This window comes from Juglans regia, chromosome 14 (genome assembly GCF_001411555.2).
Source record: "Juglans regia cultivar Chandler chromosome 14, Walnut 2.0, whole genome shotgun sequence".
Lineage (NCBI taxonomy): Eukaryota > Viridiplantae > Streptophyta > Magnoliopsida > Fagales > Juglandaceae > Juglans > Juglans regia.
Window position 1 is genome coordinate 11,391,784 of NC_049914.1, and position 72,089 is coordinate 11,463,872.

The 72,089-nt window shown below is 36.2% G+C and overlaps 3 protein-coding genes across 3 annotated transcripts; 2 read left to right on the top strand and 1 right to left on the bottom strand.

Annotated features, from left to right (window-relative positions):
• Window positions 1-18,943: 18,943 nt before the first annotated feature.
• On the bottom strand, window positions 18,944-21,671 carry LOC108989632 (elongation factor 1-alpha-like). Its single transcript, XM_018963302.2, has 3 exons — window positions 21,555-21,671; window positions 20,272-20,753; window positions 18,944-20,159 (listed from the first exon to the last, which is right to left on the bottom strand). Exons 2-3 carry the CDS (start codon window positions 20,731-20,733, stop codon window positions 19,278-19,280), a joined length of 1,344 nt encoding a protein of 447 aa, XP_018818847.2. The 5' UTR covers window positions 20,734-20,753; window positions 21,555-21,671; the 3' UTR covers window positions 18,944-19,277.
• A 24,687-nt stretch (window positions 21,672-46,358) lies between these two features.
• Window positions 46,359-49,178, top strand: LOC108989630 (elongation factor 1-alpha-like). Its single transcript, XM_035685030.1, has 3 exons — window positions 46,359-46,469; window positions 47,351-47,832; window positions 47,945-49,178. The coding sequence occupies exons 2-3, from the start codon at window positions 47,371-47,373 to the stop codon at window positions 48,824-48,826; spliced, it is 1,344 nt and encodes a 447-aa protein (XP_035540923.1). The 5' UTR covers window positions 46,359-46,469; window positions 47,351-47,370; the 3' UTR covers window positions 48,827-49,178.
• A 14,930-nt stretch (window positions 49,179-64,108) lies between these two features.
• Window positions 64,109-67,413, top strand: LOC108989638 (elongation factor 1-alpha-like). Its single transcript, XM_018963312.2, has 3 exons — window positions 64,109-64,583; window positions 65,564-66,045; window positions 66,159-67,413. Exons 2-3 carry the CDS (start codon window positions 65,584-65,586, stop codon window positions 67,038-67,040), a joined length of 1,344 nt encoding a protein of 447 aa, XP_018818857.1. The 5' UTR covers window positions 64,109-64,583; window positions 65,564-65,583; the 3' UTR covers window positions 67,041-67,413.
• The last annotated feature ends 4,676 nt before the right edge of the window (window positions 67,414-72,089 follow it).

Consider the following 72,089-nt stretch of genomic DNA (forward strand, 5'->3'; position numbering starts at 1 on the left):
GTCTTCCTTTTGCTGGCCACCGACTTTATTTTTGCTTCTTCTCCCCTTTCCTCTACTAGGTCTGGGCTCTCATGTAACGTATCTTCATTCGCTCGTTCGCTAAAATATTGAACTCTGTAGCTCGATATCCTTACCTCCACTGGGATCTCCGCTTCATTCCCATAAGTTAGGGCAAAGTGGGTTTCCCTGATCGGGGTTTTAACGGTTGTTCAATACACCCACAAAACCCTGGTAGTTCTTCTACCCACGTTCTCTTTTTGGCCGCCAATCTTTTCTTCAAAATTCCTACCAAAGTCTTATTAGTCGCATTGACTTGCCCATTGGCTTGGGATGCCCTGGGGAGGAATATTTTTCCTTTATGACATGCCCGTTATCTACAATGATGACCCGAGGTATGCCGAATTGGCATACCATGACTTTCCATAAAAACCTAGCTACGTTGGCAACCGTTATCGTTGAGAAGGGCTCTGTTTCCACCCACTTCATGAAGTAGTTGGCTACTACTATGATGAATCACAAATCCTTTTCCCAGGGGCATGGGTCCTACGATGTCAAGGCCCCATTGCGCAAAGGGCCACAGGGAAGTAATCTACGCATGTTTCTCAGGCGAACAATGTGGAATCGATGTGTGTATCTAGCACTATGTACATTTCCTAACTAATCGTTCTACATCTTTGAGGACTCGAGGCCAATAAGGACCAGCCTACATTAGTTTTCCAGCCAAAGTTCTTCCTCTGGAGTGGTTCCCACATATTTCCTCGTGTATCTCTACTAGTACATACTGGGCTTCTAGGAAGATACACCTCAAGTGGGGAAAAGAGAATCCTCATTTGTATAGTTTCAAAATAGGCGGATGAATCGAGCAACCTTATTATTCACATTCCTCGCCTCTTCTTTTTCATTCAACAGCTCTCCGGTGGTTAAGAACCGAGTTATCTCACGCACCCATTCGGGTAATCCTTCCCCCACTTCTGAGAGTTCAAGTCTAACGGTGGGAGTCTCTAATATTTTGGTGACCACAGCCGACAATAGTGCTGTGTTGTTCATGCTTGATGCAGCTCGTGCTAACTGGTCTGCCTTCCAGTTGTCATTGCGGGAAATTTACCTGATGATGAAACTCCAAAAAGGGTCATGTTCTTCCCATACTCGTCGTAAATAGGGTTGGAGTTTTTCACTTTTCGCCACATACTCCCATTTGACTTGATTCACTACCACTTGGGAGTCGGCCTTCACTTCTACTTCTGTCGCTCCTAGCGCCTTTACTATGGTAAGTCCTACCAGTAAGCCTCGTATTCTTCTTCGTTATTAGTGGTTTTGAACTCAAGCCTTATTGATTAATAGCTCTCTTCTCAGGACTTTGATATTATGTGTACCCCTACACCCCCACCCCTGATCGCAGGATGAGCTGTCGATGTAGACTTGCTAGTGACTATCGGTAGGTGAGGTGTGCACATCTTTTGGCAGATTTGTCAGCTCGAAAATGAAGTCTTCCAGGGCTTGTCCTTTGATGGTGGTTCGAGGGATGTAGCCAAATCTATCGATTCCTGGCATGTCTTTGTGACTCCAAGCGAACACATCCTGGTGTTCGGCAAGTAGTCGTATCAGTTGTGATCTCATGTCAGGCTCCAACCTTGTGCCTATCCTCACCTTCCTTTCCGGGTAAGTATTATCCAGCGAAACCAACTCGAGGGGTTCACCAGCCTCTCCCTACTTTGGATGCCGCTCGTCTCAGGTTTCCACTTCCCACTTTATGACTTCAAGGGGTGGGGGTGGGGGCGGGGTGCGCGGCTCTCCCATACACATCTCATTTCTCTCATCTTTAAGTTCCTGCATGTAGCATTCTCTTAACATCACTTTCTTGCCGTGCACTTCTCCTATTCCCGCTTCAGTAAAAAATTTCATCTTCAAGTGATATGAAAAGTCATGGCCCTCTGGTTGTTCAAGGTTGGCCGCATGATGATCTTGTTGTAGGAGGAGCAAGTTTTGACCACTTGAAAGCCTATCATGGTGGTAACTTTGCATGTATATGTCCTAACCTTTACCAGTAGGGTTATGGAACCCATGGGTTATATAGGCTCCCCCAAGAATCCCCTTAGGGATGCTGGTGATGGGTACAACAAGCCTTGGTCAATTCCCATCTTTATGAATGCCTCCCAAAAAAGTATGTCGGTCAAATTCACATTGTCTATTAGTATCCTTCGGGTGGTGAACTTGACAACTAACATTGTTACCACTAGGGCATCATCATGGGATAAATTACCCCTCCACAATCATTTTCATCAAACGATATCGCCACAGCCTTCTGGCTTCGAGCCTGCTTGGCCGGTCTCCTGAAGCTAAAAACTTCTTCATACCTCGCCCTCTTGGCGTATGCCTTCCTGCTCGAGGTGGACGAGCCGCCCCTAACAAATATTCCTGTAATGGTTTGATCTTTGCCTAACCATTATCTTGATTTCTACGAGTGCATTATCTACCCTTCATCTTGTTGCCCTTCTTCTGTTCGAGCTCTCGTTTATGTGGGGCCTCTGTTCCCTTTTAGGTCTCATTTCTTCTGTCCGTTTGGATGGCAAGGAATACTGGGCAATTAGTCGCCCGACTTCCCCTTTTCCTGTAACTCTTGTGTCCTTTGTTTCAAGTGATGGCAATCCTCTGTTTGATGTCCTTCCGTGTTGTGATAGTGTTATGTAAGTGCAATATTTACGAATCCTTCGTCTGCGGTCGCCACCACCCAAGACTGTTTCTTAGCTTTCATGCTTATGCTCGAGTGTGTTTTCCTGGACGGCGCTCCACCGTCCTTCTTTCTGTTGTACTGTCATTTTCTCGTCTTGGGCTCCTTTTTTCAACTTCTATCACTGGTGGTTCCCTTGGACCTATTATCCACTTGCTCCAGCTCAGACTTTCTCAGGGTAGTTAAGGGTCGAAAGGTATCCTCTGCATTAACAAAGTCGTCGGCCTAGGCCATGAATTCTTGTAGCGTGCCAGGGGTCTTTCTCGCCAACTCTGCCATGAAGGGACTCCAGAGCCAGATGTTGCCTAGGAGCACTGCTAATGTAATCTTCTCATCTTGGTCATCCGCATTCATGCGCTCTTTGTTAAACCAGAAGATGTAAGCCTTTAGACTCTCATCCTCCTGTTGTTTTAGGGTGAGGAGGTAGGCGGTTGGTCGCCTTCTTCTCCTGCTGGACATGAACTGTGTAAGAAAATGATTTTCCAACTCCATGAAACTGTTGATGGTACCCGACTGCAGGGCTCCGCACCATCCCTTGGCAGATCCCTTAAGTGTCAAGGGGAATGCTCAATAGGTGATCTCCCAAGGGAAACCGTGGAGTGTCATGTGAGCTTTAAATGTCTCCAGATGCTCGACCGGGTCCTAAGACCTGTCGTACATCTCCATTTGCGGAACCTTGAACGTTGGTGGGAGTGGGGTGGCCATGATTTCGGCACTGTAAGGGAGATTCGTGTTGTTGAGCAACTGGTTGACTGAGGCCGATGCTCTTATCTTCTTGGCCATCACCTCATATTTATCCACGAGGTCGTGCAACTCGTCGTGCATCCTCTTCTTATCCTCATCGTTAGTAGCCACCCCGCTTGCACTTTGTGACTCTGCTTCAATTCGATCGTTCTGGCTTGGTCCAGGACATTCTCCAAATCTAGCATTCATTGCCTCAGGATTTTGTTTTCTTGCTAGAGATTCTCTATTTCCAACGACATCTTCTTCATTCGCTTTTTCATTTCTGCAAATCTTCCCTCCATGTTGGTTGAGGTAGCTTCCTAATCACGAGTTACTTGAGAATGCGTTGTCGCCGACATAAGGAATTCACTCTAATGCTATTGGAGATCCTAAAAATGGCACCATCTATTAAAGACGTGTTTCACACCATTGCCAATGGACTCAACCAATCTGCCGCACAAGAAACATGAGGGCTCAATGGGTAGATGACACCTCTTATGCCTAAGTTAATATATCTCTTGGAGAGAGCTTTTAATGAAAAACTTGGGCCCTAGTTTTACCTGTATTTAGGCTTTATATACAGCTCTCTAGATTGGGCCTCCGTTTTCTATGTCTGGGGTGTCAGCCCCTTGCATTGGGTGCCATGCCGTCGCATTTAATTCGGGCTCCTGTCAGTTCCTTGGGTCATGTCTCCTGAGGTAGGTGGTGAGGCTCGACCTTTCTCATAGTAGCTTGTCAGGGACAGAATCTTCTGTTGGGATCTCCTGTATACAATCCATATTGAGTCATTTAATGTGACATGGCTCCCTGCAAATTATCTCGGCAGAGGCTTGTTTGTGTGAACGCTATCCCATCTTCCTATGTTGATCGGGCCCTCTTTTCTATTGCCATTTGCTGGGCTAGTGGTATATGGTCCTTAGGCCTTGGTGAGGTGGACCGGGCCTAGCCCGATGGGTGATGAATATGCCCTTCCACTTCAAATCTTCAAATTGTTCCCTCACATCTCCAAAATACCAAGAGAGCATTCTTGTCCATGCATCTATCTAAGTATCTGACAACCACGTATGAATCAGAATTCACCAAAACCATAAAGTAGATTAGTTAGATGCATAGCTTAAGATCTTCAAAAGCTGTTCTCATCACTGCCCTTTTGTTGATTTATTTAATTATCTATATTGGGTGGATTGATCAAACATGACACAATATGACTCAAACCATTTGATTAATTTGTTTGGATACATAAATCATCTCACCCCATCTCATCTCATCTGATCATTACAACTTTTTCAAATTCTCACACAAAATATAATAAACAATTCAATTTTTTCAAATCTCCAAACAATAATAATATTAAAAAATAATATTCTAACAATATTTTATTCAACTCATCTAAAACCATCTCATCTCATCTCACTATCCAAACGAGCTCTAAACAAATCACCATGTTTGACCTTATACGACCAATTTGTTGCAACCCCCCCCCCCTTTTTTTCTTACTCGATCAACATGGCCTCTTTTAATTGTTAGAGATAATATGTGTTACTGGGTGGCTATCCACCTCCATAGCCCTAGGGGTGATCCAACCACTCATTCATTTAAAAAAAAAAATTGAATATTTTATTTTTGAGTTTTAATAATTTTAGTTTTAAAGAAATATCCACCTTGAGTTTTTAAATATTTTGTATTCATGTACTCAAATAATAGATACAACTCATCTTGAGGAATAACTATTTACTATTTATAAAAAATTCCATTCCATGGTTATGCTTTATAAACCAAACGTACCCTAAATAATCTATTGACTGGATAAATGTCCTATCAACAGTTAATACTTTAAATATCACAAGCAAGTACAATGTGAAGGATGTTCATTTGTGCTATAAATATGACAGTTTTAAAATCGAAGTTTGAATAATAAAATAGATGATAAATATTAAATGAAAAAGCACTACCTTTTTCTACATAATTATTCAGATATACTTCTAACTTTGACAACATTTCACATAATTCCAGCTCTCAATCCAACTCTCAGCACACCAAGCTACAATTCCCCATCTCAGCAACACACGAGGACCTCAAGCCACCTTAGCTGCAAGAATCTTCTAGAAATACTTCTCTGTGATTCTGTTAGAATAATTCTTCTGCAAATTATATTTGTATCAAAAGGCATCTTTCGGTTATCAATATCATTGGACAACTAGTTGTCAAGCACCAGCGCACCATATGTTTGTTAAAATACTAGACTCGTCTAGATGTGCTCCCATCTATAAATAGAGCACTATGTAAACAATTCCATTAATGAGAAATAAACTTTTCAATTCCTATATTCTAACATGGCATCAGGGCCATTCTAGACAAATGTCTACCATGGAGGACAATACCTCCCCATCGACAAATTCAGATAAAAACCCACCCTCGCCTTCCATTCTGCCTCATCTTTCTCACCTTGTCTATGTTAAGCTCACAAATGAAAATTTTTTGCTATGGCAAACTCAAATGGTTCCTTATCTCAAAGGCCAAAGACTGTTTCACTTCGTCAATGGGTCAAGTATTCCTCCCCCTCAGTTTCGTCCAGGTACCACCACCCTCAACCCAAAATACCTTAACTAGACCCAAACAGATCAACTAATCTTAAGTGCCATATTTTCCTCCTCTCAGACAATCTTATCACACAAGTTGTTGGCTACCCCACTGCTCGAGTCGTCTAGTCAACTCTAGAAAAACTTTTTGCTTCTCAATCCGATGCTCGAGTCACCCAACTTTGTTACTAGCTTGCTTCAATCTCAAAAGGTTCCACTTCCAACTCATAATATTTTTGAAAAGTCAAGCATCTCTCCAACACCATGAGCGCAGCTGGAACTCCCCTCTCCTCTGCCGAATATGTATCCTATTTACTCGTAGGCCTCAACAGTGATTATGATGCCTTTTTCACTTCCGTTACCACTCAAGTTGAACTTCTCTCCCCTGAAGAACTCTATAGCCTCTTACTCACCCATGAAAGCAAGTTGTCTCATTCTAATCATCTCCCTACCCCCACAAACTTCTCAGCTAATTTTACTTCTAGTTCTCCTTCTTGTGGCCGCGGTTTCCATCGTGGTGGTCTTCGTGGTCGAGACCGAGGTTGCACCAATTTCTTTTCCACTCAGCCTTCCTCATATAATCCCTCACCTCAATCCTCTTCTCTTCCCCATTCCAAACCCACCTGTCAACTCTATGGAAAAATTGGTCATCTAGTCATAAGTTGCTATCACAGATTTGACCAAGCTTACCAAAGAGATCCACCGAAAAACCTTATAGATCACTATACAACCTCTGCTTCATCTCTTGACCAATCTTGGTACCCCGACACCACAACCACAAATCATCTCACATCTGACTTAGCCAACCTCAACATTCAGTCTTCTCCTTATGGTGGTAATGAACATATACGGGTTGGTGATGGCACTGCACTACCGATCTCCAACAATGGTGTCTCTATCTTCTCTGCTTCTTCTCATTCATTCATTCTTAAAAATTTGTTATATGTGCCTAATATTACAAAACATTTAGTCTTAGTTAGATAGTTTTGCAATGATAATTCTGTATTTTTTGAGTTTCACAATTCCCATTTCATTGTGAAGGATTCCAAGACAGGGACACCCTTCCTCCATGGACACATGATGGTCTTTACACTTTTCCAGCTCAACTTTCCTCTCCTCAAGCTCTTGTTATCAAGTGCACTACCTCCTCTCAGTGGCACTCACGACTTGGGCATCCCTCTCTTCAGTTAGTCCATCGAATCATTTCTCACAACTCTTGTCTTGTCTCCACTCGAGACCCTTTATCACCATGCTCAACTTGCTGTCAAGCAAAGAGTTCTCAACAACCATTTCGAGATTCTCATTAGCACTCTACAAGACCTTTGCAACTTATTTACACTGATGTATGGAGTCCTACCCCGATTCTTTCAAGAGATGGTTTTCAATATTATGTTGCATTTCTAGATGACTTTACTCGTTACACTTGGTAGTTTCCTTTAATACAAAAAACTGATGTTCTTCAAGTTTTTACTTATTTCCAAAAGCATGTCGAGTTATTCTTTGATTTCAAAATTTTGTCATTACAAAGTGATTGGGGTTGTGAATACCGATCACTTCACACCCTTCTTAAAGAAAAAGGATTTCACATTGATTATCATGTCCACACACACACACCAACAAAATGGTGCAATGGAAAGGAAACACCGAAACATCGTTGAAACCGAACTCGCACTCATGGCTCATGCATCTTTACCTCAACACTTCTGAGCCGATGCCTTCCACATTGCCTTCCACCTAATAAATCGTATTCCCACTCCAATTCTTCATCATCAATCACCATTTCAAAAACTCTTTTCCAAACCACCCGATTACAAAGTACTCAGGGTCTTCGTCAGTGCTTGTTGGCCTCATCTCAAGCCATATAATCGCCACAAACTAGACCTTCGCTCCACACATTGTTTATTCCTTGGATATAGTGACTCCCACAAGGGCTATCGCTATCTCCATATTTCTTCTAGAAGACAATATGTTTCTAGATATGTCATATTTGATGAAAATCTCTTTCCCTTTTTGGACAAACACATTAATTCACAAAATAACTTTGTCTTAACTCAACTCCCTTCTATTCTCGGCCCACCCCCTAACTTAAATTCAAATCACTCAAGCCCTATAACTCCATCCACCACAACAAACAGGCCCATGTCAGCAAGCCCATCCATTCCCCACAACATGGTCTCCACATCATCTCCTTTACTCCCTTGGCCCGTTACCTCACCAAATCCAATTCCTTCTTCATCCTCTCCAGACTCATCTCGTGCCTCGTCTTCTTCCTTGCAAAATTTGTTCCCAGATCAAGCACAAATTTCAGCACCCATCATCACTAGATCACGGACAGATTCTCCTCGTCCTCATAGTTTCACTGACAAAACAGTGCTATGGCCACCTCCCCATAGCTATCTTATCATCACCAGCTCCATTTTGTAATCCCCTACTTCATATACAGAGGCGGCTAAACATCAACCATGGCGAAAAGCCATGTCTGACAAATTTCAAACTCTTTTGCAAACAAACACTTAGTCTCTAGTTCCCTCATCTAGCATCACAAATCTAGTTGGTTGAAAGTGGATCTTCCGCACCAATAGACTCTCGGATGGATCTATCGAGCAGTACAAGGCCCGATTGGTAGCAAAAAGATTTCATCAATAGGTAGGTATTGATTTCTCTTAAACTTTTAGTCCGATTGTTAAACCCACTACCATCCAAACCATTATCTCCATTGTTGTGTCTGAAAATTGGTCCCTCAGGCAATTAGACATTAACAATGCCTTCCTCCATGGGGATCTCCAAGAACAAGTTTATATGTGTCAGCCAATTGGTTTCATCAACCCAGATTATCTCAATCACATGTGTCGCTTGAACAAGGTCATCTATGGCCTCAAACAAGCACCGAGAGCCTGGTTCTCAAAATTGAGTACCCGACTAATTGAACTTGGATTTACACCATCTCTTGCTGACCCCTCTCTGTTCATCTACAATCACAACTCAATTACAATTTTTCTTCTAGTGTACGTAGACGACATCATCCTAACGAGCTCTAGTTCATATGCTATATCTTCTATTCTCACGTCTCTAAATACATCATTCCCAATCAAAAACTTGGCTCCTCTGAGATTCATTCTTGGTCTTGAGATAAATTCATTGCCCACTGGCCTCCATTTATCTTAGACAAAATACATATGTGATCTTCTAAAGAGAACCAACATGGACTTGGCTAAACCCGTATAAGTCTCCAGTGGAAGCTTCTACACATCTTTCACTTACTGATAGTCCAAAATTTTTCGATCCCACCCTTTATAGAAGCATAGTTGGTAGTCTCCAATATGTGTCACTTACACGACTTGATGTTAACTTTGCTATAAGCAAAGTTTGTCAGTTCATGCATGACCCAAAACTCCCTTACTGGCAAGCTATGAAGAGAATACTTAGGTATCTCAAACACACAACATACTATGGCTTGCACATTCGGCCATCTCCTTCATACCATCTCCATGCATTTTCTGATGTTGATTTGGTGGGAAACCTAGATGACCGTCATTCCACCGGGGGTTATTGTGTCTTTTTTGGATCAAACCTCATCTCTTGGGGATCCAAGAAGCAACAATTAGTTGCTAGATCAAGCACTAAAGCTGAATACAAGGCGCTTGTAAATACAACTACTGAATTACTTTGGTTGCAGTCACTGCTCAAAGAACTTGGGTTGTTTCTCTCAAACCCCCCCTCTATGGTGTGACAATCTGGGGGCTACATATCTCTCTACCAATCCGATTCTCCACTCAAGAACAAAACACGTGGAAATCGACTTCCATTTTGTACGTGACCGAGTTGCATCAAAGACATTACACGTCGCTTTCATCTCTTCTAGTGATCATATTACCGATGTGTTCACAAAGCCCTTGCCCTTATCTTGGTTTCTCACACTAAGATCGAGTCTCACCATGGTTCTCCTGATGGACTCGCGAGAGAGTGACAACCTTTCACATAATTCCAACTCTCAGCACACCAAGCTGCAATGCCCCAGCTCAGCAACACATGAGGGCCTGCCACCTCGGCTGCAAGAATCTTCTAGAAATATATCTCTGTGATTCTGTTAGAATAATTCTTCTGCAAATTTTGTTTGTATCAAAAGGCATCTTTCGATTATCAGTACCATTGGACAGCTGGCTGTAAACCACTAGCGCACCATATGTTTGTTAAAATACCAGACTTGTCTAGACGTGCTCCCATCTATAAATAGAGCACTGTGTAAACAATTCCATTAATGAGAAATGAACTTTTCAATTCTTATATTCTAACAAACTTCGAGAAAAAAAAAATTGAAATCAACTAATTAATGCTTACAAGAGGAAAAAATGGAAACACAACTTACAAAAAGAAATTAAAATTTGAAAAAAGAGAACCTAATGAAAGTATATAGCTATAATTATTACGGTTGCCATTCTTTCAAATAAGATAGGAGAAAAGTTATTTTGTCTTTTCAATTATACCACTCAAATGTATTGTTTGATAATTTTTTTTTTAAATTTAGTGATTAAAAAATGATTTTAAGTGTATTAATATATATTTTTTATTTTTTAAAAATATTTAAATATATTAAAAAAATATAAATAAAAAAATTATAAAAAAATTACAAAAATAACTAACAATAAACAAAACACAAAATTCTCATCTCATCTCATCTCATCATTACACATTTTTCAAATTCCCATACAAAATATAATAAACAATTCAACTTTTTAAAATTTCAATACACCTTTTTCAAATCCTAAAACAATAATAATATTAAAACTTAATATTTTAAACTTCAAAACAAAACATAAAATTTTCATCTCACTCCCAAACCTATCCTAAGAGGTGGGCAGAGTAACACCGCTCCCGATATATCTTCAAACGAGTGTTTTTGTGCATTTTACACTTCCGATGAGACATCATTAGTTTATTACACTTACCGTGGATTTGCCTACAAATTATAAAAAAAGTATTTTTTCTTCCCGTGAGTCCCTGGCCGTTTCTCTCTCAGACTAAATACGTGTCAACTTTCTATTGAATGGTGTAAATTGTATAAACGCATTGCGTCGGTTTGGAGGGCCTCTCTTCAAAAAAATATAGTATAATTATTCTCATATATATATATATATATATAATATTGAAAAACTCTATTTGCACCTGGGAGGTGTACCCCCCGCGTACACGGGCCTCCACGTGGATGCCAGAAACGTTGCGTTTCATTTGCAGCCCTCAACTGATAGACCCTCCTCCGTCTTCGTCATAGACACCCAACAATAAACGAGCCACTGCAAGTGTTGGTGAGGCACGAAGAGTCTAAAATCAAGACTAACGAAATGAAATTAACAGAGCTTCAGACGAAGATGATTGAACTCGCGAATGACCCATGGAAGAACGCTTCGGTCCCCACTCTTCACCTCGCACCGTTCAAACCTCCAAGCTTCCCACGGCCGTGCTGCCAGACGAAAGACGAAGGGACTAAAACAGAGCATACCCACACTCCACACGAGCGCCTCCTCCTTCACTCCACACGTAATCGAATCCACGGTCTTCGAACTTTCCAGAATTAACCACACCGTAGCTCTGTTTTTGGTCCGGATCTCTGCCAAGCCCAATGGATCCCCACATGCAACAACGCCCTTGCCGAGGGTCCCTCTTGCATATTCGTTGGCCCTTTCGAGATCGCCACCCAAGAAACCCTAGAAGCTCCTTATCGTCAAGTAGGATACGGTAGTTCTCTTGATTTCTTAGTAACTTAATTTTTTTGATTACTGACTCTGGTTGTGTGTGGTTGCCGAGAAAATGTTAAGGAAATGAATTTCAATCTTTTGATATAATTAGCAATTTATTTGGTTCATGATTCCTCATACCTACTAATGTTATTTGCAATTTAACTCCTGCGATTTTCATGTTTTTTGTGGTTCTTGGTTTCACTGTGAAGCTCAAATGCTGAATTTGCTTGTAATTGGTTTCTGAGAGTGCAAAAACGATGAAGACGAATGTACAGTAAAAACGGTGCGTTTCGCTGTTATACGCCTCCGCAGACTTCAACTCTTAATTTTGTTTTTTGTAAATAATATAAAACTGCAGTGATTCCGCAACGGGTACCCGAAGGCGGGTACCTGTAGCAGAACTGTATAATATTATATTGCATAAAATAACTTATTATATATAAAATGGGAAATGCTAGATCTCCGGCTGGGCTCCCGCCAGGAGATCTAGCATTTTATTTTTATGTATTTTTTTAATTTTTATATAATTTTTAATATTTTTTAAAAAATAAAATAAAACATAATATTATTAAAAAATATTTTCTTAATTACAAAATAAAATAATATCTTAATATTTTAATATTAAAAAAGTATTTTTTAATTTTTTTAATATTTTTTTTACTTTTTAATTAAAAAAATATTTCTTAATAATGTCTTAAATTTATTTTACTTTTTTAAATATTTAAAAATATTAAAAAATTTATATAAAAAATAATTTAAATAAAATACATATAAAATAATACTATACCCTCGATGGGAGCTCCCAGCAGGAGCCCCCAGATGGGCTGTAGCATGACCCATATAAACTACTGCACATTGACACTCATCTCTCTATTTTTATTTCAACAGCCGCCTACTTTTTGTCTTCTTCACTTTTTGGTTGGTCTGCATCTTCACTTAATAGGTCCCACTCATCTTTTAATTTCATGTTTAATTTATTTTGTTTTTATGGCGGCATGCATCTCTATTTTTAGTTTTGATAATAAGTTGAAATAAGATAAAATTAAATAAAAATTAAAAATTAAATAAAATATTATTTTTTAATATTATTATTATTTTAAAATTTGAAAAAATTAAATTATTTATTATATTTTGTATAAAAATTTAAAAAATTATATAATTAGATGAAATGAATTGAAATGAGTTTTGTATCCAAACAATGCATTAGTCTTCACTTTTTGCTTGGTCTGCATCTTCACATTTTTTTTTTTTTGGAACTGAACTTTCAAATTCCATTTCATCAAACAGTTTGTTGGCCATCAGCCATTACAAGAGACAAAATGTTTGGGATTACATAATCAATATCAAGCATTTCGCAATCCAATGAGACTGCTTCTTGAGCTAAGTAATATGCCACCTTATTTGCTTCTCTTTTGACATGTTGAATTTCCCAGTTTGTTTTCTTCAAGGCAGCCTTAGCATCCACCACCAAGCAACTCAACATCACATTGTGATCCTTACCTTGTCTCATAGCATTAATAACCTGACTTGAGTCCCCCTCTAAGATGACTTGTTTCAATTCCAACTCCATACACAACAATACAGCAGTTACTAAGCCCCTTGCTTCTGCAGTAGTTGGTTGAGAACAAAAATAAAGTGGTTGCCTTAGAGTGAATAGAACATCCCCTTCATTGTCTCATATTCACCACTCCAATACCAATTCTATGATCAGCTTCTCTGACTGCTACATCTCAGTTTATTTTTAACCAATCTGAAGGAGGAGCTTTCCATGAAGTTCTGACCTGTTGCAGCTGTGGTCTTAGTGGGACTCGATCCAACAGTTGTGCTTGAATGAACTCTTGTCGTGTCTATTGAGATCTAGTGAATACACATGCTGGTGATAAAAAATCCCCTTCAAAAACCAAATGGTTTCTCCTAAGCCACAATGCCCTTGTTATTTCTGCTAAAAAACTTATTTCCTCCTTGCCAATTTTGTTATACATAGAGAGAAACATAGAGCCAAAATCTTCATCTGTTATTACTAGTTTCTGAATTTTTATATTTCCAAAATTCCATACATCTTGTGCAGATGGACAAAACCATAGAATATGAGTTGGGGTTTCACTCGATCTTTGACAAATGGGACAAAGTGAATCTGCAGTGACCTTCCTCTTGAACATGTTTTGTTTTGTAGGTAATGCATCATTACAAGCTCTCCAAATAAACACTTTAATAGAATTCCTTGTTTACAAATTTCATACCAATTTCCACAGTTTGCTTTGATCCTCTATTGATGAGCACTCCCTCATACTACATCTTTGCTGTTGATTATGCAGATGGTATGCACTTCGGACTGAAAAGTCCCCATTTGATGTGCCTTTCCACACTATCTTATCCTCAGTAGAACACTGTGAGAGGTATATTCAAAATTTGTTTAACTTCTTCTTGACAAAAGGTATTTCTGAGCAATTGTGTATTCCACCATCCACTGGACTGATCTATCAAATCTGCCACCTTTACATTTTCTAGTAAAGCTTGTATTGGTGATTGAATATTACTCAGTCCAGATCTTGGGATCCACTTATCTTTCCACACATTAATATGTTTCCCATTTCCTACTCTCCACATACTTCCTTCCTTTACTAGATCAATAGCTGAATGTATGCTCCTCCAAGCAAAAGAGGGTCTTGAACCTATCTTGGCCTGTAAAATTGAGGATTTGGGGAAATAAATGGCTTTCAAAATCCTAGCTGCCAAAGATGAATGAGACTTAAGAGTTCTCCAAACTTGTTTTGCTAGAAGAGTTAAGTTGAAACTAACCAGATTTCTAAAACCCATTCCCCCATCTGTTTTGCTCAGGCTCAAACTACTCCAATTTTTCCAATGGATCTTTGACTAGTTCTCTTGAGCTCCCCACCAGAAATTTGCCATTAAAGCATTGAGCTTGTTACACAAAGTTTTTGGTAAAGAGAACACACTCATACTATATGTTGGGATAGTTTGAACAATTGCCTTGATCAAAATCTCTTTGCCAGGCTATGAAAGAAACTTATTTTTCCAGTTTTCTAATCTTTTGCTGACCCTTTCTACTATACCATGAAATTCCCTTACTTTTGATCTTCCAATTAGGGATGGCAAACCCAAGTATTTTTCCAGGTTAGAAGAAGCTCTTAAACTTGCTATTGTCATTATATAGTCTCTAGTAATTTGGTGTTTTGCTGAAGAACAGTGAGGTTTTCTCTCTATTTAATAACTGTCCAGATGCCTGCTCATAACCATGGAGGATTTGATTTATTACAGTTCATTCTTGCATATAAGCCTTGCAAAATAGTAAACTATCATTAGCAAATACAACATGGTTCATTTTAATTTTTCCTCTAGCTATTGGTACTCCTGAAATAAGCCCCATATGTTCTACTTGGTATAACTTAGCTGTCAAAACCTCAGCACCGATAATAAAAAGAAATGGGGATAAAAGACAGCCTTGTCTTAACCCTCTAGAAGGTTTAAACACTTCTTGAGCCACTCCATTGATTAAAACTGAGAAAGTAGAAGAAGAAATACATCTTTGAATCAAATCAGTCCATTTTGTATTAAACCCCATCTTGAGCATTGTCTCCTTAAGAAAACACCACTCAACTCTATCATAAGTTTTACTCATATCTAGTTTCAATGTCATATAACCAGTTTGTCCATGCAATTTTGTCTTCATTGTGTGAAGAGTCTCATATGCTGCCAATATGTTGTCTGTAATTAACCTTCATGGGACAAAAGCACACTGATTTTGAGAAATAATAGCAGGCAAAATATCCTTCATACGATTGGCTAACATCTTTGTAATAATCTTGCAAAGCACATTACAAAAGCTTATGGGTCTGTATTCTGTGATACTCTTTGGACTGTTATTCTTAGGAATCATCACTAAGTAAGTGTGGTTTATGCTAGACATATCTTGCTCAGAATTCAAACAAGCTAAGATTGCCTCACATACCTCAACCTCCACCACTGGCCAAAACCTTTGATAAAAACAAGCACTATAGCCATCTGGACCAGGAGCCTTATAAGGACCCATTTGAAAAATAGCCTCTTGTATTTCCTCTTTGCTGAAAGGTAATAGCAACCTGTCATTCATTTGTTGGGTGACTCTAGTTCCTGTTGCACTAAGAAAATTGTCAATGTTGGTAGGCATTGAGGATGAGAACAATTTTTTATAAAACTGAGTAAATGCCTTCCCAATTTGGTCAGATTCTGTTATACGAACACCATTGCCATCCATAACTTGCTCAATTGTATTTCTCTTTTTCTTTTGACTTGCACACAGATGATAATTCTTGTATTTTGATCCCTATGTTGAAGCCATGTCACCTTGGCTCTTTGTTTCCATTTCAGGTGGTCTCTCTCCAGCATCTCATTTCTTTCTTTTTGAAGTTGTTTAGTCTGTTGAATTGTATCTGCAATAAGAGATTGTTGCATTTCTTGCAGCCTATGGGTCTTCTACAGTAAACTTTCATTTGCTTCAAAGTCTTTTTTACAGCTCCACCACCTTAACTCTCGCATACACCTTTCTAACTTATCTTTTATTTTTTGCAGGTCACAAGAATTGCCTCTTCCATTCTGCCATGCCCTTTTAATCACATTTTCACATTCAAGAAAGGTGGACCAACTATCTTCATATCTTCCCACTTGTGAGATTCTGTTGATCTTGTTATTTTTCTAACCAATTGTCATAATGATAGGACTATGGTCTGAGGTAGAATTAGCTAACACTTGCACCTCTCCACCACCAAATGTTGCACACCATCCAGCAGTTGCAGTTGCTCTATCCAGCCTTTCTTTAGTAAATGTTTGATCTTATCTATTATTAGTCCATGTATACTTGCCTTTTGTTGAGCCCAGATCAGTAAGCATACAATCTTGCAGCACTGTTCTAAAAGCCTCCATCTGTTTTTCATCTCTTCTTGCCCCTCCAAATTTTTCACCTTGAAAGAGGATTTCATTAAAATCTCCTATGCAAAGCCATCTTTTGGGATGCTGCCTTTTAAGATGTCTCAAAATACTCCATCCCATATGCTTCTTTTCTGTATCAGGATGGCCATAGAAGCATGTTAGCATCCAAGAGAATTCCTTCTCATCAACCCAGGAATTGATATGTCTTTGAGTGTAATTTTGAATCCTGAGATTTATATCCTCCTCCCAAAAAAAAACCAAACTACCACTTTTGCCTATCCCCTCAACAAAGAAAACATTCTTAAAACCCCTTGATTCTGACAGCCTCTAACTTATTTTTATGCATCTCAGTTTTCATGAGAAACAAGATGCTAGGCTTATGAGCCTTAACCATAAGGCTAAGGTCCCAAACTGTCCGAGGGTTGCCAAGCCCTCGGCAGTTCCAACTTAGAAGCCTCATTGCTCCTGGCGGGGCTGATTAACAACCTCCGCCAATTCATTAACAATAGCTGTCAAAGCTGGTTTTTTGCCCCTAGCCTCTTGATTAATTTCCAAGGCAAAAAGAGTGTTCTCACTGTTTGTTTTTCTTTTCCTTGTAGCATAAGGAGTCATAGTCCCCATTTCACTGTTAATCTGTCCCCTAGCCCTCATTTTCCACTTATTAACAATCACCTTAGCCAGCTGACATGAATTACTAGGATTACTTAGAGTCATTTCTGGAACAAACGTGGTCTCCAACTGACTAGATGTCAAGTCTGGCGTGGATTCCATAACAGATTTGTTTATTAGATTATTTTCCATCTCCAAAGCCAACTTAGATGCATCATGCTGTGGTTGAAATTATGTTCTACTTTCTTGTATATCTTCATTTGTTGTTATCTGCATCTCACACTTCTCACCATCCTTATCAATAGTTGCCCTAGACAGTGTCAACATCTGTTCCCCTTTATCCTTCTCTTCAGACCTGGATTGATTAACACTGATAAGTTGTCTGCCTGAGCTGCTAACATAACTTGAACTGGTTCCAAAATAAGTTGGACTTGTTCCAGAATTAGTAGCCATACTCCATATTGATTAGTACCAAACATCTTGGATGTATCTCTTTGAATATTTTGACCTGCACAGCCACTCGAGTCATGCTTAATAACACCACAAGTGAAACAAAACTTGAGGAAGTTTTTCATATTTAAATTGCGCATAACCCTTATGACCAAGCAAGTCCATCAGTTTCCCTCTTGCCAAAGGCCTTATTTAGTCCACTTCAACTAGAACCCTTAACCATCTTCCCCAACAATTCTCATTTAAATTTGAATCCACCTTTAAAACAGTACCAATCGAAGATCCAATTCTGCTTCCAACTTCTTTGTTCATGCATCCCAAAGGTAAATTGTGTAATTGGACCTATAGATTAGTATGAGTGAAGGATAGTTCAGTAGGTGGTGTATAGCCATCAAATTCTCTCAAACAAAGTAGGTTCATATCAAACATCCATGACTGACCTTCCTATATTCTATTTAAGTCAGTTTCAGATTGGAATTTAAAAATATACAAATTCTCGCCCACTTCTATGATCTTAATATCTGTACAAAATTTTCATATCTTACTCATAATATTCTTAAAGGCCTCTCGATTAATTTTCTTATCTGTTATGAGTTTTCCTACTAAACACAGCTTACCTCTTTTTATGGTATCCTTGATATTGTTTCCAATTATAACAATTTCATCATTTTCTTCCTTTGTCAATGAAAGTTTATTCCATAACTCAGCTAATTCCTCAGTCATCTTGAAAACCGTCTCTATTGGTCCATTCAAGTATGTAATTTAAGACCAAACATTGCACCTCTGATCTCAAACCTTGCCCAAGGCCAAAAAACCTTCCACCAGGGTGAAGGATTTTTCTTCCTCGCTAGAAATCACAGGCCAGTACTGCATCTTCACATTTTGGTTGGCTTTCTTGCGGCAAATAAATTAAATGAAATTAACAGATGAGTGGGACCCATTGTTAGGTATTTGTGAAGGCAGACCAGTAGAATTGGAAAAAATAAATTGTATATACTTTGGACAACTTGAAGAATTGACAAATGGTATTATTGTCCAATTCTGAAAATGAAGATTCATGAAATTTTGTTGATGTGATGTCACCTTAACAATATGATGTTAACAAATGTAACTCCATGTTCGAATTGCTTTGATTAAATATGAAGATGCGCACTGCGTGTTGGTGCGTCAAGTTGCTGGTTGTAGGTCTCCAATTATGCCTTCGTAACTTCGTTGCATTTTTTGGGAAAGAGTTCAAATTGAGCAACACGAAAACAAAACTTTTGAGCCGCCTAAGAATAATATCTGAAGCACCTCGACACATCAAGACTGGGAAACAAACACAAACTTTGCAACCATACCCTATTAATACCACCGCCTATCAAGTACCCAACTCTGAGACGGGGTACCCAGCATCGAAACCATAAAACTTGGTCTCATAAAATGAAGCAAGCAACGTCCAAAAGTAGTACAAACACTGACCAAGTTTGTATCATAAGCATTGTAAATATAACCAGCTGAAATTTGAAGATTATACTGCTGCACGATTCACTTCTTCTTAGCAGCAGACTTGGTGACCTTAGCACCACTTGGATCCTTCTTCTCAACACTCTTGATGACACCAACAGCCACGGTCTGGCGCATGTCCCTAACGGCAAAACGGCCGAGAGGTGGATAAGCTGAAAAAGTCTCGACAACCATTGGCTTGGTGGGAATCATCTTCACCATCCCTGCATCTCCATTCTTCAAAAATTTTGGCTCTTTCTCGAGCTCCTTACCAGATCGCCTGTCAATCTTAGTCAACAGCTCAGCAAACTTAACTGCAATGTGGCAAGTGTGGCAGTCAAGCACTGGAGCATAACCATTGCCGATCTGACCAGGGTGATTCATGATGATGACCTGGGAGGTGAAGTTAGCTGCCTCCTTGGCAGGATCATCCTTGGAGTTGGAAGCAACAAAACCACGCTTCAGATCCTTCACGGCTACGTTCTTCACGTTGAAGCCAACATTGTCACCAGGAAGGGCCTCCAGGAGAGCTTCATGGTGCATCTCCACAGATTTAACTTCAGTCGTCAGTCCAGTGGGGCCAAAGGTCACAACCATACCAGGCTTGATGACACCAGTCTCCACACGTCCAACTGGGACGGTTCCAATGCCACCAATCTTGTAGACGTCCTGGAGTGGCAGACGGAGGGGCTTGTCTGAGGGCCTCTTGGGCTCCTGGATCAAGTCAAGAGCCTCAAGGAGGGTGGGGCCCTTGTACCAGTCAAGGTTGGTTGACCTCTCAATCATGTTGTCGCCCTCAAAACCAGAGATTGGGACGAAGGGGATCTTGTCAGGGTTGTACCCAACCTTCTTTAAATAGGATGAAACTTCCTTAACGATTTCATCGTACCTTGCCTTGGAATATTTAGGGGTTGTGGCATCCATCTGGCATATAATTGTCAGCAAAAGTAACTCAAGTCATATTTAACCTCAAATCATAACCACCGAAAATGGACAGACAACTAATCTCATCCGCATAGTGTGAACAAAAGCTCACCTTGTTACAGCAGCAAATCATCTGCTTCACACCAAGTGTAAAGGCAAGCAAGGCATGCTCACGGGTCTGACCATCCTTGGAGATACCGGCTTCAAAACCACCAGTGGTGGAGTCGATAATGAGGACAGCACAGTCAGCCTGTGAGGTACCAGTGATCATGTTCTTGATAAAGTCACGATGCCCAGGGGCATCAATGACAGTGCAGTAGTACTTGGTAGTCTCAAATTTCCACAAGGCAATGTCAATGGTAATACCACGTTCACGTTCAGCCTTAAGCTTGTCCAACACCCAAGCATACTTGAATGACCTCTTGTTCATCTCAGCAGCCTCCTTCTCGAACCTCTCGATGACACGCTTGTCAATACCGCCAAGCTTATAGATCAAGTGCCCAGTGGTGGTCGACTTTCCAGAGTCGACGTGACCAATGACCACAATGTTGATGTGAAACTTTTCCTTACCCATATTGGAACGTTATATAGATTCTGTGACAAAAGTGATAAAACTTCAGGGGACATATATACCAACATGCAAAAGCATACATATACACTTACAGGTCCTGGTCATATCATAAACCAAATGGAACTATAACTCAGAAAGAAACTTCACCATCTTTAATGGCAACTTGACAGTTGCAAACAACGACAGCATAAGTATATCTTGGATTCTATATAAAACAAGTATACAACATCGTTGACGTATAATCACCAAACCCATTCAATCTTAAATCGATCAATTCCATACAGAGTATACGTTTAAAGCATAATTTCACTGACTCATCAGGAAAAATCGGGGTACAAATAGAACATTCATAATTTGTTCAATGTTCACAGTTTATCCCTGATCAACGACAAAATGTTTCTAATAAGAAATCATCAACGAGTAATTAAAAAAATAAAACCAAAAAAGTAATAAAATCATACGAGATCCACTACCAAAGGCAAGACAAATCAAATAACTCTCAGCTACAAAAATTCCAGGAAAATTGTATAGTTTCTGTGAAGAGCAAACTAAGTTCCCGAAGCCGTCACAAATCAAACACATCCCTTAACAATAATCTTGATAGAAAATTAGGATTAATATACCGAATATATAAATGATTCTGGTAACTTACAAAAAAGAAAATTAACAAACTTATTCAATGAAATAAATTAAAACGAAGAAGAATCCGATACATACAAATATTAGGATGAAAGCAACCCAGAACCATATAAAATACCGAAATAACAAAATCACTAAAGATAAAAGAATAGGAGAAGCTTCAAGCTAACAGGTAGAACGCTTACTTTCTATGAGAGAGGGATTAGCGGCGAGGCAATAGCGTCTAGAGAGCAGTCGAAAGCAATGTAATGCTTTGCTTGCTATTTATAAGACGAGAGGGGTGTCTGGAGCTAGGGCTTCGTTTGAGAGGTTTTACACACGGTGAGATTACGCATATACCCTTTAGAATTACCTAGTTCACTATAATCAGTGGCCGCGTTAGAACTTGAAGTTTAGAACGGAATTTTGTTGATGCGCGGCGAAGGTGAAGTTATTGAAAAATTAGGGCCACAAATAAAAAGTTTGTATTTCTTTTGTTAACCATTAACTAGGGAGACCTGTTACACTTTAAAGCCGCCATCAATGGAGGTTACCAGGGTGCCGCAGAGAGGAGGGACTTAGGGCTGGTTTGGTTACAAACTATCTCATCTCATATAATTATTACAATTTTTTTAAATTTTTATATAAAATATAATAAATAATTTAATTTTTTTAAATTTTAAAATAAAAATAATATTATAAAAATATTTTATTTAATTTTTAATAAAATATATCGTCTCATCTCATCTGAATTACGTAACTAAACGAGGTCTTAGGATTTGAAGAAGTGGAAAACTAAAAACCTAATCAGGAAGTTGTCCATTGGCCGATGAGCTTCCATTTGTTTGGGCCCTTTTATTTTGACTACAAGTAGAAATAAATAGTCAGTTCAGTTAGCTTTTGGGTTGTAAGGGCTTAGGCCCATGTTGAGTTCGATCCGTGTAATATTGTAAGCCCATCAGTGGGTGTATGTCGTTCTAGTTGGTGCATAGCATAGTAACTTTGTCTTTGCTAAATAGAGTTTGTTATAACTTATAAGTCAGGGCATCTAGCTCGCATTGTAATGGGACTCTTCCATTATGTAACAAATCAATACAAAACCAATTTCTATCTCTCTCTCTCTTTTCTCCTTTTTTGAGGCGCTCACCCTAAAAGTGATATATGTAATTCCTTCCATCTACAATCGTGTAATAGATTGATACCAGAGCTGATCATCCTCAGCAACAGTCTACCACCACCACCACCACCACGACAGAGTGTACTCGTATAAATCAATTGTAAAAAGGATTGAGTGGGCTGAAAAAATCCACTGAATCCTAGCTGAAAACTTTGGAAACATAGGTATTAGCCTTAAAAAGACATTCTGATGCTATGGTTCAGCAACTAGCATTACCGACCTTAGAATTGCAAAAGAAGAATTCAGGCCCTCACCGACAAGAATCTACATCAGGAGTGAATCATAAAACAAAAGGCTATGGTGAAGTTAATGGAGAAGTAATCCCGAGGTCAGTGAGGATTGATTTTCCTTTTTTACAAGGAGAAGATCCCCTAGTTATAAGACTAACCAATTCTTTCTATTTCATAACACAATGCCATAACCCAAATTAAGATTGGCTTCCTTCCACATAGAAGGAAAGGTCATGATATGTGTTGCCCAGATGACTAACCCAAAAGGTTAGGTGAATTGGTTGTTAAAAAAAAAAAATAACAATTATAAGTCAATTACATAATGTAAAATGTGAATAAAAAAAATAAGTAATAGTAAATAAAAGGAATAAGGCTAGGAGAGGTGCAAACTCAGTATTTTAACGAGATTTAGCTCCACTGTCTACGTCATCGCCTCAAGCTATAGAACTCCTACTAACAAGGGTTACTCACAAGGGTTACTCACACTCTTTTACTATTTATTCAAGAGCTGATAGTGGGTAGGTTATCAAAGCACACTCCTCAATGAGTGAAATGAAAACAATACAGTGTAAACTATATCTCTCTCAAAATGAATAAGTATTAAGGCTCATTACTAAGAAAAGAGAGATCGAAAGGTTTTGTTGAATGAATGTTGTAAAACTTGTAATTTATGTGTTGTGTTGTGATTTTGAATCTCTCAAATGAGTTATTTATAGACATGAGACTTCCTTTTCAAATTTCAAAATATTCAAATGTAGAAAAGAAGCATAATTCATTTTTCAAAGATTTCAAATAAAAGTTTATCCTCTTTGCAATTGTCAAAGATAATCATTCACTTTTCAACTTTTCAAATCAAATCTACTTTTTGCATATGTAAAAAAGAGCATAAATCACTCTTTCAAACAAAACAATTACCTTTTGCATATATCAAAAAGAACATTAACCATTTTTCAAAATTTTTAAACAAAAGCAACTACCTTTCACACATGTCAAAAAGAGAATCAATCACTTTTCAAATTTTCAAACATATCATGCACATGTGAGAGGTGGCAATCTTTCAAATTTTCAAAATTTAAACTTTCAATCATGTCATGCACATGTGAAAGATAACAATCAATCATCTTTAAAAAATTCAAATTTCCAATGTTTAAATATATCATGTACATGTGAAACATGCAAATGAATGCTTTATGAGAAAATATTCTTTTTTAGCATTAATAATTTTTCAAATTTTGAAAGAGATGTACAAAATTATTCTAAGAGCTTTATTTGTAAGCTTGTTTACTTTCTCGCTCATGCTTGATTTATTGTAGTGATTGGTTCAATTATATAGACAACTTAAGCTTGAGACACATTTATGCTTAAACTCGTTTATTATCATCAAAATCCATTTGTAGATATAAAATTATATGATACTTGAAATTTGGGGTTCAACAATCTTCCCTATTTTTATGATGAAAAACACTCAATAAAACTCTTAAATCTGTAGTAATACTTAAACTTCCCTAAGAATGTGCTCTAGTTTCTCAAGGAGATGGTATATATAATAAGCTTAACAATTCAAGAGACATTAAATTAAATAAAGCATTGGAAAAAACATGTTACTGTTTTATTCTAAACTTCTCCCCATTTTTGGCATCATTAAAAATGACTACAGTAACCAGTGGACAAATGAAAATGGTGCGTTAGTAGAAACTATAAAGAGCCGAATAATTGGAGTTGGTCGGGTCCTAATAAGTGCTGCAAAGCTATGAGGCTAGCTCTTCCGAGTTAGTGTAGAAAGAGAGTCAAATCCGCTTGATGTTTTTTACAAATGAGATTTTGTAAAGATTTGAAAGCTCTAAATTTCTGCTTAAGATCATCATTTCCCATCAGATACAAAAAAAAAACTCTTGCATCATTACTTGATCTAGTTTTTGTTTATCCCAAATGATATTATGGCCGAGCAACTTTTACCACTAATGTTCCATATTTGAATTACGAACCCTTCATGCCTTAACCACACATTTTCTCTATTGAGGTTGTTAACACCATGAGATGAGTAGAAATGCATTTTTCGTACAGGACCGATTATGAGGTCTTTGCAAAATCAAGAACTCTTAGTGCTCAATATGCTATCTTTGTTACGACCATATCTCAAAGATTACTATCGAGAGTGAAGGAGGTTGATCAACTTAACAATCAAATCTTTTAATTGCATTGAAAGGTTGCTAATGAAGATAGAAAGAATAAAAAATTAAAATGGAAAAACCAATAGCGGAGCTGAAAAAATAGCAGAGCTGGAAAGGGAGAGAGTTTAAGTTCAAAACCAATAACAGCGAATAACGACAGAGGTTCACCGTTTAGGAGAGAAGTAGAGACAAGCTGTATTTAGTACTGTTGAACTAGTAAAATAACTTTTGATGATATGAGTCCAACATATCTTCTAATGTTGATTCATTATGATATGAAGATATATGATATTTTGTGTTGTGCTCATGTTTATCTCTATAAAAAGCAATGTTCAGCTCATCTAATTCACATCCAATTTTCTTCACATATCTGCATTCTCACTCTGCAAATTCACTTCTTTTGCAATGGCTCAAAAATCTTCTTCCAACAACCCTTTTGATCAATATATGAGGTATTTTACACTTTATTCACCATTTTTCTCAGCATGAAAGAGATCTGGCTAATAAGTTAGATGAAGACATCATTTTTCTCATCATACATGTCCCATTTTCTAGGCAGTTGCAGTCTAGAGCACTTGAAATTGAAAACATAACGAGAAGATTTATGTACCCCAATGGCTTGTTCAGGATAAAGATGGGGGCCTTAAAATAGGAAAATAAGGATTTAAAGTCATTGATAGGCTCTTCATTTCAATTACCTAATCCTTTAGATACTAATATATGAAGAGAAAGAGTACTTAAAAAATTAGGCTAAGCCTCAAGTTTTTGTAAGTCATTTGAGATAATAAACTAAAAAATATTTAACATATATCCATAGTATGCATCATTCACATTTCTCTTCTAATCAAGCATAGTCTATCTTCTGGCAGAGATTTTGTGCAAATATCTGCCAATTGGTTTTGTGCGCTTATGAACTCTAGTACAATGTCATCCTTCTACACATGGTCTCATGAAAAATGATATCTAATCTTAATATGCTTAGTCATAGAATGTTGTATTGGATTCATTAAAAGATTTATAACACTAGTATTATCACATTTGATTGGAATGTGATTATACATGAGCTTAAAGTCCTCAAATTGTTGTTTCATGTATAGAACTTGAGCACAACAACTACCTGCAGCAACATATTCTGCCTCAACAATAGATAATGCAATAAAATTTTACTTTTTACTCAACCAGGAAACAAGTACATGACCTAAGAAATGACATGTTTGACTAGTGTTTTTTCGATAAACTTTACAACCAGCATAATCTGCTTCTAAGTAGCAGATTAGATCGAAAGAAGTGTGTTTAGGATACCATAACCCTAGGTCAATTGTGCCAACAAGATATCTGAGAATGAGCTTAACTTCAGCCAAATGAGGTTCTTTTAGAGTTGATTGAAAACATGCACATATGCATACACTGAACATAATATATGGTCTATTGATTGTAAAAAATTATAGACTACCAATCATACCTCGATATACCTTTGAGCCAACCAATTTACCGCTTTCATGTTTGTCAAATTTGGTGGATGAGCTCATTAGTGTTCCAATTTTCTTCTCACCTTCCATCTAAGACTTTTTGAGTAATTATTTGATATATTTTGACTGATTAATGAATGTTCAACTTTTTCCTTGCTTGATTTTCAATTCAAGAAAGAAGCTAAGTTCTCCCATTACACTCATCTCAAATTCTTCCTGCATACTCTTAGCAAAAGCATAGCACATCTTTCCATTAGTAGTACTAAATATTATATCATATGCATAAATTTGAATCAAAAGAATGTCATCCATTTCATGTTTAATGAAAATAGTTGTATCGATTTTTCATCTTGAAAAAACTTTTTCAATCAAGAAACTACTAAGTCTCTCATACCATGCTCTAGAAACTTGTTTGAGCCCATATAGTACTTTTGCAAGCTTAAAACCATGATTTGGAGAAATATGATTTTCAAAACTTGGAGGTTGCTGAACATATACCTCTTTATTTATAAAACCATTTAAGAAAACACTTTTAACATCCATTTGAGAATTTTTGAAATATTTATAACAAGCATATGCAAGTAGCATTTGAATAGCTTCTAATCTTACGACTAGTGCATATGTCTAATCAAAATCAGTTCATTCTTCTTGATTGAAACCTTGGGCCACAAGTCGAGCCTTGTTTCTAATGATTCCAGACGCATCTCTCTTATTTCTAAAAACCATTTTGTTCCAATAATAGTATGAATTATGGGTCTGTAAACAAGTGTCCAAACATCATTTCTTTCCAGTTGATTTAGCTCTTATTGGATAGCTAGAATCCAAGACTCATCAAAAAGTTTTTCATCAATATTTTTGGGTTCAATCTGGATTAAAAAAAAAGTAGTATGATTACAAATATTTCTAAGAGATGATTAAGTACTTACACTTCGTGATGGTTCTCCTAGAATTTATTATGTTGGATGATCTTTCACAAGTTTTCATTGTTTGGTTGCATCTTACATTAAGTTTTGATGATCTTTCCTTATGTCTCCATGTTAGACTTCCTCTGTTGTGTTCTTTTTACTGAGTCTGAGGCTCTCCATGTTATTTATAAGTTCTATTTCTTCATCAGATTTTAGATCAAACTTGCGTAAATTATCCTTATTCCCACCATATTTCATTTCGAATTGTCTCCAAATTTCACGTGCCCTCCATCTTTGGAAATAAGATCAATGAACTTAGTCTTATCTCCCGCCATATAGCTTGAGCATATCTATCTAAAAACCATTTGTTTTTGCTTATAGAAGACTTCATGCATACCTACAAAAACAACTAAAATATTTTTTATTAGTACCCAAGTTTTTTGGATTCTTCATTTATTAGTATTAAAAGAAACAAGATTTTTAGGTACTCATATAGTCCTAATAGTCATTGTATATTTTCTTCTAATAGGAAAAATATGATAATTATGTTCTTTTTATTACAAAAGTTGCAGATAGCGTGTGACATATATGAATAACTTGAACAATTGTAATAGTATCTTTTTTTTTTTTAAAAAGAATTTTGAATACTGAACTTTGATTTAGAAAGATTATCAATGAAGTTTTTATAAGATTTGTATTTTTATTTTGGCCTATATCTCAAACCTGCTTTGTCAAAAACACATATTGGACTATAAAGAAGTTTTTCAAAATTTCTTTTTCCATCAGTAAAGTTTTCAACAATCTTTTTTAATTCTGTTGCTTTCTTCTTCTACTCATGATTTTTATTTTTCTAAACGATGTTTTCTTTTCTTAAAACATCAATTTTGTTTGTTAAAGAATAATTTTTCTTTTTCAATGACATATATTTCATACCCAATTTCTCAAGTTCCTCATATAACTCTTTAATATGCAATTACTCATATGAAGGATTTTCAATTGACATGCTGTCAAGAATTGTTACCTCAAGGTTATCTTTAGCCATAAAACAAATGTTTGTCATTTTTCATTAATTGTTTCACTGTCTGAGCTACTTAAATCATCATCCCATGTGGCTTTCATTATTTTTTTGCCGTAGTTTCGATGTTTCTTTAGTAAAGGACATTCTGCCTTAATATGTTCGGGTTTATTGTATTTGTAACAAGTTAGAGAATCATTTTTACCTATATTTTTCTTGGAAAATTTTTTTGAGGGGTTTCCTTTAAATAGATTTATTTTTCTATAAGAGTTTCTGAAACCTCATTGTTAACATAGGAAGTTCTTCGTCTTTGTTGTCAATTTTCTCATCTTCATCACTTTCGATTTCATGAGTAACAACTTTAAGTGTCAAGCTCTTCTCTAGCTATCTTTCTTCTTCTCCTATTTTCAATGTATACTTGTGAGTGATAAATGAGCCATTGAGTTCATTTACCTCAAGTTTCAAGAATTGTTGTCACTTTTGGATCTCAGCGTTTTGGCAGAGAGTTGAGAATTTTTCTTGCCACTTCCAAGTTTGATTAAACCTTGTCGAGAGATGCTAAATTGTATATAATGTTAGTAAAATGAGTGCATATAATGGAAACAGATTCATCATTAGTCATTCTAGAGATTTCATATTCATGAACAAGAATGAAATTTTTTTATTCCTTGAGTTACGAAATTCTTTCATAAGTTATTCTAACCTATCCCAAATTTTCTTTGCTGACTCGCAAGTCATTATTGTATTAAACTCATTCTCATCGAGAGCACATTATAACAAATATTTATATTCAATGTTAGAGATTTCTTGTCTTCATGATCCAACTCTTCCTCCTTTATGACCTTTACTCCATCAACAACTTTTATTGGGATATAAGGTCTTTTTACAACGCTTCTACAAATTTCTGGACCTTAAGCCTGAATAATTATTCTCATTCTAGCTTCCCAAGATGTGTAATTGTCTCCACAAAATTGTGGAGGACGATTGACATTCATTAAAGGTAGCTATAGCTATGAGATCTTTAACTTAAAATATAATTAATCTTACAAAAGAGACGTTGCTTTGATATCAATTGTTGCCTAGATGACTAACCTAAAAGGGGGGATGAATTTGGATATTTTAAAAAATTAACAGTTATAAGTCAACTACAAAATGTAAAATGTGAGTAAAATACTAAGTAGTAGTAAATAAAAAAGAGTAAGGTTAAGAGATATGCAAACTCAGTACTTTGATGAATTTAGCCCACCACATACGTCATTGCTTCAAGTTACCTCTTGAGAACTCTCAAATTCACTATTCAACCTCCTTCAGGTGTAGATAGAAACCTATTACACCTTTGAGCAAAATCGCTTCAAATAATCCGTATAGAACATCTTCTACACTTACAATCACCTTATGAGTGGCAATTTAACTATTTCTCAAGTAGAACTCCTACTACACTCACAAGTGTTACTCACACCCTATTATTGTTTATACAAAAGCTTATAGTGGGTAGGTTATCATAGCACACTCCTCAATAAGTGAAATGAAAACAGTACATTGCAAACTATATCTCTCTAAAAAAGAACAAGTGTTAAGACTCAATGTTAAGAGAATAGAGATTGAAAGTTTTTGACAAATGAATATTGTAAAACTTGTAGTTAATGTCTTGTGTTGTGATTTTGAAGATCTCAAATCAGCTATTTATAGACATAAGATTTCATTTCCAAATTTCAAAATATCCAAATGTCAAAAAGGAATATAACTTGTTTTTCAAAAATTTCAAATAAAAGTTTCTCCTTTTAGCAATTATCAAAAACAATATCATTCACTTTTCAAATCAAATCTTCTACTTTTTGCATATGTAAAATAGAGCATAAATAATTTTTTTCAAAATTTTCAAGCAAAAGTAACTTCCTTTTGCATATATAAAAAGAACATCAATTACTTTTCAAAATTTTCAAACAAAAACAACCACATTTTGCATATGTCAAAAAGAGTATCAATCACTTTTCAAATTTTCAATCATATCATGCACATGTGAGAGATGAAAAATTAATCATCTTTCAAATTTTCAAAATCCAAACTTTCAATCATGTCATGCACCTGTGAAAGATGACAATCAATCATATTTCAAAAAATCAAATTTCAAACTTTCAATTTTCAAATATAACATGCACATGTGAAAAATGAAAATTGATGCTTTATGAGAAAGGATTCTTTTTTAGTATTAATCATTTTTCAAATTTTGAAATAGATGTACAAAATTACTCTAAGAGCTTTATTGTAAGCTTGTTCACTTTCTCACACATGCTTGATTTGTTATGGTGCTTGGCTCCATTATGGGGACAGTTTGAGTTTGAGACTCGTTTATGCTTAAACTGTTTGTTATCATCAAAATCCATATGTAAATATATAATTATATGATGGTTGAAATCTTGGCTTCAACAATCTCCCCTTTTTGATGATGAGAACCACTTATTAAAATTCTTAAATCTGTCGTAATACTTAAACTCCCCTAAGAATGTGCTCTATTTTTTCAAGTAAAAGATAAATATAATTCTAAGCATATATAACAAACTTAATAATTCAATGGACATTAAATTAAATAAAGCGTTGGACAAAATATGTTAATGTTCTATTCTAAACTTCTCCTCCTTTTGGCATCACTAAAAATGACTGCAATAATTAGTGGACAGATGAAAATGATGCGTTAATAGAAATTGTTGAGAACTGAATAATTGGAGCTGCTTGGGTCTTGATAAGTGCTGCAAAGCTCTAATGCTAGCTCTATCGACTTAATGAGATTTTGTAAAGATTTGAAAGCTCTAAATTTTTGTTATGATCATCCTTTTCCATTAGATACTCACAAAAAAAAAAATCCTCTCCTCATTGCTTGACCTAGCTTTTATTTATCCAAAACAATATTATGGTCAAGCAATTTTCTTCCACTAATGTTCCATTCACGCCTTAACCACCAATTTTATCTATTGAGGCTCTTAACACCATGATAGGAGCATAAATGCATTTTTCTTACAGGACTAATTCTAAAGTCTTTGCAAATTCAAGAACTCTCTGTGCTTAATATGCTGCCTTTGTTATGACCATGTCTCGAATATTACTATCGAGAGTGAATGAGGTTGTTATGACCATGTCTCGAATATGCTGCATTTGTTATGACCATGTCTCGAATATTACTATCGAGAGTGAATGAGGTTGATCAACTTAACAATTAAACTTTTGAATTGGTTTGAAAGATTGTTGATAAAGACTGAAAGAATAAAAACTTCAAATAGGAAAACAAGAATTTTAAAAATTGTGGACTGATATGCTCATGACCTTCAGCCACAAATAGAAGAGCTGGAAAGGGAGAGAGTCCAATTTCAAAACCAACAACAACAAATAACGACAAAGGTTCAGCGTTTAGGGGAGAATTAGGGACAAGCTGTATTTAGTTCCGTAGGCCTAGTAAAACAACTTTTGACGATATGAGTCCAACATATATATGAGGTGTTATACACCTCAGTCACGAGTTTTCTCAGAATCTACCTTAGGTGCCATGATACAGCATGAAAGAGATATGACTAATAAGTTAGATGATGACATCATTTATGAACTAGTGAGTCTTGGCCCTTGGTACTGATCATCCATTGTAGCATTTTCCTGACAATTGCAGTTTAGAGCACATGAAGTCGAAAAATTTAAGGAGAAGATTTCTATACTCCAATGGCTTGTTCAGGAATCTAGCATAAAGATGAGTCTTAAAACATAAGAATAAGGATATGAAGTCCTTACTAGGCTCTTCATTTCGATTGTCTAATCATTTAGATAAGCATAACATGCTAATATATGAAAAATAAGAGCGCTTAGGAAATGAAGTTAAGAGTGTCAAGCTTTTATAAGTCATTTGAGATAATAAAATAAAAAATATTTAACATATATCCATAGCATTCATATTTCTCTTCTAATCAAGCATAATCTATCTTCTAGCAGAGGGTTTGTGAAAATATTTTCAACCCGTCTTTTGTGCTTGTGAACTTTGGCAAAGGTTGGACTAGTATGTTGATGTGTTCCAGGAGCCCAAGGGACTCCCCCTGTCAGAACTCAAGACCACTCAATTGATTTACTGCCAGGGACTAAACCAGTATCTATGAGACCTTACAGGTACCAATTTTTTCAGAAAGATGAGATAGAAAGAATTGTTAAATAGCTTCTGGGTTCAAGGATAATACAGTCTAGTCAAAGTCCATATTCCTCTCAGTTTTATTGGTTAGAAAAACATATGAGATTTGGAGAATGTGTGTAGACTACAAGGCTTTGAACCAAGTCACAGTCAAGGATAAATTTTCCATACCCATGGTAGAGGAGCTGCTAGATGAACTAACTGGGTCTAAACAAATTTCCATGTTGGATCATAAGTCTGGTTATTACCAGATCAGAGTGAAGCCTAAGGATGTGCACAAAATAGCCTTTCACATCCAAGGACACCATTATAAACTTTTAGTCATGCTCTTAAGGTTGACTAATGCCCCATCCACATTTCAAAGTCTAATTAATGAGATTTTTAGACTTTGTTTTGAAAAAGTTTTTCCCAACGTTTCTTTATGACATCCTAGTTTACAACAAAGATGAGGGGGGACACTCATAACACTTAAGACTGACCCTAGACATGCTGAGGAGACATCAATTATTTGCAAATGGATCAAAGTATAAACTTGGGTGCCAAAAGGTTGTTTATATAGGCCACATCATTTTTGGTCAGCGGGTTAGAGCAGATTAAGATAAATTAAGGCTGCGTTTGGTTCTCAAACTCAGCTGAGTTCAGTCTAACTTTAAGTTGAGTCTAACATCTAAATACTCAACTTTCAAATTACTAAATTCATTACAACTCAAAATCTTTTTACACGTGGGACCTACAACATTTTTCAACTTAAAACATCTTTATACGTGGACTCACAACCTTTTTCAATTTTCCATGAAAAGTATTAAACTCATTGTAACATCCAAACACACTTTAAACTCAGTTTAGATGAGCCTCATATAATTATCTCCACTACTCAACTCAATACTGTTCATAAAGAACTCAACTAAGCTGAGCTTAGCACAATATCCAAACGCAGCCTAAAAGCAATGGTGGATTGGCCCTAGCCAAGGACCCTAAAGGCTTTAAGGGGTTTCTTAGGGCTTACAGGTTACTATAGGAGGTTTATTAAAAACTATGGGGTTATAGCTGCTGCAATTACTGCACTGCTGAGGAAAAATAGTTTTTAGTGGAATGACGTTGCAAATTTGGCATTTACAAAATTGAAAAAAGCAGCGACACAACCCCCAGCGCTGACCCTCCTAGACTTTTTCAAGCCCATTATGGTTGAATGTGATGCATCGAGGAAGGGGTTGAGGCAGTTCTAATGCAGTAGGGCAGACATGTGTCATAATTATCATACTTATCCTATTAGAAGATAGCATACAATGACTATTAAGGCTATATGAGTATCTAAAAATCTTGTTTATCTTAATACTAATAAATGAAGGACCCAAAAAACTTAGGTACGAAGAAAAATATTTTCAATTATTTTTGTAGGTATGTATAAAAGTCCTCTATAAACAAAAACAGTGGCCTTTAGATAGTGAATGCTCAAGGCACATGATTGGAGATAAAACTAAGTCCATTGATCTTACATCTAAAGATGGAGGACATGTGACTTTTGGAGACAACTCGAAAGGAAAGATCGTGAGAATAGGTAAAATTGAACTTTTAAATAATATGGAAAGCCTTGGACTCAATAAAGAGAACACAACAGAGGAAGTCCAACATGAAAACATTAGGAAAGATCATCAAAACTTAAAGCAAGATGCAACCAAATAATGGAAACTTGTGAAAGATCATCCAGCAGCACAAATTCTAAGATAACCATCACGAGGTGTAAGTACTAGATCATCTCTTAGAAATACTTACAATCATACTAATTTTTTTTTTATCTCAAATTGAGGGCAAAAATATTGATGAAGTACTTCTTGAAGAATCTTAGATTCTACCTAAGCAATAAAAACTAAATCAATTTGAAAGAAAATGATGTTTGGACACTTGTTTCTAAACCCAAAAATCATACTATTATTGGAACAAAATTAATTTTTAGAAAAAAGAAAGAAAAGTTTGGAGTCATCACTAGAAACAAGACTCGACTAGTAGTCCAAAGTTTCAATCAAGAAGAATGAATCGATTATAATGAAATATATGCACCGGTCGCAAGATTAGAAAACTATTCGAATGCTGCTTGCGTATGCTTGTTATAAAGATTTCAATGATTTTCAAATGAATGTTAAAAGTGATTTCTTAAATGGTTTTATAAATGAGGAGGTACATTTTGAGTAACCTCCAAGTTTTGAAAATCATATTTCTCCAAATAATATTTTTAAGCTCACAAAAGCATTATATAGACTTAAACAAGCTCTTAGTGATGGGTATGAGAGGCTCAGTGATTTCTTGATTGGAAAAGGTTTTTCAAGAGGAAAAATCAACACTTTTTCATCAAACATGAAAATGATGATATGTTTTTTATTCAAATTTATGTAGATGATATAATATGTGGTGTTACTAATGAAAAAACTTGAGATGAGCATGATGAGAGAACTTAGCTTCTTTCTTGGATTGCAAGTCAAGCAAGTAAAAAGTGAAACATTCATTAATCAGTCAATGTATATTAAAGAATTACTCAAAAAATTTGGAATCGAATGTTTGAAGGAAATTGGAACACCAATGAGCTCATCCACCAAACTTGACAAAGATGAAAGTGGTAACTCAGTTGACTCAAAGATATATTGAGGAATGATTGCTAGTCTATTATATTTGACACCAAGTAAACTAGATATTATGTTCAGTGTATGCTTATATGCACATTTTCAATTATCTTCGAAAGAATCTCATTTGACTGCAGTTAAGCGTATTTTTAGATATTTTATTGATACAATTGATCTAGGGTAATGGTATCCTAAACACATTTCTTTTGATCTAATCAGCAACTCAAATGCAGATTATGCTGATTACAAAGTTAATAAAAAAAGCACTAGTGGAACATGTCATTTCTTAGATCGTGCATTTGTTTCATGGTTTAGTAAAAAATAAAATTATGTTGCATTATATACTGTTGAGGTAGAATATGTTGTTGCAGGTAGTTGTTGTGCTCAAAATCTATACATGAAGCAACAACTTTAGGACTTTAAGCTCATGTATAATCACATTCCAATCAAATGTGATAATACTAGTGCTATAAATCTTTCGAACGACCCAATACAATGTTCTCGAATTAAACATATTGAGATTAAATATCATTTTCTATGAGATCATGTGCAAAATGGTGGCATTGAACTAGAATTTGAAGCATCTGTATTGACAATCTCACCGTTGCACACAACGAACCAATAAAAATATCTTGGGGGCTATATGAAATGAGTATGCAATAGTAATGACAAACAACGTACAATCACTAATTATAAGAGGATTTTGAAAATAACAAGGTACAATTAGAAAATCCATAAGATTAGATAACCAATTAAAAGATTGTTTTGACTACTATTAATAACACACTAGATCAAGAACAAAGAACAAACAAATTAAAATTTTCTCAAGTTCAATGATCGCAAATAAAACTAATTCAATTCCAATTGCAAGACTAAACAAAATAAATCTCAGCTATAGAAACTCTTTAAGGAATTTGTATTGTCTCTATGAATAGAACAAACACAGACTAATTTAGATCCTCAAGCTAGAACAAATCTAACGCATCCCTTCATAATAATCTTCTCAGAAACCTATGTTAACAAATCAAAATCAGAAATTCATCTTATGACAAAAATAAGAAATACAACAAATATATGAAAAAAAACATAGATTAGAACAAACAAGAGTATGAGACTATAAGGGTAGTGGGACAGTTGAAGAACAATAAGGTAGTAATATTAATAGATACTAACAATACTCACAATTTCATGGATACTTCAGGAGCTATTAAATGCAATATGTTGGTAACAAAGGCCAGTGTAGTTCAAGTGAAAGTAGCCAATGGAGAGGTTTTGTCAACTGCGAGAAGATGCAGTTTAGTTTTAGTGCAGATGCAAGGTACTATATTTTTCACTATTTTTTTACACTTTCATTGGGCCGTTGTGATGTTGTATTGGGGGTCCAGTGGTTGCTGTCATTGGGCCTATTCTTTGGGACTTTGTGAAGTTGAGAATGAAGTTTACTTACAAAGGCAAGCAAACATGCTTAAAAGGTATTACAATTGCTGGTACTGATCTGATAGATAACAAAAATTTCCAGAATTTTTGCTATGTAACACAAAGGCATGCTGCTTCAGTTGGTTTCAGGTGAGTCTAAACAACCTACTACTAATAATTTTGAAGATGTGTCCGGGCTGTTACAATGGTTTAACAGAGTTTTTGAGGAGCCTAAAGGCTTACCTCCAAGAAGAACTCAGGACCACCATATACCTTTAAAATAGGAAGCAATACCAATTAGCCTAAGACCTTCTCGATACCCATTTTACCAAAAACTTGAAATTGAGAATATTGTTAGAGAATTACTTGAACTTGGAGTAATAAGGGCCAGTCAGTCCCCATTTTCTTCTCCTGTTTTATTGGTCAGAAAAGCTGATGGAACGTGGTGGATGTGCATAGACTATAAGATCTTGAATGAAGCTACTGTGAAAGACAAGTACCCTATACCTGTTGTGGATGAGCTGTTAGATGAGCTTTTTGGCTCCACTATATTTCCTAAGTTGGATCTTAGAACGGGATATCATCAAATTAGAATGAAGGAAGAGAATATTCACAAAATAGCATTTAGAAAACATGAGGGTCATTATGAGTTCTTTGTAAGGCCATTTGGACTCACTAATGCACCATTTACCTTTCGAGGCCTTATGAATGATGTATTTAGGCCTTTCTTAAGACACTTTATTATTGTGTTTTTTGATAACATCCTTGTTTATAGCAAGGATTTTCAGTTCCACTTAAGTCATCTATATACTGTTCTGAAAACACTGGAGAAGCATTAGTTTTTGACAAAGAAATCGAAATGTAGGTTTGCATGTTCTGAGATTGAGTATTTGGGTCACTTGATCGGTAGGTAAGTGGTGAGGTGTGATCCTAAGAACTTGGAGTCTATGATAGGCTGGCCAATTCCTAAGAATATCAAGTCTTTGAGATGGTTCTTGAGACTAACAAGTTATTATAGAAAGTTTATTAAAAGTTATGGACAAGTGGCTGCCCCTATGACTGCATTGTTAAAGAAAGTTGCTTTATTTATTTATTAACTAAATTAGCAACTAAGTTATTTAATTAGCTTAAATTGGTAGTCACCACACCACCAGTGTTAGCCTTACCTGACTTTTCAAAAGTCTTTATGATCAAGTGTGATACATGTGACACTGGTATAGGAGCTGTTTTAACACAAGACCAGAGACCCTTAGCCTTTCTTAGTCAAGCATTGAAGGTTAGAAGCTTGCACCTTTCAACTTACGCGAATGAGTTACTGACCTTGGTCTTGGTAGTGAAGAAATAGAGGTCTTACTTGCTTGGTGTTACATTTGTGGTGAGGACTAATCATAACAGTTTGAAGTACTTTCTAGAACAAAAGGTTGGTACTCTGCACAACAGGAAATGGGTGTCGAAATTGCTTGGATATCAATTTTCAATTGAGTATAAGGAGTGAAAAACAAGGTAGTTGATGCCTTGTCTAGAAGAGATTTTGATAGTGTAAAATCTGGTTCCTTGGCAGCCATATCCTTTCCAATTCCCACTTGGCTTGAAGAACTAAAGGTTGCATATTCTGAAGACTCAGTAGTAGAACAACAGCTAAGTCAATTACAGGAGGTTCACCTCCTAGTTCCTCTTCTATTATGAAGCATGGGGTGTTGTTCAAGTAGGGAAAAATTTATATTCCCAATTGTTCTAGGTTAAAGTTGAGAATTTTAAATTTTGTACATGTTAGTCCCATGGCTAGTCATTCTGGTCTGCATAAGTCTTTACAAAGAGCAAGAGCAGTTATTGGCCTGATTTGAAGGCTGAGGTGAAACAAATTCATTCAAGAATGTGAAATTTGTCAACAAAACAAAGTAGGGAACATTCATCCTGCAGGTTTATTGCAACCCTTGCCTATTCTACAACCCATTTAGACTGACATTTCAATGGATTTTATGGAAGGGTTGCTCATTTCAAAAAGATATTCTGTGCTCATGGTTTTTGTGGACAGATTATCCAAATATGCTCATTTCATAGCATTGAAACACCCATTCACAACATCTTAGGTAGCCTTTTTGTTTCTAAACTATGTTTTTAAACTTCATGGTATGCCGAGAAACATTATTTCTGATTGAGGATCTACATTCACCAACAGCTTCTGGAGAGAATTGTTCAAGCTACAAGGAGTCAACCACTCTTATTCTTCTGCATATCACCCTCAAAGTGATGGCCAAATTGAGGCAATTAATAAGTGTTTATAACAGTTTTTGAGATGTTTTTCTGGTGAAAAACCAAGGTTCTAGCTTGATTGGTTGGCATTAGTTGAATGGTGGTACAATACCACCTTTCACTCATCCACCCAAATGACACCTTATGAAGTGGCTTATGGTGTACCTCCCACCAAATTGCAGACTTACATACTAGGAGTGACAACTAATCAGGCCATGGATGTTTTTTTGAAGACAAATGATCAATTATGACAACACTGAAGGACAATGCGTTTGAATTAGTAGGACAATGTCGTTTCAAACTGTAAATAATTGTAGATGCTTATGACATTGTATAGCTTCAAAGGGATTGCTATAAAAGGAAGAAATATGGAGGGAAAATGGATCCTGAGTTCAATACACATATCTTCTTCTTTCTTTCTCTCTCTTTACTTCTTGGAGATTGACTATCAGGAATTTAGCCACTTGAAGGGGCCCATTACAGTTGGTTGATTTGAATTGCAATTAATTGGTCTGAATTGTTTGATGGAAGGTAGGGTAGGTGAGATCTGGCACATTCGGGGATGCCTGCAAAACAAAAAAGCACGCATGAGACTCCTACAAATAGGGTGGAGGTGGTAAAAAAATAAAAAGGAAGGGAGGAACTCCTCCCCTCCGGTGAAAAGAGAAAGATATGAGTTTTGAAGGTATTGAGTAGAGAAAAACTAAAGTTTCTCCCTTTAAGAGCACTAGCATTGGCTTAGCCAAATACCAGTGAAGCAAAAAATATGTCTAATTTTTACTTAAATCAGTTGCATTGGATTAGCTAAAGTCCTTCAGTTGAGCCTATGAGGTACAGTAAATCAAAAGGTATAGTTATAGTTGGCGAGTCACTATTTATTGATCAAAGACATATTTTATTGACAAATAATCACCAATGGCTAGACCCTTTTCCCAAGCTTTCTACTTTGGCAGTTTCATTTCTTTCATTTTCTCTCCCTTCCTCTCGTGCCCGACACTCTCTTTCTCTTTCCCTTTTTTCATTTTGTTGTCCATTATGCGATTTCATCTATCTCAGTCTAGGTGAAGAACCGAATGGCAGCCAGGACAATCGATCTACACCGACAATCGACAGCTAGAACCAAACGACTTCTGCTACAACGCCTTATGAGGATCTTTGAATTTTTCCCTAGACTAACTCTTCGAGACTCTCTATTTTGGTTTCGATATATGCAAGGGTAAAAATTTCTTGAATTTCTCTTTGATATTACTTCATTTTGTGCTGATTTTTGCTCTTGTTGGTTGTGATTTTGCTTATTTTAGTGGTTGTCCAATCATTGTGCTGTACGTTTATTGGATGGATTTTTTATTTTAGGTTTTGTTAAAGTATTCTTGCTTTCAGTTTTGCTGGTTTACTGATTTGTTGTTCATAACATTGTGGCATATGTTTAGTACTTTGATATTGCAACTAGTATGTGCTGGGACAATGGTCCTAACAATCACCATACTCAGATTTTAACCTATTTTCTAAAATAGATATTGGTTGTTGTGTTTTTTAGCATGCACAATTGTTGTAGTCTGGTACGTAATTGTTAAATTTTATCTAAATGTGAAGTAATTTCAATTTAGCTAGGCCATTACCAACTTGGTTTGGATAGTTCTCTACATGAGACCATTTTGTGTGTTAAGCTTTGTGCATCCATGCTCATTGATCCACTAAATGCAAAAGGATAACATTGTTTTTATAGTATATTATTGGTTGTTATGGTCAATCCCTAAATAAAGAGCACTCAAAAGCTATGCTCCTCAACCCCAAATAACACTAGCGTTTAGCTTTTACTCCACTTCACTTCTAAAATGAAGCAAAGAAAAAGGAGGAGGTTCAATATAATAAAGTTGCACCATCACCCGATGAAGTTAGCAAATTAATCAATATGTTACTTTCAATATCCTGATTACTCTAGTATTCTATTGAAATTGGACTTTGTTGATTGAAGTTATAATTGACATGGACACTTGGAAATAACTTTTTGTGTGTGCTATCTTGCTTTGATATCTTGTTTTATTTACAAGGTTGAGCCATCCACTTTAATTTGCCATTTATAGGGTATTTTGTTTGATTGTACACAGAAAAGTGAATGAATATGAACAAGTTATACTTACTTTTATGAAGTGTTGTTATAGTCAAAAAGCTTTGTCAAATTTTTATTTGCTCTATGCACATGGCTGGCCAATTTTGAGTTACGTGGTTGGACAGTTTTTTTTTCTTTGCTCTATGCTCATGGCTAGATAGTTTTGAGTTACATGGTTGGAAAATTTTTTCTTTGCTCTATGCTCACAGCTGGACAGTTTTGAGTTATATGGTTGGACACTTTTTTCTTTGCTCTATGCTCATGGCTCGACTGTGGCGCCCTTGACCCCCACGTGTTATTTTAGTGGAGCTCGTGACACCGGGATGATGACCACACAGATCACGCACCCCATCGACCAGTGCTCAGAGTGTGTACAACATGCAATAAGTGTACAAAATAATATTCGCAGTGGAGAAATAAAAAGTCTTTCTTTATTCAGTACCAGAATTTGTTCAAAAATAGTAAAATAACTTTACAAGAATTATACAGTCATCCGACAGATAAATTAAATACAGAAAATAACATAGGGGAAACAAATCCCAAAACAATGAACAACAAATCAGCAACTTATACTTTTGGCGGAGTCGGCCCCTTAGGTTCAAACTCGGGCTCTGTGTCAAACTCTACGGCACCATAAAACGGAACCGTAGAGTAAAACACCACAATGAGATTATGACATCTTAGCAAGTAATTAACTGAAATAACATCCAAGAGATATATAAAAATCATACGTCCCCATACGGACATAATCCACATAAAACAATAGCACATGTTCTTTTTTCCAAAGTATCATTTTTAAACCACTCACGCCAAAATCCCATTTTGGTCCAATTATAACCATTATTTTATTAAGCATGCGTCACGGTATCCCCTATGGACCGTCCACACGACCTGGCTCTCATCGTCACATCACGGGTAACGTCCGTGCATGAGACTTCGTAACGAGTGATGCCCAATTCCGCGCTCAGCGCGTACATGGCCAAACATCCTCTAACCTCGCTAGCCAAAGGTCACGGAATCTGTACGAGAGCGTTATCGTCTCGTCCGTTCCCGTCGTCACCCTGCGATAACTCAGGGGATGTCACGTCAGTCTGTTACATTCCTGAGTGACCAGAGGAGCTCCACCGAGATAATGCCCCATCTCGGCTTGGGGTCATGGTACACACGCTCCCACACAACAGTATCAATTTCCAACAGACATCGTGACATCACCGCACAATTTAATAAAGACGATAAATAAGCTTTTCAACAATTTATTTGGAATACGCATTTAAATAATTCATTTACAAATTCTCAAATAACGCCGAAATATAGTTTCACAGTTACACGCGTAATCCCGTCCTCCAATCCGGCCCAAGGCCCAATTTCCAACAATTCCAACACAATTAATATTTATAACAAAGATAACGGTTTACAAAATATAATTTCAACAGTTTATTTATAAAATTAGAAAATTACAAACAATATTAATAAAAGAGAAAATTACATATACACGACGAATGGAAATAATCTGAAAGATCAAGCGAAAAGAACAGTTGTACAAAGCGGCGGCACCACAGCGGCACACGGCAAAACAATGCCCAAAAATGGGTTTCACTACACGGCAACAACCCAAATGATTTTCCCTCAATCTAGAACAAAACCAGGCACAACAAAAATTCTCACAACTCTCGGACTCACCACAAAATTCACATAAAACATTCAAATTACAAGAAGAATAAAAGCTTTGAGAGAGGGGTATAAATCTCGAATCAGAATCCCCCAAAATTTGGTGATGTCGTGGCCTATTAATAGGCCAAATGTGGCGGTTACGAAGTGCCGTGTCGCACGGTGAAGAGGCACAAAAATGGCAGCAAGCAGTTGAGGAATGGAAGTGATCTCGTGCAGACGCGTGGCGCGGCGGCAAGGGCAGCCCACACGGAAGCCATGCACAATGCCACTGAAGAGCTTGCGGAAGGAGGTGGTGGCCGCGTGGAGTGGAACGCATGACAGCAACTATTCGGAGCCTCCACCGATCGACACCGAGTGAAGATGCAAGGTGGAGGTGGCGGCTCAAGGTGACATCAGTAGCAGCTGCGTGCTGCCCGTAGGAAGAAGAAAAAGTGATTTGGCAGCTTGCTAGGAGAAGAAATCAGAAGGTAGAAGAAGAAGAAGGAAGAAAGAGGAGAAGAAGGGTGTGTGGCGCAGAGGAGAAGAAGAAGGAGCCCTAGCCTTCAACAAAAACGGCGCCGTTTGGAGTAAGTGGGGGGGCTGGGTCACACGGCACGGGCTGGGCCCTGCTTGGCGCACTAGCTGGGCTACTGGGCTGGGTCACACGCACGGCTGGGTTTCGGGCTTCACTCAAAACCGGGTTGGGTCATTTTAAATCACACACACACACGGCCCAGCAAACAAAAACACCAATAATTAAAATAAAAAACTCATAAATAAATAGAACTCACTACAAATAAAACACTACAAAAATAACATCAATAATATAAATAAAAAATAACAAAGAAATAAAAACTCAATTTAAAACAGACCAAAAATAATTAACAATAAATAATTAAAATAATACAACAATTAAAATAATACAAATAAAAATAATAAAAATAAAAACCCAACATACCAAAATAAATAATAAAATAACACACTTAAATAATAAAATACCAAGAGTATAAACAACATAATTAAAATAACACAAATAAAATAACACTATAACTAGCAAAATTGAGATCTCACATCGACAGTTTTGAGTTATATGGTTGGAAAAAAAAATTCTTTGCTCTAAGCTCATGGCTGGACAGTTTTGAGTTATATGGTTGAACAATTTTTTTATTTGCATTACATGGTTGGACAATTTTTTTCTTTGCTCTAATCTAAGCTCATGGTTGGACAATTTTGAGTTACATGGTTGGACACTTTTTTTTTTTTTTTGGCTCTATGCTCATGGTTGCTCTATGTTCATGGCTGAACAGTTTTGAGTTACATGGTTGGACAGTTTTTTTTTCTTTGCTCTATGCTCATAGCTGGACAAATTTTTTTTATCTTTGCTTTATGCTCATGGTTGGACAATTACAATTTCTTTGCTCTATGTTCATTAGTTGGTATTCAAGTTGTCTGACTCCTTAATAATTACAACTTCTTCAAGGATGGACACACCATTCGACAATGATCCATTTTTCACTACTCTCTTATGAAGTAGTGGACAATGTTGTAATAGCACCCTAATGTATATGCAAAATTCTAATGTTGTGGTCCAAGCATCACAAGTAAAAGGTGAAAAGAGTCCACCCATTAAAAATCTTAAAAAGGTACATCTTTCATTATAGAGGAAGACAACTTCCATGTCTCCACTTGGCTTAACATTAACATTGATGTTATACGGGTACTGACTAAAAATCCACTCAAATGTGGGACAGAATTTTTTATTTTTATCACGAGTATAAAAAAATCAAACACTGTTAAACATTTTGTACTATCATTGATGAATCGCTAGTCCTCGATTAAAAAATGCATAAATAAATTTTGTGCATCTTTAACACAGGTAGAATCATTGCACCCGAGTGGTGCCACAGAGCAAGATAATGTATGTGCTCTTTTCCTTTAATTATTTATTTGTTTTGGTCTAATTTATGAACTCACAATATTTCTTTGTCTTTTTAGATTAAGAAGGCAAAACTTATATATAAAGAGATTGAGAAGATGAACTACACAATGGAGCACTGTTAGTGTCTATTGAGACACCAACCCAAATGGCAGCAATACATGATGACATAATGACATTAAATATGAGGAGAAGGCCATTGAAAAAACGTCCAGCCATTGACCACTCAAGTGAAGTTGGCGGTGACACTGTGGAGGAGAACGTTGAGATTCTTGGTGAGAGACCTCTAGGCAAAAAAGCTGAGAGAGAAAGAGAGAGAAAGCGGAAGTGTCGAGAATCGAATGATATTGACTTCAAGTATGCCTTAGCTCAAATGAACGAGAATAGAAACCTATACATGGTAGAGAGGAGAGCAGCGGTCACGAAGGCAGAGTGCGATGGAAGTCAACAACTTGTACTTGATAAGAAAATTGTTTGAGGCTAAGATTATGAGATTAGATCTTGCTGGCATAAATGTAATGCAGCAAGATTATTTCCTTAATCTTCAAAGGGAAATTTATGAGGCTTCAAAGAATTATTCTAGAGCTACATCTACATCTCCATCCACACCTCATAAAGGTTTGTAATTATTGTAATGATTCTAATGTTCTTATTTTAGTGGTTGCCTAGTTGGGCAGCAACTATGTGACTAGATTTTTAGATTGAACATTGCTAGTTTTAATTTTTTGTATGGCAATTGGAATTTGATGTTATTCTTTTGGTTAGATGCTGAGTATTGGACAGTTTTGTATTTGCTCTATGTTAACAAAAGTGACATGTATAGTGGGTTGGTTTTAAGTTCCAAAATGGCATATATTGTAGTCTAGTTTGTGTATGGTTATGTTAACCAAAATGTCATGTATTACTTGTGTATGATTATGTTATAAGTACTGGAATTAGTTGTTATTATTTTGATGGTTTCTCTCATTTATGTGCTAGTTTGGATTTTATTATTTGTGTATGATTTTCTATTTATGTGCTAATTTGGATTGTTATTATTTGATTGAATTGGTGTAATGAGTAGTGCCAGTGTATGAAAATGTTGTGGAATTTTGAATATAAATCACTGGCTTCAATTGGTGCAAGGAGTGGTGCCACATGTGTGAAAATGTTTTCACTTTTTGGATTGTTATAATATGTTGGGCAGATTTTTTATGCGGACAGTTAGTATATTTGCAAAATATGATTTTTTTTTTAAATAATATTACTAAAAAATAATATTTTATTATTATTTTGATTAATAGATGGATAATCGGATGTGGGGTTATATCTTGAATGACAAAGATATTATAAGAAATTGCCTTTGTCATTTAAGAAAAATTTTCGCATTGGATTATCTATCTATTAACCACAATAATAATACAATATTATTTTAAATAATGATAATTTTTTTCTAAATTTTTTTTCATATTTTACAATTATACTGACCATATGCTAATTAATAATTTTATTTTTAATTAAATTATTGTTTAAACTTGTGTTGAGAGTGAGAGCAAGTGAGAGGAGAGAAAAAAAGTGATAAAGTAATCAATAGTACCTATCCAAATATGTAGAAATACTATAACTTGTAAGCAAAAATTTTGTATTTAGCTCTTCCAATACAGTAAATTTAATGGAATTGTTAGCTAAATATTAGTTTGTCTACACCATTGCTAAATATTAGTAAATTTAATGGTTCTCCCTAAGTAATGGTTAACAAAAGAAATACAAACTTTTTATTTGCGACCCTAATTTCTTAATAACTTCACTTTCGCCGCTCATCAACAAAATTCTTTTCTAAACTTTTTAACGCGGCCACTGACCATGGTGAATTGGGTACTTCTGAAGGGTACATACGTAATCTCACCGTGTGTAAGACCTCTCAAACGAAGCCCTAGCTCCACACGCCCTCTCGTCTCTATAAATACCAAGCAAAATTCTCTCGACTTCTCTCTAGACGCTATCACCTCGCCGCTAAGCCCCTCTAATCCAAGGTGAGCGTTTCACTCTCTACCTTGGAGCTTCTCCTATTCTTTTATCTTTGGTGATTCTGTTATTTCGGTTTTTTATATGGTTCTGGGTTGCTTTCATCCTAATATTTGTATGTGTCGTATTATTATTCGTTTTCATTTATGTCATTGAATAAGTATTTTTAATTTTCTTTTTTCTAAGTTAGCAGTTTCATTTATGTAGTTGGTTTGTTAATCCAAATTTTCTGTGAAGATTATTCTTAAGGGATGTGTTTGATTTGTGATGGCTTCAGGATCTTAGTTTGCTCTATTCACAGAGACTATACAATTTTTTCAGGAATTTTTTTAGCTGAGTTATATGATTTGTCTTGCGTTTGGTAGGAGACCTCGTATGATTTTATTAATTTTTTGGTTTAGTTTTTAATTACTCGATGATTTCTTATCAGACATTTGACCGTTGATCAGGGATAAACTGTGAACATTGAACATGAAAATGTTTAATTGTTTATTCTTTGCTTCTGATCTGGTGTGTTATTAATAGTGTACCAGACAACCCTTTAATGGGTTATCTAATCTTATGAATGTTCTATTTTTACCCCGATGTTTTCTGACAAGTCAATGGAATTATCCTTCAAACGTGAACTCTATAAGGAATTGATCGATTTTAGATTGAATAGGTTTGGTGACTGTACATCAACGATGTTGCATACTTGTTTTATATAGAATCCAAGATATTTTTATGCTTTCGTTGTTTGCAACTGTCAAGTTGCCATTGAAGGTGGTGAAATTTCTTTCTGAGTTATATTTTGATTTGGTTTATGATATTATCAGGACCTGTACGTGTATTTGTATGCTTTTGCATATTGGTATATAAGTCCCCTGAAGTTTTATCACTTTTGTTACAGCATCTATATAACGTTCCAAGATGGGTAAGGAGAAGTTTCACATCAACATTGTGGTCATAGGCCATGTCGACTCTGGAAAGTCAACCACCACCGGGCATTTGATCTATAAGCTTGGAGGTATTGACAAGCGTGTTATTGAGAGGTTCGAGAAAGAGGCTGCTGAGATGAACAAGAGGTCATTCAAGTATGCCTGGGTGTTGGACAAGCTTAAGGCTGAACGTGAACGTGGTATTACCATTGACATTGCCTTGTGGAAATTCGAGACTACCAAGTACTACTGCACTGTCATTGATGCCCCCGGTCATCGTGACTTTATCAAGAACATGATCACCGGTACCTCACAGGCTGACTGTGCTGTCCTCATCATCGACTCCACCACTGGTGGTTTTGAAGCCGGTATTTCCAAGGATGGTCAGACCCGCGAGCATGCCTTGCTTGCCTTTACACTTGGTGTGAAGCAGATGATTTGCTGCTGTAACAAGGTGAGCTTTTGTTCACACTATGCGGATGAGATTAGTTTTCTGTCCATTTTTTGTGGTTATGATTTGAGGTTAAATATGACTTGAGTTACTTTTGCTGACAATTATATGCCAGATGGATGCCACAACCCCAAAATACTCCAAGGCAAGGTACGATGAAATCGTCAAGGAAGTTTCATCCTATTTAAAGAAGGTTGGGTACAACCCTGACAAGATCCCCTTCGTTCCAATCTCTGGTTTTGAGGGCGACAACATGATTGAGAGGTCAACCAACCTTGACTGGTACAAGGGCCCCACCCTCCTTGAGGCTCTTGACTTGATCCAGGAGCCCAAGAGGCCCTCAGACAAGCCCCTCCGTCTGCCACTCCAGGACGTCTACAAGATTGGTGGCATTGGAACTGTCCCAGTTGGACGTGTGGAGACTGGTGTCATCAAGCCTGGTATGGTTGTGACCTTTGGCCCCACTGGACTGACGACTGAAGTTAAGTCTGTGGAGATGCACCATGAAGCTCTCCTGGAGGCCCTTCCTGGTGATAATGTTGGCTTCAACGTGAAGAACGTTGCCGTGAAGGATCTGAAGCGTGGTTTTGTTGCTTCCAACTCCAAGGATGATCCTGCCAAGGAGGCAGCTAACTTCACCTCCCAGGTCATCATCATGAATCACCCTGGTCAGATCGGCAATGGTTATGCTCCAGTGCTTGACTGCCACACTTGCCACATTGCAGTTAAGTTTGCTGAGCTGTTGACTAAGATTGACAGGCGATCTGGTAAGGAGCTCGAGAAAGAGCCAAAATTTTTGAAGAATGGAGATGCAGGGATGGTGAAGATGATTCCCACCAAGCCAATGGTTGTCGAGACTTTTTCAGCTTATCCACCTCTTGGCCGTTTTGCCGTTAGGGACATGCGCCAGACCGTGGCTGTTGGTGTCATCAAGAGTGTTGAGAAGAAGGATCCAAGTGGTGCTAAGGTCACCAAGTCTGCTGCTAAGAAGAAGTGAATCGTGCAGCAGTATAATCTTCAAATTTCAGCAGGTCATACTTATAATGCTTATGATACAAACATGGTCAGTGTTTGTACTGCTTTTGGACGTTACTTGGTTTATTTTATGAGGCGAAGTTTGATGCTTTCGATGTTGGGTACCCTGTCTCAGAGTTGGGTACTTGATAGGCGGTGGCATTAAAAGGGGTATAGTTGCAAAGTTGTGTTTGTTTCCCGGTCTTGATGTTTCGAGGTGCGTCAGATATTATTCTGATGCGGCTCAAAAGTTTTGTTTTCGTGTTGCTTAATATGAACTGGTTCTTGCATAATTTAATACTTCTGATTTCCAGAGTCCCATTAGGTTCTCATTACTATTGAACATTTTCATTCAAAACTTGATCTTTGATTTATTTGAATACTTAAATTCTCACCTTTAATTGGTTGGATCAGAATGGGCGAGGCTGAGATTCCATGCCATGCCAGAAGATCATATCGAATTTATTTATAAATTCCTATATTGCCAACAATTATAATTTAAAAAGTTAAGTCTTATCCTCCCACCTTTATCACATCACCAAATTTTCATGCATCTTCATACCTGTTTTCTTACCTTTTTTGAAGTATACAAAAGTATAAGATTTATTTGTATTTGGAGAGTATAATAAGTTATTTTATGCAATATAATATATATATTCTCTTTTTTCTAGTTTTAAATTCTTTTTGTAAGTTGTATTTAAAAATATTTAAAAACTCATGTGGATATTGTTTAAAACTAAAATTAGAAAAAATCAAAACTTAAAATATTAAAAATGAATGATCAGTGATTGGCCACCCCAAGAATCACGAGGGTTGGTTGGCCTGGACTACACCCCCACTTACCGTCCACTATCGTTCGATCGTGGCCTAATAGCTCTATTTCTTGTTTAAAAAAAGGGTGGCTTTTTAGAAACTTTGATCTAATATCACTACAATAAAAAATAGTAATTTCGTCCCAAAATTTTTTTGGGACGAAAAAAAATATTGCAAGGCTGTCTCAGTATCATTATTCGAAAAGATTTTATGGGATGAAAATTTGAATTTCTTTCCAAAAATACATTTTAGGACGAAATGAAATGAAACCATTCGATAGCATTCAAACGTACAAATTTTTTTGGGACGATTAAATTTCATCCCATATATACGTTCGAACAATTAATTCATTACATTCAACCGTAACTCTTATGTTCGAATGCATTGGGTTGAGTGGTCAATCAAATTCGAATACGTTTGAACGTATTGTTACGTAGAAACGTTCAACCCTTAAATTTAGTATTCGACCATACAACTATGTTCGAACACATTGCGTTGAATGGTCAATCGAATTCAAATACATTCGAACATACAATCAGGGAAAAGCATTCGAACCTTCAATATAGTTTTCGAACATATATGTAATGTTCGATGATGTAAAAAATCATCTGAATGCTTATTATGTTCGAACGCGAAATTCTTTATGTTCAATTGTTGTATCTATATTCGAACGCCAATTACATATATTATGTTCGAATGTTCTTTGTACTCGTTCAAATGGTTAGATTGACTATATATTCAAACTGGTTTTGGAGATTCGAACAGTAGGAATTTTTTATCTCATAATGTAAAACCTTAAATACACATAAATAATATCTTAAAATTTAAATTAGAATTTTTTCAATAAATAGAGAAAGTATTGTCTTAAGTGCAAATTAAATAAAGAAAACATTGTTCATCATACACAAACAATAGTAAAATTATTAAATCAGTTGCTAGGAGGTCTGAAGTGTTGCATCATCATCGGTATTTGGAGTTGCATCTCTCTTCTAAACTTCTCTTGTTGATATTCTTGTTGTTTTAATTAAGGGTGTAAATTTAAACCAAAAAATCTATCTGGACCAGACCGGTTGGACCGGTTTTGAACCGGTCCGGTCCGAGACCGGCTCTTGTAATGTAAAAACCAGCCGGAACCGGTTGATAAAAAAAATATTTTATATATAAGTTTTTTACACAAAATTAATATTATACGAAATATTTTATATATATAAGTTTTATATATAATGTATAATTATATGTGAAATTTTTCTATATAATATATATAATTATATATCATATATGAAATAATTTTATATTATAATTTATAAATTTTAACATAAAATGTTAATCTTAAATGTGAACATGTGTAATTTGTTTGATCATATGCTATTAATATAATTATATATAAGATAATGTTATTATAAAATAAAAGTTTATTCTTAAAAATAAAAATTTAATTGATCATATATTATATAGCTATACTAATATATAGTTTATAACTAATACTAATATATGACTATACTAATAGTCTAATATTAATACTATTATATAGTCTAATAATTTATATATCTATACTAATATATAAGTCTATAACTAATACTAATAGTCTAATATAGACTATAGTTATACTAAACCACTAAAAGTTTATAACTAATACTAATATATAGCTTATAACTAATACTAATATATAACTATACTAATAGTCTAATATTAATACTATTATATAGCCTAATATAGTATATTAAATGTATTATAAATATATATATCAATGATTCAATTATATATATATTATATAGTCTATATATATATTATGAATATAATATAGACTATAGTTATAATTTATATAGTTATACTAAATCACTAAAAGTTTATAACTAATACTAATATATAGTTTATAACTAATACTAATATACAACTATAGTTACTATACTAATAGTCTAATATTAATACTATTATATAGTCTAATATATTATATAGCTATACTAATATATAAGTCTATAACTATTTAACTAATACTAATAGACTAATAGTTTATTATAGACTATAGTTATACTTATACTAATATAGTCATGCTAAATCCTTACAACTAATACTAATATATAACTATACTAATAGTCTAATATTAATAGTTAATACTATTATATAGTCTAATATATTAGACTATAGTATATTAAATCAATTTTCCAAACCATCAAAAAAAGTTTTAATTACCATTTTAAAAAAAAACACATTGAAAATATTAACTCAATAGGAAACGACGTCGTTTCCCCTATAACTAAACCCTAATTCCTAAAGTCTTATTCTCCCTCCCATCTCGTTCTACGTCATTCTCTCTCGTTCGCTCACGGCTCACTCTCTCGTCTGCGCCTCTACCTTGCGGCCTCGCCCCTTCTCACTCTCGAGTCTCTCGTCTCTCAACTCTCAACTCTTTCGTCCGCTCACTCTCTCGTCTGCATCTCTGCCTCGCGGCCTCACCCCTTCTCACTATCGAGTCTCTCGTCTCTCACTCTCTCTTCTCTGAACTCTCTCGTCCCTCACTCTCTCTTCTCTCAAGTCTCAACTCTCTCGGCCTTACTTTGTCTGCCTAGTCCCCCTCAAAGGTTTTTTTTTTTTAAATTACATACTACGCTTTTTGTGATTGGGTTTTGTGATATTAGGGTTTTTGTGATTGGGTTTTGTGATATTGGAATTTTTGTGATTGGATTTTGTAATATTAAGGTTTTTAAATCCAAAATTTAAGATTTTTTGTGATTGTGTTTATTATTCTGTTTGTGATATTAGGGTATTGGGATTGAGATTGTGAAATTACTTTGAAATTATGATAGACAATATTTGTGATATTAGGGCTTTTTAATCCGAAATTTACTTTGATTGGGTATTGTGATTGGGTTTGTGAAATTACATTGATAGGGTTTTGTAATTTTTCTACTTGAATAACATTTGTCATGTTTAATGTTTATCAACTGGGGTTGAGGATTTGAATAAACTGTGAAAGCTCAACAATTAAACCAGTTTTTTTGTTTTCTTATAAACATATTTTTAATGATAAACTGTCTAAATTTCATTTTAAAAAAATGGGAAAATCATACTTGACCGGACCAGAAACCGATAAAACCGTAAGTACCGGTTTAGGAGGGTAACCGGTTCATAATCGGTTTTGAAAAATGCAAAACTGGTACATACCGGCTCGGTTCTAGATTTTGTCTAACACCAGACCGGTTACACTTCTAGTTTTAATCACATCTCTATGTCTGCTTGTTGTACTAGTTGAGCCTCTCACTCATGTTGTTTTGTCCTCAATTACTTGACCTCAAACCTCGCTTCCTCTAAAGCTCTAGAAGTATTGGAGGCATTATTAGATGAAGAGGATGAGCTAGATGGTTTGACACAACTACACAAATCCCTGAGCTACATGGTTTGACACAACTACCCAAATCCCTCAAATATCTTGACGTGAATCCATAACTTTTGTAAAAATGTCAACATTACTTGTTGAGAAATTTAGATCAGATGCAGATTCAACACACATGGCAATCATTTTTGCCTACACATAAGAGAAAAAATAATATTGCTACAAATATATAAATATATTTAATTAAAACAGATATTTGTATTTGGACAAAACAAAAGCAGATATTTGTATGCTTACATAATTCTCACATGCGTTAGGATGAGTCCACTCTTCATTATGATCAAATTTTTAGATATAAACTTATTAGAATATGACAAACAACAAATTTGAGCAACCCACTATATAAAATAACATTACCAGTTTCTTAGAGAGACACTGAATAGATCTTGAGTCTGCATGATAAAAAATCTTCAAATTCGATCTATTTGCAATATTTATAGAACTTCACTCCTGCAAATAATTTGTAAATATTAGCAAGAGCAAATAATAAAAATATGAGAAATGATTTGTACAAGCCCCAAATAGACAAGTCTCATACAAGCCATTGTAAAAAAGTAGACCCCGCCTTAAAAAAGTGTAAAAAAAACTATTCTTTATTAGTGGGACCTATTGTTTTACAAAAGGCTTGTATGAGGCTTGTCTATTTGGGACTTGTATCTAGCATTACTCTAAAATTATATGACAGGTAAAATAAGTCATTTATCTTATATGTATGATCTTCAAACATATAACAAAGTTTTTCTCACTTTCAAGGTCGAATATCCTGAAAAAGATATTGGTGTGCAACGTCTTTGTTCTTGAACTTATTATAATGCTTATGACATTTCACTTTATATTTGTAGAATGCATACACATAAACTCATCAGCAGTCTTACGCTCCTCTCTTCAGCCAAAAATTATTATTATACGAACAAATCATTTGCATATTCTATATTTTGCCTACTACACATTAAATAATTTGAAAAATAAATTAAATATTGCCAAACAACACTTCTTGATATAAGGTTTTTGACATCTTGGGAGACTTTATGTCATTAACGTGTAACCAAAGGTATATAAATTCGTGTAAGAGCACCCAAATGCAAGACAAGCCAAGCCACTAGTTCTCCTTCACCTCTAGTGTGATCATTAGGCTTGTTAACTTTAATTTTGTCCACTTTACGATATTTTTCTAATGTGACGACTCTAGTAGTGTCTCGACCTTGACTAGATTGTACTGTTAGCTCTAAAAAAAAGCATATTTATAATAGAAATAAATAAAATGATAAATTCGAAAAATTTTAATATGTATGATTAACCTTAATTGAGACAATTTTTATAAATATTTTACCTCGTTCTGGAGAGTTAATCTCCGCTGGTGAGTCAATCGGAGAGCTAGGAAAGGTTGGAGATGGGATGCAAACATCTTTCCTCTTGGGTGGCATGATTTAAAAGCACTAAGACATACATCACATTAAAAATTTGGCATAAAGTGTCAGGTGAACACAAAACACATGCATATCAATTTCAATTGACCATTCACCCTCCTCATCTGTAGATACTTCAGATGATTCAACATTTTCTTCGACTATTGCATCAATAATTTCGTTCTCAATATTTTCCCTATGTAAAGGAATGACGTTATACTGGCTCAAATCCACAAACAAGTTAAAAACGAGCAAATTCTCTTGGAATACTTCTTGTGTAGAGGGACCCACTTCTTGATCTTCGTCTTCTCCTTTGGTCTCCGGGATAAAATCATTTATATTTCTTAGAGAAGACTTTTATACCACCATCCATTGATTCTCTAAATTATGATCATCTTAATAAAAGACTTGAGATACTTGAGAAGCTAAAACAAAATGATCATCATCGTACTATTTTTGCGATGTATGAATACTAAAAAGTATTCATCATTACACATGAACATTCGAGGATTTCTTAAATCCCACTAATCGCACTTAAACAGGTATACTACAAGCTCTCCCAAATATTTCAATTCAATTATATCGATAATAACCCCATAAATATTTTCTCCCTCTTGACTTCCTTCAACTAGGGCCCCACTGTTTTGTGTTTTTTGATAATATTCTCGATCTATCATATGATACTTACTTCCCTTAAAAATACATGCAGAATATCAAACTATGCATGTTAATGAACCACACGCCAATGCATACAGTTATTCCAAGATATTGTTAAGATTACTCGCATACATTTATACAACCTATATCGTGAATATAACATAGACATAAAACATGTAAACAATCATAAGTGTAAGGTTATATCTCTAAAATGACATTATGTCATTATCTGTTGCTCAAACCATTTCGGAAACTCTTCTTCTTAATGTTTTTGGTTTATATTAGTTACTCATTGTTCATTGAGCACGTTGATTCGGTCAATGAAAATAAAAATTACTAAATAATTTAGAAACATATAGTTTTTTAAGAAGATTATAATATTAATTAACAAGTAATGACAACGTATTTCAAGTGACTCTATCTCAGGATAATTGTTTTGCACGTACCACTAAACTTTTTCAAACTCTCTTTCACATAAATCATAACCACGCTCTACACCAAGTGGACGTACATGTTGAGAAAACACAGAAAATCCATTTATTTGTCTAGTTGTATCAACACCAAAGTTTCTTTTTTGCCGATCAAATCTCGTGTAAACTCTACGGAAGTACTTGGAACAAAATGTATGATACTTATCGTCAATATTTGCTTCTACAATTGAACATTCTGGGTGGGTCTTGTTACCCACCATGTATTTCAGCTTTCTAAAGAATCTTTTAATAGGATACATCCATCTATATTGGACTGGTCCTGCAAGTCAAGTCTCACAATGTGGCAAATGAACAGCTAAGTGGACAATCACATCAAAGAATGACAATTAGGAAATTACTCTCCAGTTTACACAATATTATAACAATTTTTCGTTCCATTCGTTCCAAATCTTATACATTCAATGTTCTAGCACATAAATATTTAAAAAATGCACCTAATTCAGTTAAAGCCACTCGCACATCCCTTTCATCTAGTAACTATGGATACCAATTGGCAAGATTGTTGTAAAAAAATGATAATCATGACTTTTTAATCCAATAATCTTCCAATCATGTATACGCACACCCCTTGCTAGATTCAAAGCATACCCGCCTGGTAATTTAATTTTCATTAGCCACTCGTAAAATCTAACCATTTTGTTCCTTGACATTGTATAACAAGCATATAACATATATAGAGACGAGTCACTTTGTTGCAAGTGCAATTCGGATCTTATTCCCAACCGTTTTAAATCCTTACGTGAGTTTGTTGTATCTTTTTTTTTGCCTTCAACCGATATGAATGTGCTCAATACCAAATCACATATATTTTTCTCAATATCCATAACATCGAGGCTATGTTGTAATTTCAACGTTGACTAGTACAACAGTTCAAAAAATATGCTCTTCTTTGTCCAATTTAACTCGCGCAGTTCGCTTATGCTTCCATCGTTTTTTTCCAAAGTCATTATCAAAAACTTCCAGCAGTTGTGCAAGTACATCTCGCCCAGAAAAATATGATGGAGGGTGCTCTCATTCAACAATGCCATTAAACTTTCTAGTATTTTCACATCATCTATGCTGGTCAACAGGTAAATATTGACGATGACCCATGAAACATAATTTCTTACTATATGTAAGCCATTCGAATTGAGTGTATTTGTTACTAGTTAGACATGTCATTTTCACCTTAGTACTCCAACCTGATAAGTTTCTAAATGTAGAAAAATCATTTATTGTCCATGATATTGCAATATACATCTTTAACAACTCGCATGTTAATGCATTAAATGTTTGTGCCCCATTTTCCCATACATATTTCAACTCAACAATCAACGGTTGTAAATGTATGTGTGTCTCATTTTTCGGTTATATTAGACCAAGAATGAACAAACTCACCATCAAATATAAATCATTCATGCACTTCCATGATGGTAAATTATATGACATACGTACTATCAGTTAAGTAAAAGATAACTTAATATGCTTTCTGCATCCTGGATATAGTTTACATTGTGAATACTCCTACAAGCGTGTGAAAGTGTTATGACCTGCATCATTTGCAGTTAATATGTTTGTAGCACCTTTATAATAAACATTTATGCACCAATGTCACTCAGCATTTCCTTCATATTCTCTTCGTAGTCATCACCACCAACCTCTATCTTTGCATCTTCATCGATGTCAATTGCCCTATGCCAAGGCTCCAATGTTGGATATGGTTTATCATGTAAAATCCAATCTGTGTCACCCTTATCAATACTATTGATAAAGAGATGCTCTCCCACCAAGTCTATCTTATGAAGAATGCAAGTTTTTGCATTTTCAACACAGGCATCTGATTTGCCCGTGACTATTAACTGTACTGTGTGCAAACTTCAAGAATTTCTTAACACATGTTGCTTATACATTGTAATTCGTACCCAATCGATCTATAACTCAAATCTAACTTTTATCCATGTCCAAAACCCCATTACAAACAGTCGCATGTAACACCTTCTGCGCATGTAATTATCCGCTATGTAATCTCTACGTTTCACCAGATAGTTGGTCTTATCCCATTTGGTATTGTAAAATCATAGCATCTCCCCAGTTGGTCTTATCCCAGTTAGTAGTCACTAACCTACCAACTATTAACTACCACGTCCAACGAAATTGCGATAGCATCTCCCCATAGTTTTTCCAAATATGCTTGTTTAGTCGGATGCATCGATAAGTACCATGTCTGCACCAACAACTCAACTGCATATCTAGAGAGCAACATGAGATAATTATACCAAAATCACAATATCGAACGGGAACAGTTACAGTTGATAAGTTTACAAAAATGATCAATCTCAAATTGTCAACTTTGGATAATTCAAGAGTTATCAACCAATGTCGAGTCTAAGGTTTTCTTGAGTGCAACATACAAACAACACATACAAACAATTAAAGGGGGGTAACAGCTGAAGAGATAATTTTACCTAATTAATTATGGTTTTAACAATGTTTTATTTTTGTCTCAAAATCTAATTGGTTGCTACTAAATTCTAAACTTTATTTTTTTCCCATTTAATGTAAACTAGTTTTTTTTGTCTTTTAGTATAAATGTAATTTTTACTAATTAATTATGGTTTTATTCATGTTATAATTTTTTAGCATAATCTAATTGGGTGTTACTACCTTTTTAACTTTCTTTTTTTCCCTTTTAATGTAAACTAGTATTTTTTTGTCTTTTAGTATAAATGTAATTTTTGTTTTAAAGTTATAATGTTTACTAATTAATTATGGTTTTATTCATGTTATATTTTTGTTCTAAGATTTAATTAATCATGTCTTTTCTTTTTAAATATCTCATTCAAGTCCTATTGTGTACTTAACGTCGTTGTATGTAATAATATTGGGTACATGTTCGACTGATATACCATTTGTTCGAACGGTTTGTCTCACACCTGATTTTACGTTTGAATGGTGTAGTTCTCGTTTGAACCGTTTCTAGGCAGTTTCCAATCATCAACATAGATTAATAACATACTATAATTTCACCAAATTAACTAATTATTCCACAACAAACAACTCTTTCAGCAAGCACAACACAAACAAACATTATTTATCGATTAACAAATAAATAAAATAATCATTTTCGATGTTTTCATTATAAACCAAATCAAATCCAAAGCAATCCAAATAATCTAGAGAAAATTGGGAAAAAGGTGGAGAAAAATTGAAATATTTACCATAAATGCAAATCCAAAACAACCCAAGAAACTGCAAATCACCTACGCCACATTTAGCAAATATCATGAAATTATTTAGTGAAAAACACAATATACCTGAATAAATGCATAGAATGTTTTCAAGAAACTCACCAAGGAAAGAAAACCGAACGACTATGGTAATCTTCTATGAATTTTCCCCCCTTTTTCACACCCTATCTTTTTTTCTGGATCTCTCTCTAACTCTCTCAAAAATTATCTCTCTCTCGCGGTCTGGTCTCTCTTTCACCCATATGCTCTCTAAATCTCTCTCTCTCTCTCTCTCTCTTACTCAATGAAAATTGGGAGCAACCAACTCTCTCTCTCTAAACTTGATCGCATATGTGATTATGTGTGAGAGGATGAAGGAGGCTCAGTTTATTTAAGTATGGGCATCTCTTTTTTCTGCATTTTCAGAGTTATTACAGCCAAAGAAGTCACTGTAAGACAATGAGAAGCACAAAACAACATCGTTCTATTTAAAATAAAGCTGATTACGGTAGAAAATCTCGTCACTTGCGCATCCTGTTAATTTTCTCTCGTTCAAACGTTACTAACATTAGTTTGAATACAAAAAATTTTGTGAGCGCGAACCTTTTCCTGCTGAGAAATTTTAGCATCAATACGTTCGAACGCCTCAAAATAATCATTCGAACGATTACACGTTCTTTGAAGGCTTAGTAGGAAAAACTCCTGCGACTAGTACAATTGGCGTGAAGACCGTATGGGGTGTTCAAATTTATAATTTCTCATTATATATACGTTCAAACATCCATTTATTTTTAACTAACTGGTTTATATATACCATATGATATATCACGTTTATTTTATGTAGCATCACTATATGATATGTATATTACTATATCACTATATCACAATATATATATTTATAGTATTAGTGATCTATATTAGTATATCACTTTCCTCTATAGTATAATATATATTAGTGATATACATATAGTATTAGTGATATATTAGTATAACTAATACAATATATTTATATAACACGTGAGATCATAATGAATCAAATGACTTTACATTCGAACGGTTAGATGAAACTATCGACCGTTATTGCATTCCTTGGAATTCCATTCAAAAGTACTAATTCATCATTCAAACGACTTCAAATATATAATAGCTTATGAGGCTTGGAGGTATCGCACTGTTTGAAAGAAAATCTCACTTGTATAGTTCTCTCCGTCGAACTCGTCAAACCACAGCCCAACACCGTCGTTGTCACCACTGCTGACAAGCTCCAAAATAGATAAATGCCCTAGGTTTATGTTTCTGGCAATGGGACACCATAGGTGGCAAGAAAACAAAAGGTCGAGATGCCTCTATGCTCATCCCCGCCATGTGTGCTTGTTATTTGTGGAATAACCAAATGAATCATTAATTCGTTTGGTTTTAATGGCAACTATGTTGACTTAGCTATTGTTGAGTTCGATCCAGAAAACCATTCGAATGCTTTTAGTATTTGTTCGAACGATATTTATTTACTCGACGAATGCTTAAGTAATCGTTCGAACTAGCAGTCAAACTGGGTGTTCAACCGCATCCATTACGTTCGAACATATGTTTGACTGCTTGTATCCTGTGCGAACAGTAACATTTTTCGTTTGAACAGTAATTGATTATTTTCCATTTCGATCGAACGGATTATGATTCGATTGAATGGTGTACACACAACACTTAATAATTATATTAATAAGGCAAGATTGTGTAAAATATTTTTTTTTTATTTCATATAATTATTTTCTTGCATGTTTTAATAATTATTATTTTATAACGACTGTTGTTTGTATTATTTTTAAAATTTCACGATCACCATGGCTTATAAGGGTAAGAAGTGTGAAAGGGCATGAACCCTCAAATGAGGATGTCTAAGAGAGAACATTATTACTTGAGTATCGGGTGAAAATCTCGGACTTTCAGGATCTTTACTGGGAGGGGTGGTCTCTTGCATTTGTCTTTATAGAGCGTGATTAAAAACCAATCATTGACCAGAATGATGAACGGAAACCTACAATGACATTGTATATGAGTCCTATGGAGAGTTTGGTGGTGCTAGTTGGGATGATTAGGCATACACGATCTCCGTTCAAGGTGTATCCATTACATTTTTAGTGGACACAATCGGCGAGTTCCTTGGTATCCCTCGACTGCCCACTACATATCCGAATGTGGTACCAGGGGTGTCTACAGTTGATGTTGATGGGGAGACGGCTGAGGACGAAGGCACTGATGTATATGGGCCGGATGGCTTCCTTGATCTTGAGGTTTGGCAGTTAGTTGTGAGTCTAGATGCTCTTCCATATGATAGGACGAAAAGCGTTAGACAATCTGATTTATCTAAATTTTTCAAAATAATGAACTTAATCATCGCCAACAACATTAATTCTCGACAGCATAAGACTGAAGTTGGCATGGACCAGACACAATTTATGATACACATCGCTTGTGGAAAGCCTATCAACCAAGCGAGTTATATCTTCGATTATACGGAGAGGAAATAAAGTGAGAGAGGGAAATGAAAAAAAGTCCGTTAGAGATTAAACGGTGAATAAAAAATACATTTGCTTGGTAAATAGTAACTCTTCATATTTGAAAGAACTCATCCATTTAATGTAGTTTATAACTTCCTGCTCATCCTTTTAGCTAATCCAATGCAGTTGTGTTTTGATAAAATTCATCATATTTTACATTTGACTAGGCTTTTGATGAAGCCAATGCCCATATTCTTAATGGTTTAGGTGAATTCTGATTTAGAGGTGGTGGTCAGATGGATGCATGGAAAGGACTGCTGGATCTGCTATTTTAGAGGGGTGAGAGAACAATTTGAAGAGAAGATGTAGCCTCTTTCTCCGACATGTATTTCGAGAAATAAATCAAGTTGTGGACAACTTGGACAAATCAAGAGCACAAGGAGAATCTCAAACCTTCTACTCTTGGAATGAGCTACCTTGCTCCATGCAAGATGCTATAGCAATGGATAAAGCTAGTATTTCAATATACAAAAATTTTATGTGCAATCAATTTTATATATTCTTTGCGTATTCCACTAACATGATTGACTGTTTCATATTTTTTTATTATAAAATAATTATTTTGGTCAATTATATTAGTAGAGTGCGTAAACAATACTCAAAAGTGATTGTATGTAGTATAACTCTTTCATATATCCGCTATAAATGAGTCTATTTGACTGTACTATAATAAGGTCACTTATGCCTTGCTTTTAGGATTTATGATGTAACCCGCAATGTGATGGTTGTAATATATGTTTCTTCCCCATAAATATAGCAATGGACAAAACTAATATATCATATCTCCACTATAAATGAATTTATTTGATTGAATTGTAATAAGTTCATCGATAATGACTTTTATGCCTTGATTTTGGAATTTATGATGTAACCACTAAGGTGATGATTGTAATCACGAGTTTTTCTCCACTTTGAAGGATGGTTATTAATAAAATTTACGGTTAATATTTTTTTCTCAATTTAAAAACAAATCAGGTTAAAAATGTTCTTATTCAGTCAATTTATATAATATATTAATCGAGTTCAAATGAGGTTGCCTTCCGTATAAAAGTGATAATATGTGACACAACTCGTGAATCCAACCTAAACACGATAGGAAATTAGTGGGTTTGAATTTGATATAGTGGGTTTGGGTCAAAGCGGATTGACCTGTTAAAACACGATTAATAAACAGGTTAACCCACTTAATCTACAATAACCCGTTTAAATTTTATTTCAAAATTATAATTTTATTATTGTTGAGTTGTAATATTAATATTTTTCAATATGCTTATATTTTTATTATTGTAATTATAATTTTGGGTTGACCTATACAATCGAATATCCATAATTTACCACAATAAGAACATGACCTCAAACACGAATTATCACCCATACTACCCATTATGCATTCAACCATTCGAATCTATTCAAGTTAATTGATTAATAGGATTGTTTGGACTTCACGAAAACCTCTCCCTTCCGACGAAAAACCCCCCTAGCTCGTCCAAACCCCCAGATCTGTTGAAAGGGGGTGGGAGCTTCGGCTCCTCGCCCCCTCCCCCATGCCATATTCCTTTTCTCTGTCTATTTAACTTCTGTGTAGTGTTTTTGTTTTATTTTGTGTTTTTAGGCCGAATAAGGGAGGATCGCCGTTCAAGTCTTTCCGGCCACCACATCTCTACACGTGCCCCACCGGCATGACGCCCAGCCGCCGATCTTCAAGACCTCCAAATCCGGCGTCCATCGGAGTGGCGCGCGGGACGAAATTCCGAACAGCGTTGGCACGTGGCCTTCACGCGCCACCGAGGAGCCCTCTACCGACACCATGCTCGGTTGCTGTGGAACCTCTGACTCCGGGTCTTCCAAGTCTAACCGTCGGCTTTCCTCCCAGTGTGAACAATTTCTGCACGAAACAATGCCGACCATTGTGTACTGTTCATCAGTTTTATATTTTTGTACTATTTCTTTTGTTTCGTTTCTTTGTTGTTGTCAATTTCAGTGTTTTGTAGTTGTCTTGTTTCTAATGTTGGTGTTGCTTTTGTTGACCCGAGTGAGGTCCGGGACAAGGCTTTCGAGAGTGTTTGGCGATGCTACGGCCGGTGGTTATACGGCCGGGCTGTTGTGGTCTGTATGTACGCTGGGTGCTCGTTCCACCAGAACTCGAGATGATGATGCTTGCGATGGGCGTGACGTCTGGGGTCTCACCAGAGCTTGTGGTCTTGTAGTTGTTAATGTGGTTATTTGTAGTTGTTTGTTAGTTTAGTTTTAATAAAATAGGAATAGGCTATAGGATTTGAGGCCTATAGCAGTGTCTCGTACTCTTCTTCCCTGGGAGGATAGAGAGGACCATTAAATTCTGTTTTTACATAGTGCTTTCTCTGTTAAGAGAGAGTTTGATTAGAAGTTAAGACAATGTCCGCCGCAAATGTATTTGTGTGTGGGGAAGTTCCAGAGCTGTTGCGTTAGTTGGCTTATAGATTGGGTTTTCTGTGTATTGGAACTTCTTGTATTGATAAGTCACATTTGTAACTTCGATTTATTAATGAAATGAGTATGTTTCATTCAAAACAAAAAACAAAACAAAAAAAAAATTGATTAATAGATGAGAAATACTTCAAAGTGGATGTGGTGTAAAGTTTTATTTTACATCCTCCAATAAAAAATAGACATGTAAGCGATCTCCATTATTCACGGTGGAATCGATTGGAGGAAATAATCTCCCTTTTTCGTTCTCTCTCTCTCTCTCTCTATCTCATTTCAAACCTGTAGCCTCTCTCTCCCCTCAAGACTGGAACCATTTCATGGTCGTGAAGCCTCTTGTAAGTTTGTTGTAAGTCTGTTCCGTCGCCTCTCTCATCTCAAATCGTGTCCGCAACATCCAACTTTGTTTTGATGTAATCACTTACTGTAATTATACTAAGCTATATACGTGTCACATTCTCATCGAGAGCTGTAAATCTTATTTAGCTTGGAGGGCTTTCTCTTAAGCAAGATATTGAGGTGAAATAATTGATGAATAATAATAAATAACAATAAAATATTCTCAGATCTAACTTGCCAAACATAACTATTTAAATTAACGCTAAAGGGTATATACGTAATCTCATAGTATGTAAAACCTCACAAACGAAGCCCTAGCTCCGCATGCCCTCTCGTCTATAAGTACGAAGCAAAAGAATTTCGTAGCCCTCATACTGCTGTATACATTATCGCATTGCCGCTAAGCCCTCTCAATCAAGGTGAGCGTTCTACTCGCAAGCTTTAATTTCCTATGGTTTTTTTTTTTTTTTTTAAATCGATTTGCTTGTTTGGGTTTGGTTCTTTTGTTTTTCCGATTATGGGTTGTTTCCAGCTAGTTGTCGTTGTTGAAGATATATGCATCTAAATCTCGGATTCTCGTGTGTTTAAATCTATGTTTATTAGTAAGTTTTCTAATTATCTTTATTTTTATTTGTTAGCAGATGAATTTCTGTTTTTGGTTTGTTAATCCTAAATGTTTTAGACCGGGTAAAATATTTGCACGGCCTTTGGTTCCTCGTCATAAAAAATCCTAAATTCCCGAGAAGATTATTGTTAAGGTTTTTTTTTTTTTTTTTCTTTATCTGTGCTGGCTTTGGGATCTATATCAGTTTGTTGTATTCAAAGAGACTGTACAAATTCTATTAAAAAATTTGTAGCTGAGAGTTTTTTATTTGTTTTGCGTCTGGAACCTAAATTGGTTCCATTTTTTTACTTTCTGTTCTTATTCATATTCTTAGTTATTCGTTGTTGATCAGGGATTTGCTTTTTGTGAACATTGAACTTTGGAAATACTGGCTTGTTTGTTCTTTGATTTCGATCACAATAGTGGCCCAATCGATCTTTTTAATCCATTATCTAAACATATGAATTTTCCAATTCTACCTTGATATGTTCTGATGAGTAAGTGAAATTATCCTTGAAACTTTTGCTACGCCTGGTTCTGAATACTATGACATTGAAGAGGATTGGTGATTGTCCGTTGGTTGTCATGGGTATTGTATGCCTGTTTCATACAGCCTCCATGAAATTTATATTGGGTCGTTGTGTGCAACTGTTAAGTTGTCATACGAGATTTTGCATTTTTTCCCAATTTTATTTTTACCCTGTTTACAATTTGTTTAGGACACTTGTTTGTATATGCTTTTGCACATTGGTTAATGTCTAGTATCCTCGCTTAATTTTATCACATTTGTTGCAGCATCGTTTTAACATTCCAAGATGGGTAAGGAGAAGTTTCACATCAACATTGTGGTCATAGGCCATGTCGACTCTGGAAAGTCAACCACCACTGGGCATTTGATCTATAAGCTTGGAGGTATTGACAAGCGTGTTATTGAGAGGTTCGAGAAAGAGGCTGCTGAGATGAACAAGAGGTCATTCAAGTATGCCTGGGTGTTGGACAAGCTTAAGGCTGAACGTGAACGTGGTATTACCATTGACATTGCCTTGTGGAAATTCGAGACTACCAAGTACTACTGCACTGTCATTGATGCCCCCGGTCATCGTGACTTTATCAAGAACATGATCACCGGTACCTCACAGGCTGACTGTGCTGTCCTCATCATCGACTCCACCACTGGTGGTTTTGAAGCCGGTATTTCCAAGGATGGTCAGACCCGCGAGCATGCCTTGCTTGCCTTTACACTTGGTGTGAAGCAGATGATTTGCTGCTGTAACAAGGTGAGCTTTTGTTCACACTATGTGGATGAGATTAGTTTTCTGTCCATTTTCGGTGGTTATGATTTGAGGTTAAATATGACTTAGAGTTACTTTTGCTGACAATTATATGCCAGATGGATGCCACAACCCCTAAATACTCAAAGGCAAGGTACGATGAAATCGTTAAGGAAGTTTCATCCTATTTAAAGAAGGTTGGGTACAACCCTGACAAGATCCCCTTCGTTCCAATCTCTGGTTTTGAGGGCGACAACATGATTGAGAGGTCAACCAACCTTGACTGGTACAAGGGCCCCACCCTCCTTGAGGCTCTTGACTTGATCCAGGAGCCCAAGAGGCCCTCAGACAAGCCCCTCCGTCTGCCACTCCAGGACGTCTACAAGATTGGTGGCATTGGAACTGTCCCAGTTGGACGTGTGGAGACTGGTGTCATCAAGCCTGGTATGGTTGTGACCTTTGGCCCCACTGGACTGACGACTGAAGTTAAGTCTGTGGAGATGCACCATGAAGCTCTCCAGGAGGCCCTTCCTGGTGATAATGTTGGCTTCAACGTGAAGAACGTTGCCGTGAAGGATCTGAAGCGTGGTTTTGTTGCTTCCAACTCCAAGGATGATCCTGCCAAGGAGGCAGCTAACTTCACCTCCCAGGTCATCATCATGAATCACCCTGGTCAGATCGGCAATGGTTATGCTCCAGTGCTTGACTGCCACACTTGCCACATTGCAGTTAAGTTTGCTGAGCTGTTGACTAAGATTGACAGGCGATCTGGTAAGGAGCTCGAGAAAGAGCCAAAATTTTTGAAGAATGGAGATGCAGGGATGGTGAAGATGATTCCCACCAAGCCAATGGTTGTCGAGACTTTTTCAGCTTATCCACCTCTCGGCCGTTTTGCCGTTAGGGACATGCGCCAGACCGTGGCTGTTGGTGTCATCAAGAGTGTTGAGAAGAAGGATCCAAGTGGTGCTAAGGTCACCAAGTCTGCTGCTAAGAAGAAGTGAATCGTGCAGGTTCCTCAAATTTTGGCATATCATGCCTGCTATTATATTGATAATGCTTGTGAAAGAATCTTGGGCAGTGTTTGCACTGCTTTAGGACGTTGCCTGCTTTATTTTACAAGTCGAAGTTATATGCTTTCGTTGTTAGGTAACCCGTCTCAGAATTGGGTACTTGATCGGCGGTGGCAGGAGTATGGTATAGACTTATAGTCGTTAAGTTTGTGTTTGTTTCCTGGTCATGGTCCATCGAGGTGCCTCAGTTGTTCGGAGGCACCAGCTCAAATGTTTTGTTATGCTGTTGCTTATTTTAAACTCGGTTCTGCTTAAATACTTCTTTTATATAACTGGAGTCCATGCTTTCTCAATATTGTTGATATGTTCATTTAAATTTCATGTCTGATTTATATTTTACTGAGCAGTCGACTTTTCAAAGACGAAATCGAGCACAAAAATGTTATGATTTTAGTGTACTTACCCTTGGTTTCATCATAATTGGTGATGTGCTTCGAGGAAGAGCTCCCTTCTTGAATTGAAAATTTCTACTTTCATTCTTATTCTGCATATTTGTTAATTGTTTTTATTTTTTTTCTTTAGGAGGTATATATAGTAATGATGAAAAGAATAAAATTACTATTATTGATTGAAAATGAGTTGGCTTTGGTAGGACTATGATCCAATTGCCAATAGCCGCTTATGGTGGGCATGCAATTGAGTCCTGATTTGTGGACGGCCTAGTTGATGCCAACTAATAGAACAATTAGAATATATTGCACCTTTTTGTCGATATTACTATTGTTACCGATGTTACTTGGTCCTCTAAATATGTAGTGATTTGTTCCGGACCTCTCTCTCTCTCTCTCTCTCTCTCTCTCACTCATAAAAAGTCTCCAATCCTAGATCTGACTTTTTTGCTAGAAAGGAGGGGTAGCCTCGCTTTCCTCCTTTTCCTCTTTTCCCATCTACCCACTTTGTTATAAAGTTAATTCTATTTTATTAGTTGTTTTGTTTTTCTAAGGTTAAAAAAGACAAATCAACACTTTTTCGGTAACATCCGAGAGACGCGTGGTATGAGAAGGGCCCTGCCAATCGTTCAAAGAGAAGTGATAGTTTTGTGAAAATTGCTGCCCGTGGGCCTCACACCCCGCCAACAAAATGTTTGTGGGCCTCACGTGCCACCCCTTTCAAGAGTTTTTCTCACCAGACATGTCGAACCAACGGATTTGCCATCATCAGTTGCTTCAGATTTGATTGTTGTGGCTGCAAGGAGGCATACATGTGGGCTTCATGCACTGTTACAGATTTTGAAATATATTAAAGCTGGTCCAAACTGGAATTCATCCATTTTTGCCTCTATCTTACTACTTTCCTTATTATTTTCCATACTTTTTTTCTCAGATTTTGTTAGGATACACTTGTATCTAAAGAGTTTAGTAAAATATTTGAACCGTTGGCGCTCGACAATCATCATTTGGTCCCTTGGCGTTCTCTCTCCGCCACTACTCATTTGAGAGAGTAGAGTTTTATGACGATATATAACGCGATGGAATTCGAATTTTTTATTTAGCTTTTTATTATAAGAGTTGTCCAATTTGGCCACAAGATTATTAAGACGAGGCAATTTACTTCCCCAACAGCCACTTCAAGACAATGCAATCATTATAATCACCATGACCTACGATCATGGAATTACAATCTCACTCTCGGATTATATAATAACTGTCACTTTATGCAACTCCTACTTAGCAAGGAATGGAAGGAAACATCTACATGTTTCTAATGTCTTTTTTTTTTTTTCTTTTTATATAATATTGCATTAGGTAAGAAAGGGTGTTTGTCGGGATCCCCTACCCCTTATTCATGTATTTTTATATCTCTTAATTACAATATGTCGAGCTTGTTTAGAAAGAAAAAATAAAAAAAAGGTATTGATTTGTTCATTTCCTCGAGGCGAGGCAATTAAGAAGATATTAATTACATAACTATTATTTTTCTTTTCTTTCTTTCTTTTGTTTTTCTGAAAAATTGGCATTTAGTGATTTTGTGTTGGTGGTTAACTATCATATGAATGCTCTCTCTTGCCTTTTTTGGTTCTTTGGTCGAGTTCTTTTTTTAGGGGCAACTGGCATAGTAGTAAAATATTAAGTATACAAAAAGATAAACTGGAGACCTAACAAGCACATTTTTGTTTTTTAATATAGTTGTTGAGTCTCAAAACAGGAAAAAAAAGTTTTGAAATGGAATCAATGAGATCAATCCCTAGAGGGACATATTCATCCCTTGGCAGACTGGCTCCAGCCCATCTTGATTGAGGCTCACAGTCCATATGTTGCAAGCTCACCGACTGGTAAAGAAGCAGAGGCCCCAAACCAATGTAGGAAGAGGAGACAATGTTCACATGGGCACGAGTCCGACTGAATAATTTGCGGGGAACTACACTGCATTAAATGTCCGACAAGGGCCATTGGCAAGAGATCCCAATGGGAGATCTTGTCCTTAACAAAAGCTACCGCATTAAATGTGACGACATGCCACCTAGAATAGAGCGAACACCCAAGGCATAGAAATAACAGTGACCCCAGTGGGAAAAGGGAAGTATAAAAGCCTTGATACAAGTGCAGTTCGAACTAATTTAGGCATATGAGGTTTTTTTTGGCACTCCGGGCCATCAAATTTCCTTGTTCCAGGTCGAACGCGAAGGCAGGCGAGGTGCAAAACACGTCCTTAACAGTTGGCACCATCTATGAAATATTCTTTTAGTAAAACTAACGTTCCTTTCATACGTTGGCCGCGACCTAGTCCTAGGCAACAACAATTACGAAGCTATCTCTAATAAAGAAGGGGGCTTTGCAGAAATGGAGGAGCAAGCTCCTCCCCCATCTCTTGAGCTCATTGAGCAAGCAGTGGAGACTAGGGACTAGTGAAACCAGAAACAAGGAGAGGCCGACAAGCCCCTGGAATTGATTACATTAGAAGAAGCTCACCCTGAAAGGAAGGCAAGAATAGGAACCAGGATGTAGCCCGAGGTGAGATCACGGTTGAAGCGGTTGCTGATCGAGCACAAAGACATTTTCGCCTGGCATTACTCTGATTGAGCATCGTTCGAGCTTCAACCCAAACGCCAATAAAGTCCAGTAGAAGCGAAGAAGTTTCAACACCGAAAAGTATGCGGCCATAGGAGAGGATGTCGACCTCCTACTCGCCGCGAAGTTTATTAGGGAGGTCCACTACCACAAAGTGGCTCTCTAATGTGGTTTTGGTCGATAAGGCGAACAACGAGTGAAGGATATGTGTCAACTTCACCAACCTCAAAAAAGCATGCCCTCAAGATAGCTTCTCCTTACCGTGAATCGATTTGATCGTGGACTTGACTGCCAGACACAAAATCCTGAGCTTCATGGATGCCTAGTTCAGGTATAACCAAATGAGCCCAGGTGATGAAGAAAAAACCACATTCATAACAGACCGAGTACTATGGAGTGTAACTGGTTCGGTTTGGTCTGGTTTTGAACAACATTTGATACCAAACTGGTATGCACCGATTTTGCATTTTCAAGAATCAATTTCGCACCGGTAACTCCCCTAAACTAGTACTTTCGATTTTACCGGTTCCGGTCTGGTTCGGTTTTTCAGTTTTAATGTACTATATTATATATAATAGTATATTATAGTATATAATACTATGGTAATAATATATTGTAGTATATTATAATATTTATTATAATTGTATTATAGACTATAGTAATATATTATAATATATAATATAGTGATATATTATTAGTATAACTATTAATACAATAGACAACAATGATATAATATTTTAAAAATTAATATTATATTAATTAGTAATTTATCATATAATACAAAACTATTTTACATATAATTATATATTATATATAAAAATTATATACAATATAAAAAATTATAATATATATGAATTGGTTCGGTTCAGTTTTAGAAAAAGAAAAACTGGAACCGGACCGATTTTGACCGGTTTTAATAAAGATAAAATCGGTACCGAATCGAACCAAACTCGGCACAGGACCAAACCAGTGGGTTTGGTCCGGTCCGGTCCGGTTTACCTATTCATCGATTTTTTTTATACTCCTAGTACCAGGTAATGCCCTTTGGATTGAAAATGTCGGAACAACCTATCAGAGGCTGGTAAATCGTATGCTTAAAGAACAAGTCGGATGGAACATGGAAGTCTACGTGGAGGACTTGCTCCTAAAAAGTAAGGAGTCGGATCAGCATTCTGCCTTTTTGCTAGCGACGTTCGTGGTCTCGCGAAAGTACAAGATTAAACTTAATCCCATAAAATGCGCCTTTGGAGTGGAGTCAGGCAAGTTTCTTGGCTTCATGGTCTCAGAAAGGTGAATCGACGCTAACCCAGAGAAGATCTAGGCCATCGTCAACATAAAGCCCCCAAAAAACCTCAATGAGGTTTAGACGCTGGTGGGAAGAATTGCAGCGCTTTACAGGTTCATTTCCCCATTGACAAACAAGTGCATACCGTTTTTCTGAGTGTTGCGCAAGGTGCACGATTGGAATGAGGAGTGTGATAAAGGATTCGCTCAACTCAAAGAAAACCTCTCTAATTCCCCTCTTGAGCCAAACCGTGCAAGGAGAAACTCTCTACCTGTATTTGTCCGTCACATCGGAGGCCGTCTTGATAGCATTAGTACAATAGGAGAATCGAACTCAAAGACCAGTCTACTACACCAGCCGCGCACTTAAAGGGGTAGATTCGCATTAGTTGTAGCTACCTGCCACATAAAACCCTACTTTCAAGTGCACTCGATAAGAGTATTGACCGAAGCTCCTCTCAAGAAAGCACTACATTGACCAGACATGTCCGAACAACTAGTCAATTGGTCGATCGAGCTTAGTAAATTCGACATCGACTACATTTCATGAACCACCATCAAGGGGCAAGCACTAGAGGAATTCGTGGCAAAGATGGTTAGCCCCCTCAAGGAGGTACTCGACCAACCGATCAAAAATCCTTGGGAAGTCTATGTCGATGGCTCGTCCTATCATTCAGGCATGCGAGTA

Excerpts from the sequence above, each read along its gene's own strand:
- LOC108989632 (XM_018963302.2), bottom strand. The coding sequence starts at position 20,733 with ATGGGTAAGGAAAAGTTTCACATCAACATTGTGGTCATTGGTCACGTC. Across the intron at positions 20,160-20,271 it reads TGATTTGCTGCTGTAACAAG|ATGGATGCCACAACCCCTAA; the intron begins GTGAGCTTTTGT and ends ATTATATGCCAG.
- LOC108989630 (XM_035685030.1), top strand. The coding sequence starts at position 47,371 with ATGGGTAAGGAGAAGTTTCACATCAACATTGTGGTCATAGGCCATGTC. Across the intron at positions 47,833-47,944 it reads TGATTTGCTGCTGTAACAAG|ATGGATGCCACAACCCCAAA; the intron begins GTGAGCTTTTGT and ends ATTATATGCCAG.
- LOC108989638 (XM_018963312.2), top strand. The coding sequence starts at position 65,584 with ATGGGTAAGGAGAAGTTTCACATCAACATTGTGGTCATAGGCCATGTC. Across the intron at positions 66,046-66,158 it reads TGATTTGCTGCTGTAACAAG|ATGGATGCCACAACCCCTAA; the intron begins GTGAGCTTTTGT and ends ATTATATGCCAG.